Genomic DNA, 72,089 nt, shown 5'->3' with positions numbered 1-72,089 from the left:
ATGGTGACAGAAGGTGACTACACTTACCGTGGTGGGCAGTGAGTAATGTATAGAACTGTCAAATCAATATGTTGTACATTTGAAACTAATATAATGCTGTATGTTAATTATACTTCAGTAAAAAAGAAAGATGCAGAGAATTATGAGATCAGATCTAGAATCATAAGGGAGAAGGTGCAGTCACCATCCCAAAGCTTTTAAAATGGAGAGAGAGAGTGTATAGTGCTGGGCTTTAGAAGAGAGATTGTTGATATTTGCAAGGGAAACAATGATTTGGAAGCTGCCTCAGGAGTTCAATAACAAGATGTAACCCTCTCACCAATATCCAAAGCGTTAATTGTCTGAATCTGCAGAACCAATATGCCTAGAGTCAGTGGGGACAAAAAAGGAGAAAGAATATAACTTCTGTTCCCAAGGTTTCTGCATTCTGATGGGGTAGAAAAGACACACAGCCATGCAGTGAAGGATGGGGCTTTTAGGTTTAGAGGAACCTTTTATACTTTTGAGTATGGGGTTTGAAGGAGTTAGCCCAGGATGAAGCAGATGGACATTGAAGTTAAGGATCCCTTAAAGGATTCCCCTGGAGCTCGAATAATACCACCAAGGGAGCAATTGCAAGTGCAAGATATACTCAGAGAGTGGCCTGTGAGTTTCCTGGAGCAGAGGGGACTGAATTGGTGAGTAACACAATTCCAATGAGGGCCTTGAGCCTTACTCAAATGAAGCTGAGAAGCTGAATTTAACCCTGATACTGTGGTAATGGCCCCCAAATGAAGGAAAAGAAGAGGGAAAGATCTTAGTCAAAGGATAATCGCTTATTAGGGTAAAACTGAAAGGAAAATTCATCTTATTTCGGTGCTTCAGCTGTTACTTTATGGCAGATGATTTTCAAATCTGTATTGTTAATGCCCACATTTTCCTCTCACCTTCACTAGCTGTTTTAGTGATACCCACCATGCCAAGTCAAATGCCAGTATTGTTATTCTTCCTCATAACCACTTCTCCATGATCATACTATCTTCAGCAGCCCTGCCATGCTCTGACGATCTTAAGAATGAATTACCTGAGGTAATTCTCAAATACCCTTTTTTCTTCCCTCTGGCATTTAATGGTTGATGATTCTTTGTCAAGCAAGGTGTTAGGGAAACCAGTTTGGGTAAGTCTTTGCTGGTGCCTTAGAGGAGTCTGAGAAAGACTGAAACAAGCAGGAATGTACAGATGGTTATGGGAACAGGAGGCTCCTGGGGTGAAGGAGGCAGGAAAGGCCAACTGAAGGTGACACCCTGAGCTGAGAGTGAAGAGTTGAGTAGGAGCAAGAAGGAGAGAAGGGAGGGAAATGTATGTACAAAACACAGAGATGAGAATGGTGACTGTACTGCTGGAGCATCCGTTGAGGCTGGGAGTATTCAGAAATGAGTCCTCATCCAGCGATTCTAGCCTGATAATACCGGTCTACTTGCCCCGATATTATCTTGACAGAGCTGGCTTATCTTACCACTGAAGCCACCCAGAAGCACATATTTAACCAATTTCTATGCCTATAGCCATTCTAATCTTTAGTTCTTGCAATACCAATAATGTCACTGAAAAGAGTCTCAAATCTGTTTTGAATTACATATAAGTTCTCATTATTGTTTCAAGGCCCTTTGCTGAAAATGCTTCCCCTCCCTAGGCTCTGTATTACCTAGCTGTTGGCATGATTCCAGTTTGGGAGAGGGGTGGGCCTTCTTCTGCCTGACACCATAGCTCAGCCTGCACCACTCGAACTCTCACCCAAGACTTTGATTGTCCTTCCTTCAGGCCAAACATGGTCATTCCTTCCTTCCAACCCCATAGAGGCTCCTGTATTTTACTAAGTGCATCTGCCTGGAATTGGTCACTGCTCTTGGAATATTTTGTTGAGACTGATTTTTAGAAAATTTAGAAGGAAGAACATTTCTTTGTTTCTTTTTTAAACTTCAGAAGAAAATATTCACATTATTCAGTGTTATTTATGTGATACTCATATAGAAAACACCTCCAGGAAAGTTTGTTTCTCTTAAGTCCGTATTTATGTGTGTGTGTATACTTACTTTTTAATAATGAGAAGGGTTTTTTCCCTTTATTTTCTTTCTAGAAACTGACTAACTTTGATGTTTAACTGTAGTCACTATATTGGTCAGTTTTTTGTGTAAATATTTCTTCCCTTCTCCTGTGCAGATACTAAAAATATTTAATATTCCTATTTTCTATTTTTTATAGTGAGATGCCTCAGCTTACTTCTTCCTCCCTTTCTTCCCTCTTTCCTTCCTTCTTTTCTTCTTTCCTTCCTTCTTTCAACAAATGTTTTTTCTATTATCTCTAAGCCCAGATCCTGTGGTGGGTCTGGGGGCAGGGTCCACACTTGGTTTCTGTACAACAGGAAGAGATGATAGTGGCAGGGAGCAGATGACATAGACCTGATGAGAAAAGATCCTATGGCAAGGGGATATCAAGAAGGGGAGAGATTTAAATGAATGATTGGGATAAGAATGGCAGAATTTGATATGTGATTAGATACAGAAGGTAAGGGAGAGAGAAGATTGAAGATAACTTCAAATTTCTCATATGCCTTGAAGGTATTTGAGTTGTAATAAGGTCTCAATAAATGCTTGTTGAACAAGCAAATGAAATTGATGTCATTTACAAGGATGAGATGGTTTTAGATCAGCCAAGTTGAAGGTGTCTTCTAGATATCTAGGAGATAGATGTAGATGGTAGACTATAAATGACAATGATTCCAATAGTAGTTTGCTATTATTAGCACATCCTTTGTTTTTTTTTTTAATTTTATTTTTTAAAATAATTTTTAAATTTTTTTTAATAAACATGTAATGATTATTAGCCCCAGGGGTAGAGATCTGTGAATTGCCAGGTTTACACACTTCACAGCACTCACCACAGCACATACCCTCCCCAATGTCCATAACCTCACCACCCTCTCCCTACCCCCTCCCCCTGGCCACCCTCAGTTTGTTTTGTGATTTTAAGAGTCTCTTATGGTTTGTCTCCCTCCCGATCTCATCTTGTTTCATTTATTCTTTTCCTACCCCCCAAGCCCCCCACGCTGCATCTCCACTTCCTCATATCAGGGATATCATATAATAGTTGTCTTTCTCCAGTTGACTTATTTCGCTAAGCATAATACCCTCTAGTTCCATCCATGTTGTTGCAAATGGCAAGATTTCATTTCTTTTGATGGCTGCATAGTATTCCATTGTATATAGATACCACATCTTCTTTATCCATTCATCTGTTGATGGACATCTAGGTTCTTTCCATAGTTTGGCTATTGTGGACATTGCTGCTATAAACATTCGGATGCATGTAGCACATCCTTTAAATTTAACCTGTGTGTTGTTGCCCTCATTTTTTTCATCTTTTCCTCAAAAGCAATCATATTTCATGCAGATGGAGATCATGTCTTAAATTTCTTTTCCTTCTCCCGACAACAACCAGAATAGTGGCTTCAACATATGGCAGCAAACATTTATTGACCCACTGGTATGTGTCAAGCAGTTTTAAGGGCTTTATAAGTAGGAATTCATTTCATCTTCCCAACAGATCTTTGAGCTAGATGTTACTATTAACATCTCTATTTTAATGAAGAAATGGAGGTCAGAGAACTTAGTTTGTCAGTGGTTCCCCATTTCTTCTAAACTGAAGCTGAATTTGAACCCAGGCAATCTTACTTTTAGAGTCCTTGTGCCTCTCCTAGGTGGAGCTGCCCTGGCTACCCAGGATCAGTGAGCTAGCTGGTCAAGAAGTCTGCTGTGGCCCACACTGAAATTCCGTTGACTGAGTTTCATTGACAAGTTTGTGCAAATGCTACCAAAAGACATTCTTGTAGTGAACTGGATATAAACAGTAAAAGAGAATGGACAAAGCTTCAGGAATGGGGCAATTATAACTTATTTTTGCAAATATATATAGGGAGACAAACAATAATTACTGACTTACCTATTAAGCAGGCTGAGGATAAAGTTTATTTGCATATTATTAAGAATAATGAGATTTTAGAGTTGGAAGATTCCTAATTATTACAGAAACATAACCAAGTGAGTAAGAAATAGAAGACATGGAAGGGGAGTAAATGCTACAAAGTATCTATGTGAGGGAAAGCAGCCCCAAATGAGCTGCCTGTCTAAATAGTTTACATTTGAGCAGAGAGGGATGTTGCTAGCTCATTAATATGAGCATTTGGTTGGTTCTGCTCTAGTGCATGCAATGAGGGGTACAGGTAAGGTTACAAATGTCCCAACTGGTGCAACATGGATACAATGCCTAGGATATATTAACACACCACATCCTTCTGAATCCCAAAACACTTATGAAGCAAGGAGAACATAACAATTACTATGCTCAAAACGTGAAGGCAGGTAATAGAAGTTAAAAAAAAGTAAGGTTTTTTTGGAAGTTATGTAGAAGGGGAAGATTGTATTCCCAAATGCTGATATGGCCAGTTCTAGGATCAGTGCTTGGAGGTCACAGGAAGCTAAATTGTTAACTTGGTATTGTATCCTGAACTTTGTAACACAAGATGCTGTTCAACAAAGAGGCAGACTACTGTCATTAGAACTGTGCAAACTGGATTGGAGGAACACACATCATAATTTTTTTTATACCATACTTTATACTTGAATGCTTTTCGTGGAAGGTGCAGAGAGGTTTTGTAACAGCTAAAGTCGTAAGAAATAGAGATTTAAGCCCACACAATATGGCTCCATAGTTTTTTCTCTTAACTTCTATGGCATGCTGCTCTCTCAGGTGATCAAAGAGAAGGATCCAGAAGTATTAATGGGATTGAATAAAAACCATAGAAAGTAACTCTGTCTAGGTATCTGTTTGAGCAGAAGTTTAAAAATATACTATGATTCCCACCCTCTATTCTGTATACTTGATGATGTTAATCAAATTCCAATTTTATAAAATGCTCCCAAGGGCCATATTTAGAGTATATATATCATAAGTGGAATGCTCTGCTTTTGCATAAAAATGAGGAAATTGGCTAGCTACCGTCTACAATAGTAAATTATAAAATCTAAAATCAATTTATAAGTTAAGGCATTAAGGATGCATTTCCCACATTAATTCAATTGGCTCAGCAAATATTTATTGAGAACTTTCTATGTGCTAGGCAATGTTCTAGGCATCAGGAATGTAGCAGTGAACAAAACTGACAAATATCTCTTTCTGTATGTAGTTTGAACTGCAGGGAGACTGATAGTAAATATCAATCACAAAAAGTAAAAACATATAGTATATTAGAAGGTAATAGGTGATATGGATACTGAGGTGGTCAGCATAGGCCTCATTGAGAAAGTGATAGTTGCGTGGAGACTAGAAGGAGGGTGAGAATAAGTTGGTTACGTGAGTATCTGGGTAAGGAGCATGCCAGGTAGAGGGAGCAGCCAGTGCAAATGCTTTGAGGTGGAAGCAAGCCTGGTGTGTTTGAGAAACAGCAGGGAGGCCAGTGTGGCTATAGCAGAGTGAATGAGTAGGGCAGTGGCAGGAGATGAGGTCAGACGGATAATTGCGCCCAAATCATTCAGGGTCTTGTAAACCATTTTAAGGACAATTTTTACTCTGAGTGAAACAGGGAGTCATTAGAGGATTTTGAGCAGAAAAGTGACATGATCTCTTTCTGGTTGCTGTGTTGAGAATAGACTGTTGGGAGCAAGAATAGAAGCAGTTAGAGGGTTATTACAGTAATTCAGTAATTCTCCGCCCCCGAGGTGGAGAATTAGAAGTAGCCATATTCTGAATGTACTGTAAAGCCAACAGAATTTCCTGACAAACTGGAGAATGGAAGGAAGGTATGAGAGAAGAAGAGTCAAGAAGGGTGCCAAGTATGCCAAGGAGGAAGGGCAGTCAGCATTGCAAGAAATAGAAGATGACCATCAGGAGTTTGTCTTCAGACATTTTGATATCAAAGTGTCTGTTAGATCAAGGAGGTAGTAGATAGAGTTAGAATTCAGAAAAAGTCTGGCAGGTATTGGCAAATAGGTAGTATAAAAAGACAGGGGATCTGATAATATCAATAGGGAAGTGAGGGCGGCTAAAGAATAGAAAAGAACCAGGCCACTTCAAAATTAAGAATTTATGGAGAATTGAGAAGGAGCCACCAGTGAGTAGGAGGAAAACGGAGAATGGTATCTGGAAACCAGGTGAGTACAGTGTATTGGGAAAAGGTAATCAGCTATGTCAAATGCCAGCGATAGGTCAAGATGACCACTGGACTTATCAGCATGGAAGTTATTTGTGACTTTGACAAACTTGTAAGAAGAAAATATGCGTAATGGTAGCAGAGGCAAGACTATTTTATTCAACCCTGAATGAATCTGCACTACAGCTATGTTACTTCTAGCTGTGGTTCTCATGGAAAATATGCTTAGCAATACCATGAACAAATATTTATTGGCCATCTACTGTGGACTCAAGTGCTCTGTGGAGCACCATGGAGGGGTTCAGGAGTTGTGTCTTATGCTGCACCATACAATGCAGACTGAGCAGGAAGCATGATATTGAAAATGGAAAGCTACAAGGATGTGAACTGTTATCAATCTGGGGAAGAAAGGAACCCAGCCACAGCTCTCCTGGTTATGAAAAGCAACACATCTGGGAAGATGATGAAGCCTAAAGATATATTTTCCGGCATTCTTGTGTACTTTTCCCTCCAAGTAAATCTATTTAAGCAGTGAATGGACAACCTTAATAAGATTTGTGGCCTGATGGGGATCTTGTGTAAGTCACTAGTGGCTTGATTTTGTCTTCTTGGTGTGGTTAAGACCACATGTCATAGCGGGGGTTGGGGAGGGGGGTTTGGGTGGTGGTGGGAAATGCCAGAAGACAGACTAGAACAGGGAAGCAGGGCAGACTCACAGTGGAGGCAGGTAGTTTCTCACAAGGAGATATTCCAAGGAGGAAGTCCAAGCAGGCATTTTAGGCCATGCCAGGAAGCTCTGGTGTTAGACAAAACCAAACATTTCTGAAAAACTTAAGTTGCTAATAATGGCATATTGAGCACTTATTATGTAGCAGGCACTGTACTAAGTCTTTTAATTTTTTTAATGCTTTCACACTCCTATTATTAGTACTGTGAGGTGGGTATTATTAATATTTCCATTTTTATAGGGGGAAATCTAAGGATCAAATGATTTGTTTAAGGTCACAGAGCTATTAAGAGTAGAGTCAAAACTCAAACTAAGGTGATTTGATTTCAGGTGACCTGCGGTCTTACTGTAGTACCATACCACCTCCCAAGAAGCTGCCTGTGTTTTGGCCAAATAACAACCAAATATTCTCATAACTTTAATTGAGTATTTTAATAAATCTTATTTATTTTTCTGGAAGTGAGGAAACAGAGGTCGAATATCTCATTCTAGGTCACACAGTGGATAAAGAAGTTGAGTGGACCTTCGAGCCATTATTAGTTTGGCTTCAAGCCTGGGATAGATTTCTGTGACAGTGGGCTGCTTCCAGTAGGAAAGGAACTGATTTCCAAGTTTCAGTCATGGAATGGCCTTCAGGTGGCCCTGTCTACAGGGATTGGTGGCCTAGCTTGAATGGCAGAGCCTTTAAAATTAGACTGATCTGAGCACAAGTCTCTGAGCTGCCCCTTCCTAAAGACTTGCCCTTGGGCACTTTAACCTCATTTGGCCTCCAAGAACTCCTCTTGAAAAAAAGAATAAAATATTTACATCATAAAGTTTTTGTATAGATTAAATGAGCATAGTGAGAATCTATATAGTAAAAGTTTTCTCAATGGTGACGGATGTTCTTGTTTTATAGCCAAACGTTATTGTATTACCATAGAGGTGACCACAGCATTCAAGCTGCAGACGACAGTAAACATTCAGAATAAAACCTGTAGAATTCTGTGGAACATTCTTCTTTGTAACTGGACTTGCTGTAGTAATTGCTGCACTTTCTAGTATCTTGTATTCAATAAATTCAAATTTCAAATGCTAAGAATGGGAACACGTACTACATTCTTTCATAAAGAAAAAAAAAAAGCCTATTAGTTGTTTTGCTTTTCTGAATGCCTGTTGTGAATTTCAAAATATGGCAAATCATTTGTCCTGGGAGATTCCAAAGTGAAAATGCAATGATTACTGACTCGGTGAGTTAAATATCAATTGATTGTTTTTGTAACCAGCCTCTAATTGATCAAAAATTATGGGTTTCAATATCATAAGGGAATATGATCTCCCTAGCACTAAGCAATGTTAATTTGGTCCATGTGGGAGACTGGGGAATTAGTAATTCCATAGAGAAAATCAGCTTCTGGAATCAGAACATAGTTGCACTGAAGTTAAGATGGACAAAGAAGGGATTTATGGAAGGAGATAATATTAGCCTCTTTTAAAGGGCAAATAGGAAGACTTTGTTCCACTATTGTCACAGTATTTACTGAGAAATTTTTGATACAAAATGTTGGACCAAAGTTGTAGGAGTAGTGTGGAAATTTTTATGCTATGATAACTTCATGGGCTTGGGAAAGCCACTTCACTTCTGGAAAACTCAGTTTCTTTACATGTAAAAGTGGTTTCATAAACACTGATAGCCAGCATTTAACATTTAACATTTAACAACTGCTTATGTTGTACCAGAAACTGTGTTGAACGCTTTATATGTATTACTGGTTTATGCCTTAAAATAACCGAATGAGACAGATCCATTTTGATCCCCATTTTAGTCATTTCAACCCCAAATCCAGTGTTATTTCCTGCAGCATATTTAAATTCCAGCAGATAAAGGGGAAACAGGATTGCTTCAATCAGAAATGATCCTAGGGATTGCAAGTGATGTTTTCATCGGATTGGTTATTTCTATAACCATCACCTTAATCATCATGCATATATTTTAATATACTTAAAATTATGAGAAATTTTAAGCTTCCATTTACTTGTCACATGTTGTTATGTGTATATGGGCAAGTTGGTAGGAGCTTATAAAAATTAACAATAATAAAAGTAATAATAATAAAGATAATAGCTACCATTAGTTGAGTGTCTGGCATTGTGCTAAGTGTTCTACACAAATTATCTACTTTAATCCCCTTTAATGACCCTCTGAGTTTCTGCTGTTATCCCCACTTCACAGATAAGAAGCTGGGCCTCAGAGAGGTGATGTGATGTGTCCAGATTCCCACACATGTACATCCACATGTTCTTGGCTTGAAATACAAACTCTTGTCTTTTGTGAATTTCTCTCCCAGGAGGTTCCCAATTCATTTTTTATCACCTCTAACTTTTATCACCTCTAGCTTTCTCTCTTATGCCTCAGGTACCCACCAGGGTCTCTTTTGCCTCCTTTGCACTCCTCATAGTGTCTGCTCCTCTCCATGAATACTATAAACTTTACTCCTTTCTCATTATTCTGTCCTAAGAAGAATTCTTGCTTCCCAAATCTATCTCAGCCCTGGGTTGGTGGATTTGAAAGAATTAGAAAAATCCTAGACATCTTTGACCATGAAAGAGACTATCTTCCATCAAGTTGGTTAGTTTTTTAATGTCTTAGCTGCACTTTCTCCCCTATGAAAACCTGTGCTCCCTCTCTCCCCTAAGAGCCTTCCTTTGTGCTTCTCAGAGGTCCTTACTCTCACTGCTTCCTTACCTAGAAAGCCCTTCTTCTCCATAACTAGATTTTAAAATTTTATCCATTCTTTAGGCCCCACCTGAAATAGCAATGTCTTCTAAACTTCCCTCATTATCCAGTTGCGTGCAGTTTCCCTTCGATGCCCATATCCTACCTTCTAATAGTAGTGATGATGATGGTGGTGTTGATGAGGAGGAGGAGGAGAAAGAAGAGGAGAAACAGAAGAAGATGAAGGCAAAGAAGGAAGAAGAGAGACGTACAACATGCCAAGGACTTCAAGTGCATTATCTCAATTAGTCCTCACAACAACCCTTGGGGTTACATAATGTTATCACCTTTTATAGGTGAGAAATTGAGGCCCAGAAAGGTCATGCGCATGTCCCTGTGTTACCCCACCTAGGAGATGGTCCTCTTTCACTATAGGCACTGGTTGTCTTTACCTCAGTGTCCCTCAGTGCCTCTCACAGTGCCTTATATCCAGTAGGTTCTCAATGGATACTTTCTCGATTGAGTGAAAGAGGTAATTAACCAATTAACTGAGCGCTATATACCTACTCTTCCAAAGCACAGGGATTGCTTTTCCGCATTTCTTGTCTCTTCCCCTGATCTTTCTCTTTGGACTTTCATAGTGTAGCAGAGACTGTACCACATGTTCATCCAGGAAAGCAACATGTTCTCTTGCTTTGAGTGAGGGTGTGTGACTGCCTTCTACCTGACCAGATATGGGTGGATGGGAAGTGCACCATTTCCACATTTCCAAGTCCGGCCTTTGAAAGTCCACCAGATCCCTCCCATTTTCCCTCTTTCTGGATATGGAGTATCCAACAGAAAATCCTGAGGTCTAGACTGAAGGAGCCTGCATCCCTGACTAACTGCATGAAACAACAGCTGACCCCCCCTAACCCCACAAGGCCACCCCCAACTTGCAATGGGCTAGGCATGAAAGAGACATGTTTTAGTATGTTAAACATTTGACATATGGGGATTATTACAGCACCAACCATTACTTATCCTGATTAGTACACTGCTGCAGAATCCAGGCATTTAGGAAAGCAAGTCTGTCCTGTGGTTTTGAATGAGGCTTCCTAGAGCCCAGATACAGCCAGGGTGCCTGGGTGTCAGTGTTCTTGAAGTAGTAATCAGCTTAACATGGTCCTGTGAGAAGTATCTGTCTTATTATCTCAGATTCCTGGCTTAAGGAAGAGGTCCAGCTGAGGATTTCCTAAATGCCCTACCAAGAGCATAAAATTTCTCAGACAAAACAATAATACCAATAGCAACAAAACAACCAAAAACTTACAAAAGATTTTTTTCCTCTCCCACCATTCTGTCCTGTCTTCTCAAATTAGATCTTTTTCTTTCCAAACTGTTTATGATGCTGGAAAATTCTCTATGGCTTTCCTGGATAGCTCCAATATCTAAAGATGTCCCTCACCTCTGGATTTATTACAGGGCCTCTCTGAGTGGGGTCAAAGGGCATCCTAAGCCCTATATTCTGAGCCTCCTCCTTCTCTTATGTGCTCCATAACTCTCCTTTGCCATTTATTGACATTTGAGACACTTGATCTATGACTGCCTTTCTCTCCCTCCCCCCTGTATCCATGCCTTGGTTTCCAGGGACAGCAGGAATATATTATTTGGTGATTGAGGACAGGGCCAACTTATCTAGGCTCTGCAAGCAAATTATGGATAGAATTTTGTATAGGTTGATAGTACATTTAAGATTAAAGATTTAATATAGCATTGGACATATTATTCAGATTCTAGGTCCAGCAACCTAAGGCTGGAATCAGAAATGAGTTGAAGATCCCATGGTGCTTGCTGTCCTCTAAATCTTGGCTTGCCTGGTCATCATCTCAGTGGTCCTATGAGGTAGGTGTCATCTCCATGTTAGGAGGGACCAAGACTCAGAGACTGTTTGAAAACAATGAGGATAGAATTGGAAATGGGGCCAGGTGTTCTGGCTTTTTTCCCCCTGCACCACAGCAGGTTTCCCCCTTTATAAAGGACAATTTCTTTAAAAAACAGCATTTATATAGAGCATAAATTAGGAAATGCTTAGAAAAGCAGACTGGATCTAAAATTTCCCAGTTTCTTAGAAAGTCTCAGCTTGGCCTCATGGCCAGGAGGATCTGCAGTCTGCCCTGCTCAGAGTGGGGTGGGGGATCCTGTACTTCCTTTGGTTGCCAGTCCAGCTCATTAGATGTCACAACCCTGGTCAGCTGCATGTGAGACTGGACCAGAAGGGGCTGCTGTGGGCTCGTGCACTGGGAAAGCTTGGTTTCTTTATTCTTACTTCAAATCAACCTTTAATTCTATGAAATGACTTAGAATATTGACTTTCAAAATCATCAGCTCCTAGGCTTTTGGGAGCTATGATGATATCAGGGACAGAATAGCTTAGCTGTGTGATTGCTAAACTTTGATCCTTGGAGAAATGCCTGCTTAAGAAGGATCTTCTGTTGGTACAGGGAAAAAGAAAAATAAGGACAATAGTGAGTTTTCTTAATAAGGCTATTTTCATTCAATTTAAAGTCCTGTGTTTTAGCCCAAGATTATATTTTCTTCCTACTTTTTGATGGTAAAATTGTGAGAATAGATTTTTCTTTTGAAAATTTTAATTGGTAAAATATGCAGTTAGAAACCCTATATTCTAGTAATATAAAAACTACTGATCCATATATTAAAGGTATAGAAGCTACTTGTTTAACAGGTATGTTTCTAGACATAGTAATCTCTGTCATTTGGAGGAGGGAGTATCCTTTGATATATAATCAGTCTTGGGCAGTCAATCTTTATTTTATCTGAGCAGAGTAAAAATTTTACCATCATCTTCATATCAATCAATTTGTATGTGAAAGTGCTGTGGTCTCCTTTGGCTACAGAGACTGCCAACTCTCTTTCTCTCTTTCTCTTTTTGTGTGTATGCTTTGGGGAACCAGAGTTGGCCTTTTAAGGCTAGGCCACTGGAACTAGGGCAGTTTAGGTTTTTTGAGACACAGGAATAAATGAATTTGCTTCCTGTCAGTTATAGTGATGTTGGATCAATTTTATTTTTATATCTAATACAGTATTTTTAGTAAAATAATTGAATAAATCATTAAGAGATAAGAAAGTAGTGTTTAGGGTCTCTATTACATTTTACAAAACACTAATAATTAATGCTCCATTAATAGATGCTCTTTATTAATAAATTAGATCATGTATATCAAGAGTTAAATTGTATTTACTTTTACGTTGTATATTGTCTATTTAGAAAAAATTAAGGCTAATTGTTAAGAATTGGTAGGGTCCCAGTCAGGAAATCACCAGTATGTTCTCTATTGATTGTTGTACATCTGAATATATAATAGAGTTGAGGAGCTGGATTCCATAATCACTCACTGTTGTTCAAATAAAGCATCACTAACATACACTTCTTTAAGACTCACCGTGGTCCTTCTTTGTGACATACAGGGACAATCGGGAGCATTTTAGTCTTTATTTATTGAGGCTGCATAATCTAATTATCTCTCATTAGTCCAGACCTGATTATTTCATTTATCTTTGTAAGTGTGACAACAAAAGGCTCACTTTAATTAAGCAGATCAGCAATTAGCTCTTGTTTTATAGGAGTTTTAAACATCCCTGTACTAATAGCAGGCAGCATGATTATAATCAGAAGCCCAGGGAAAAATGGTGGCAGAGGACAGCTTGATTTAGAGCCCCCACTTAAGTGAAAGCTATATAGGCAAAGTGGCTCTCCAATGACAAAGGTCCAGAAAGCGCTGGCCAAACCAAAGGATGGAGTTGAGAGGCCCAGGTCAAGACCTTCTCACCTCTATTTATGATTCAAGCAGTGACTTCATTCTTCTTTTCAAAAAAGTTTTATTCACTTATAACAGTGTTAGTATTTATCAATCACCTACTATGTCCCAGGCTTTGCATCTATTACTTAACTATATCTATCTTTTTGAAACTTCACAATAGCCCTTGAAGTGGGTATTATTAACTTATCCCCATTTTACAGATGAGCTAACTGAGTCTTAGAGAGGTTAAGTCACTTGTCCATGTTTACTCAGCTAAGAATTAGAACACTTTCCTGATTTTCTTCTCTGCAAATTGGCTTTTTCTCCTCTATATTCCTTTTTTCTCTCCTGTCCTACTTCTCTTTCCCTTCCATTTTAAAATTCATTTCCTTGTGATATGCTGGGGATGGTGCACTGGGCTGGAGATAGTAAGATAAGAAAGACCTGGTCAGGACCTTTGAGAAATGGAGAGTGTAAAGGAGACAGAGACATAAACTAACCATTTGCAATGCCTGAAACAATGCTAGGACACAGCTAGATAGAAAGGGCACAAAATAAATAAATCAGTATTTATTAGACTGAATTGGCCTTGTCCCTTTCATTGTTGTATGTTACGGCTTCTCCTCTTTTCCTTCCTTGTATGTTACAGCTTCTTCTCTCCTCCTTTTCCTTCTGCTGCCTTTTTTTTTTTTTTTTAAGATTTTTAAAAAATTTTATTTATTTGACAGAGATCACAAGTAGGCAGAGAAGCAGGCAGGGAGTGGGGAAGCAAGCTCCCCGCTGGGCAGAGAGCTTGATGAGGGGCTTGATCACAGGACCCCAGGACCAAGACCTGAGCCAAAGGCAGAGGCCTTAACCCACTGAGCCACCCAGGTGCCACCCAGGCGCCCCCAAGGTGCTGCTTCTAACTACACAAAATTCTTCTGATCCCCTATAGTGGTTATACTCTAATGTTTGATATAAATGAGACAACTTTGAGCAGAAGTCTGACATAGTTTATTGTATGCTAACTTGGAGTTTAGTTTTTCAGGAGTAGTTAGAGGAAGAATGAGGTAAATATGGATTTTTCAGAAGAAGAGAAAAGAAATTGGGAAAATTAAAAGATGCATGGAGGAAGGAATGAAGCTCCCTCTGCTTGGAAAGGAGGAGGGGAAGAGTAAGATGGAGTGATTGAAATATGATTCCTGCCTTCCTTGGAGATGGGCTGGTAACCAGCAGTACATAGGAGTGGTTAGGGACAGGGCAGCTTCTCAGCTTGCATGGTGAGGTTGGTCAGTTGGCCCTGTCCCTTGCAAAATTATCATGAGGTTGGATCATATTCTTTGGAGACCTGGACTGTACTGCCACCTCTACCTCACACCTGTCACCAATAATCCCCAGGTGCTAAGATTATCAGAACTTCTGCAAATATTTTTGATTAGCAAGTTTTTGAGTACTATTTTTGTACCTAGCACTATGAAAAACACTTTACATTGGTGACCTAATTTTAATTTTTACTATTATGTTGTGTGGTAGGTATCATTTTCTTGTACAGATGAGGAAACTGGGGAACATACAGGCCAATTAACTTTTCTGGATTCACATAGTAGTAAAACCCAGGCTTGAACCTATGACCCTAATAACGTAATAACTGCCACTCTTCTTTGGACTTTCTGACCCTTCAAGGGCACTTAGTCTAAGAAATGATGAAAAAAATTTAGTTACTGCTTCTGAAAATTCTTATTTCATCAACTACAGACTGGGGACTCATACTGTAGTCAGTGGGAAGCCATTGAAGGATCTAGACTGAGGTATGGCATGAATAATACAGTGTTTCAAGATTGTGGAGCATGATTTAGAAAGAAATAGTCCTGGAGGTAGGGACATTGGCTAGGAGGCTATGTTGGCTAGAGAGAATCCCAAGCACAAGGAGATGCAAACTTTGTGGCAGTTGAAATGGGGTAAAAAGAGCAACTGTAAGACAAATCATAAAGAATGATGATTGATGAGTCCATAATCATAGGAGGAAAAGATGGAGGAAAATTAGAAAGTTACCGTGTTTTTGAGTCTGCATACTAATATAAGTACAGAAGTCACATGCTGTTGAGTAAGTGAACTATATAGAAAAAAATGTTGAACATGGTAATTGGTCTTCGGTAACCTAGGAGGTTTGAATTCAATGAGGATAGAGTCAACCTAGAAAGGATTAAGGAGAAGCTGGAGGGTAAGGAGGGAGATAGGGAACATGTAGAATGGTTTTCAGGCCAAGGAGAATTATGTCTTTTTCAAGGTAGCATGATGTCCCTCTCAGCTCGCCTCTGGAAAGCCTGTGAGATGGTAACCATCACCTCTCCTCTCCTGCTCATGAGATTGAAATGCAACATAAGGGTAGGGAGCTGAATTGTTTTACTCATCTCTGCATTCCCAGCCCTAGAACAGTACCTGGTACAGAGTAGATAGATGATCAATAAATAATTGTTGATGGACTGAATAATGAATGAGCGAGAAACTGCACCCAGAATGCTGGATCTGGAATGACCACAAGTGGCAGGGGCCAGAATAAAAATGCAAAAAACTAGGAGACTGAAGCTGAGGGTCAAAATGAGAGAGGATGAATTTTTTCATTGAGTCTCACGGGTGAGCATTGCACAAAGGAAACAGCAGGCATTAAAGTTTTGTGACATCTGTGGTTAGGAGCATTGTTAGAAAGTGGACTCTTGTACCTGAGGCCATATTTATTGGTACCAGGGGTTTGGCATGTAGATGGGGAGAAGCCAGAAGCAGATTCCCCAGTCTGAAACTGAGAGGCCTTTAGAGGGAGAGAGACAGACTGGAAAGATATGAGCAAAATGTAAGTATAATTGTGACCCCACTTCCCCCCAAGGACCACAGAGAAAAGGTGGTGGCAGGGGTAGTGGATGGTGGTGTTTGGGCAGTGGATCTTGGCCAGTCTTAAGAAGTAAAAGATTTAATGTATTTCTTACCACTCTGTACTGGGTTTGGAGTAGGTCCAGGTGGAAACAATTTGATGTTCTATGAGTGACCAAGCATCTAGGCTCATCTTTGAGGGAGTCAGATGAACAAAGCAAGAAAGTCTCAATCAAGGTGGATTTTGCTGGGGAGCCTCAGACCAGGGTGATAGTAGTTTAGATATATAGTGGTTTTGTCAATTTAAAGGCACAGATTCAGGGGAACCAGAGAGAAAGGCATTAGTGAAGTGAAGGAGATGTAAGATGCTGGCTGGAGAGGGGATAATTGAAGGCAGAAGACCATAGAGTCATAGACTGTCATAGACAGATAGGATCTCCTATCTGTACACAAATATCTGTAGAAAATTCCAGAAAAACAGTCATATGAAGTCAGGGAGTGAATTTAGTCAGGGAACAGGGAAGAGCATTCATTGTGATCTAGAGAAGAAGTAGTTGTTTCTGTGAAAAAGAGGGGAGAGTGAGTGAGAGCCAACTAGACAGAAATTTTTTTGAAGTGAAGAGGAGGAGTATTAGGGCTTTATAACTAGAAATAGAATTTTACCTCTTTCCCCTCAAATATTATTTTTTTCCTCTCCCTTCCTTTGCAGAATGAGTGTGAATAGCATGGGGCATGTACAGACTTTTCACTTGTTCCAATTCACCTCTAACACCATGCAACACGTAAGAGTGGGCCTACCGGCAACAGAGAAACCAAAGGTGTTCACATTCTGAAATTGAAACTCGAAAGGATATCCTAATTGTAAACACCTTTCAATTTCTTGAACAACAATTCTCTTACCCTGTTTTTCAAAAAGAGAAAATTATCAGCTTCCCACAAAACAGTATTTCTAAGTGTAACAATAAACAAAGGTTAAACACATGTATTTGTGTTACATGTGCACGCACGCGCACGCACACACACACACACACACACAATCTGTAGTCCTGTGCTTTTGCCAAACAAAAAAAGTTCAACAGTTAAACAAATATGAACAGTATTCCTGATTTGGATTTAACATCTTTGCTTATACCAAAGGAGAACTATATAGGTAGTGTAAAGGACTAATTGTACATCCCCACAAAAACTCAGACAGCTAGACTTTAAAGGCTCCATAAAGTGGATGGCAGTACATATGTACACATATGTACACAGGCACATCAGGGACAAAAGTCTCCCCCCGACGAGAAGACCAAGCTGGCAGGGTTTACCTGGTGCCTAATTGAGGACAGTAATGAGTGTAAAAGGTAAATGTATTGATGGGGTGGGTGTAGGGTGGATCATCAAATTGGCAGCGTCAGTGCCTGCTCTGTGCAAGGAGTTAGACATTCCGATGTAATCGTTACAACAACGCCATGAAGCCATTCGGAAATTTTAGGTAAGATTCAGTGTGCTTGAGTAACTTGCATGAGTTCATATGGCTTCAAAATGGAGGAACAACATCTTGCACTGTGGGTTTTTGCTCCCAGAGTTCAAGCTCTTTCCTCCTTACTGTGCTGCTCCATGCCTCTGGCCATGCCTTTGGCTTGACCTCCAGGGATGTGGGAACTGACACTTTAAAAACATGTCCTAGTCTTTCCCACTTTTGTTCATTTGGCTATTTCTCCCCTTCAAATTAGTTTTTCAGCTTAATTCATTTTGGCTTTGGGGCTTTTTATAATACCACTTTCTCCCTACTTTGCTTAGAAATTGTATTCCATTTGATATTTTCTGACCTTACACTTGGGTGGAGGAATAATAGAGTATTTTACACAGGAATGAATTGTGATGTCGTAGGTGAATGTGTGGGAGCTCATAAATCAACAGCGATCTCGGGGGACCACAGAGGGCCTCCTGGCCCTGGCCAGTGCTCTTTAGACCTCTTTATGCTAATAAAACAGAGATTTCTCTCTGAAGGGCTCCACCTTTGCAAATGACACTCATAATAAGCTTGGGCCAGTGCTGCAGTGATAGGCTGTTTACCTGCTGGTAACTGGTAATTTAGCTCATATGGAAGGGCTAATGGTCCATCTCCTCCTTTTGGTGAATTAATGAGTAGAATTTTGTCCAAGTAAACTGAATTTGTCTATCTAATATCCTGTAGAGGGCCATGGACAAGGATAATGTTTTCCAAGTATATCCTTACTGAAAATACAAATGTGTGAAGACATAAAATTTATTCATTTCCAGGTTTCTAGATGAGTTACTGAGTTTCTTTGAAGAGCCTTCATTATATATTTAGCCATCTTGATAAGTGAGAAATGGGGCAGTTTTTTAACACGACAAAGAATGGATTAACTTGATTCCTTGCTTAGTATTATGACACTGAATAATAAATGTTAGTGTAGGACTAGCGTGATCATTTAAAACTCACTTATTTTAGTCTATATAGTGCTAATATGGACATATTGTTATATGGCTTGAGGCAGAAGGGAGGAAAAGAATGCTGCTTTTCTAAACTAATAATCACAAATAGGGATTTTTGTAAAAAGTGATGATAGTATGTTAACGTAGTGTAGAATTATGGATATATTAAAATAACTGAGAAACTATTTAGAAATAAGGAAAATTTGTATGATATGTACATAGTGAATAAAAGTAGAACAACAAATTGTATGTGTTCTCTCCTGAAATATATGTAAAGTAAAAGTGTACATGGGCAAATGCTGGGGAGTAATATGTAAATATGAAAATACTTGGGAGAATGTGCATTTGTAAATTGAAGGTGAGTACAAAGGTTACAAGATTCATTTTGGTCAGTGGGACTCAATGTACGGGCTAATTTGTTTTACTGTTAGTAAGAACAATCATATTTTTCTGGTCAGACCATCTTGGTCTTAATTCATGCTAACAGTATAATTCTTACAGGCCAGTGTAATCATAGAATGGACTAGTTTGGTGTTTTGGGAACTCAGAGAAAGAAGCATTTCTCTCTGCTTGCACCTCATAATGTCTTTATGGAAAAAAAAAGGAATTCACACATCATCCTGATGTACACTGAATTTTGTCAAGTGGGGATGGAGCAGAAGATATTTCAAATATAGGAAGAATATGGCTGAGGGCCTGGCATAGGAGAGTGCCATGTATGAAAATGCACAGAGATGATAAAGTGCTTGATTTGGCAGAAGTCTGGCTATGAGGGGGAATGGGGAGCCGTTCTTAAAGGGTAAACTGGGGGCAGATAATGGATGGTTTTGAATGTCTTACTAAGTACTGTACAGTCCCCTTGCTTTGCAATTTCCATCTTTAGTAAAGATCTATGCCATATCTCAAAACACAGATTACTGAACATACTCATCACTTAGCAAGCCAGACTCTCCCAGTGCATCAGCTCCGTCCTGACATTAAACAAAGCACTCTTGGAAATTGCTTTATCTCATTCTATTCCTTTTTCAGCACATTTGTGAACTGAAACAGTACATGCTCTTGGGTGGTGCATAATCCAATGATTAGAAAAGGTATTAGAATGTCCCTATTTTTAGGTTGACTAGCAGTAATATTTTGGGCATTTACCCTAATGTTGATCTTCTTTTCTTAAGTGGAGGACAGCACTCTTCTATCCACTAAGGTGCCCTTCCCTCAAGTTTGCAGATAAACCATCTCTTTCTAACAGTCTAAACCTCTTATCCTTTGAAGTCAAGTTCAAATTCCACCACCTTTCCAAACATTACTCTTGTTCATCTCTGTTTTCCTTTTCACACATTTGCATATTACGTTTTCTTTTTCCCTATACCATGCAGTGCATACTTGGCTACTAAGCTCTGTTTTACATTGCCCTCTACCTTTCATGAGGGCAGGGTTTTTTGTTTGTTTTGTTTGTTCATTTTTTACATAGGCATTTTTTACATGGAAGCATCTTGAGTTTAGGAATCATCCCAGAGGTTTCTTATTTATTCTAGGGATATGACACGCAATGTAACTTGTACATGTTAAATATTGGTGAATTCAACTGCTTCCAAACAATCCATCTGTCTTCAAAGACATTTAACTGGTCTTTGTAACTTTTAATTTTCTTTTTATAACTCAGTGCCTGGAGTATAGTTGATTACATTACATGGAGTTCAGGACATGCTATCAGCATTAGCCCATAAAGGCTCTGTTGGTTTTTTATTTTATGATTTATTTCTCCTGTATCAATTACCTTTAATATTAATTCTACACCATTCCACAGACAACCACTCTTCAATTTTTAATGTTTGCCATTCTAAACCACCTTTCATATGTTTATTTACATAGAATAGTATATGTATTACTGTTTTGTGTATGAATTTTTAAAATTTACATAATAGTTTTTGATTTTATATTTATTCTATTTCTTGTTTGTTTTTAATTTATGTTTTATCCATTTTTTTTTGTAACTCCAGCTCCTTTCTTAGGCATAGTATTCTGTCCTATGTATATTTACCCCTTTCTTCTTCATTTCTTTCATAATAGACACTAGAGTTGCATAGCCCTGAGATGAGCCCTTATAGAGCAGCATTATCCAAGAGGACAGTAATGCAAGCCACAAATACAATTTTTAATCTTCTGGTAGCCTCATTAAGAAAGCAAAAATGAGTAAATGAAATTAACTTTAATAATATACTCTAACGCAATATACCTAAAGTATTATTTCAAAAGTAGTTAATATAAAAATATTATTGAGATGTTTCACATTAATTTTTTAAGGATTTTATTTTTTGAGCAGTTTTAGGTTACACGTAATTGAAAGGGAAGTATAGAGATTCTCCATGTATTCCCTGTCCCCATACATGTATAACCTCCCTCATTACCGACATCACTCACCAGAATGCTACATCTTCTTCTAAGGATGAACCTGTACCGACACATCATAATCACTCAAAGTCCATAGTTTACCTTAGGGTTCACTCTTAGTGTTGTACATTCTATAGGTTTGGACAAGTGTAGTATAACATGCATCCATCATTACAATATTATACAGAGTATTTTCCCTGCCCTAAAAATCCTTTCTTTTCCCACTCCAGCCCCCACCACCAATAACCACTGATCCTTTTATTGTCTCTGTAGTGTTTTGCTTTTTCCAGAACGTCACAGTTGGAATTGTGTAGTATGTAGGCTTTTCAGATTGTCTTCCTTTACTTGGTGAAATATATTTAAGTTTCCTCCATGTGTTTTCATGGTTTGATAGCTCTTTTCCTTTTAGGACTGAATAATATTCCATTGTCGGAATATACCACATTTTGTTTACCCATTTATCTACTAAAGGAGATCTTGGTTGCTTCCAAGTTTTGGCAATTATCAATAAAGCTGCTATAAACATCTGTGTGCGGGTGTATGTGGACATGTTTCCAGCTTCTTTGGGTGAATACCAAGATTTGTAATTATTTATAAGAGAATTCTTAGTTTGTAAGAAACCGTCAACTGTCTTCTAAAGTGGATGTCCCATTTTTGCATCTCCACCAGCAATGTATGATAGTTCCTGTGCTCCGCATCTTTGTCAGCATTAGGGGTTTTCAGTGTTCTGGATTCTAATAGATACGTAGTGGTATCTTGTTGTTTTAGTTTGTATTTCCCTGATGACTTATGAGGAGCTTCTTTTCATATGCTTATTTGCCATCTACATATCTTCTTTGGTGAGGTATTTGTTATGATCTTTGGCCCATTGTTTAATTGAACTGTTTGTTTTCTTATTGTTCGGTTTTAAGATATTCATATATTTCATATATTTTGAATGATGATCTGGTTTCAGATGCATTTCTTGCAAATATTTTCTCCCAGTTTGTGACTTGCCTTCTTGTTTTTTTGACATTGTCTTTCACAGAGAAGACATTTTTAATTTTAATTCCAGACAGTTTTAATGAAACCTAGCTTATTAATTATTTATTTCTTTGGGTGAGGATCTAAAGGCCTCTCCATGCCCAAGATCATCTAGGTTTTCTCCCATCTTCTGGGAATTGTATTTTCCATTTAAGTCTATGATCCATTTTGAGTTAATATTGGTGAAGGATGTAAGATCTGTCTCTAGGTTAATTTTTTTGCAGTTTTGTAGTTTTCCTCATACAGAGCTTGTACATGTTTTGTTAGATTTATACTCAGCTATTTTTTGGATGCTAATGTAAATGTTACTGTGTTTTAATATCTTAATCTATTTGTTTACTGTTGGTTTATAGGAAAGTAAATGACTTCTCCATATTAACCTTGTATCCTACAATTTTGCTATGATTGCTTATTAGTTCCAGGAGATTTCTGCCAGTACTTTTGGATTTTCCACAAAGATGATTATGTCATCTGTTAACAAATTGTTTTACGTGTTTCTTCCCAATCTGTATACATTTTATTTCATTTTCTCACCTTATTGCATTAGTAATGACTTCCAGTATGATGTTGAAAAGAAGTGGTGAGAAGGGACATCCTTACCTTGTACTTGATCTTAGTAGGAAAGCCTCAAGTTTCACATCATTAAGTATGTTGGCTATAGTCTTAATCAAATTAAAAAAGTTTCCTTCCATTTCTAGTTAACTGAGAGTTGTTATCATGAATGAGTGCTGGATTTTGTTAAACGCTTTTTCTGCCATGTTAACTTTTAACTACATCTTCCATGTGTGTTTTATCATTACAGGTTGTGTCAACTTAGAGTGTTTAGTCAAACACTCCATAGACACATGGGTAGTGGCTACCATATTGGACAGTGCAACTACAATACATAAGCTTTTTGTCTGTCTTGTTTAGTGCTACCTTCCTAATGCCAAGGGTAAGGCTATTCTCCTAATAGTCACTAAACCAAAACTTTTATTAAATAAATGAATGTTGCTTTCCCAGTTGTGTCTTCACCATTTTATACTTCTAGCAGAAATGTATAAGGCTTCCCATTTCCTATTTTCTAATTTTTGTCAGTCTACTAGGTAAAAATGTGGCATTCGTTTTCATTTGAATTTCTCTGATTATTAGTAAAGTAGAACATTCTTTCATGAAACAAACATGTATTTTGACCATTTTTCTATAGCGTTTCCTATCTTTTGGGTGGTTGGGGAGTCTTATTTGTTCTTGTTTGTTATCTATTCCAGATGTTAATTCTGCCTCATGTAGAGACATTGTAAGATTTTTCTGTCAGTCTCCTGTTAAACATGTCAATAGTGTGAACAAAAGTGCTCATCTTGAATGCAGGGAGTCCAGCAATTCTTCCCTTCATGGCCGTGTTCTTGTTTTGTTGAATATTCTCCTATATGTTCTACTAACTTTACCATTTTGTCTTTATCATTTAGGTCTTTACTCCACGTGGGATTTATTTTTGTGTGCACTCTAAAACAATGATCCAACTTTATATTTTTTAATAAGGCTGAGTCAATTATTCCAATTCCATTTACTAGGTAGTCCATTTGATTTTTGATGCCTTTTCTAATATCTGGCAAGTTTCCATATAGACCAAATAGATATGGCTCGATTTCTGAGCTCTCCATTTTTTAAGACAATTTTTTGGGTCTTTTTGCAATAATAATACTCTAATATAATACTAATATTGTGTCATTACTCTAATATCTGATAGTGTAATGTTTCACCCCTTCCTCTTCTTTTTCAAAAATTTATTTGTGGATTCTTATTTGTCTATATAAATTTCAGATTTAAAAAAAATTCTTTACCTTTTCCCTGTATTCTTTCAGAATATTGACTGGTGTTACATTAAATTTGTAAGTGAATCTAGACAAAATTGATATTTTAACAATGTGAAAATTATCCCATCCATTAAGATGATATATATCTGCCCTTTACAGAGATTTTCTTTTATCACAAAAGTTGGTGCATTCTTGGTTAGGTTAATTCCTAGATTCATCACTGTAATGGTTATTTTGATAGCTTATTTTCTTTTGCATCTTCTAATTAGCTTTTGCTGATAGAGAAGTTTCTGATTTTTATGTACTCATCTTGTATACAGCAGCCTAGATGAAATTTTTGACTAGTTTTAGTAGTTTATTCTCTTGGGTTTTCTGTGTGAAAAATTGTATCATCTGCAAATAAAAACTGTCTTTTTCTTCCTCTCTCTCCTCCCCTCCCTCCCTCCTTCCCTTCCCTTTTCTTTCTTTCTTCCTCTCTCTCTTTCTCTCTTTCTTTTTCTCTCTCCCTTTGTCTCTTTCTCCTATCATTGAATTGTCCAGTAACCAGCAGAACTTGGTTGAGCTGTAACTGTAATCACTGGCATTGCTGTGATTTTTCTCTTTTGGCTCATGATTTTTGATATTGAAGGAATAAAATATTATATTTATTTAAATGTGTTTTCTGAAAAAGAGAGAGAGAGAGCAAGAGAGTGAGTGAGCAGGAGGGTGCAGAAAGAGAAGGAGAATCTTAAGCAGGCTCTGCCCTTAGCGTGGAGTCGGACATGAGGCTCAGTCTCATGATTTTGGGATCACGACCTGATCCAAAATCAAGAGTCGCGCTCTTAACTGACTGAGCCACCCAGGTACTCCAGGAATAAATTATGTTTAATAATGATGTGTTACAAATAATACATTGTTGGTTTTAGTTAACTAATGTTTTATTTAGGTTTTGGCATCTATAATTGGTCAGTAATTTTTCTCTTTTTTTAATAACACTCTTTTGGTTATAGCTTGAAGGCATTATTTATAAAATGAATTAGATAACCTTCCTTTTGCTATTTTCTGTAAAAATTTGTGTAAGATAAAGATTATTTGCTTTGTTGCAACACATTTGTTAAATAATGTCAGGGTTTTTTTTTCTTCTTTTAATATACCCTATTTTGTGAATTTTTAAAAATTTTAATTGACATTTAGTTAACATACATTATATTAGTTTCAGGTGTACAGTGTAGTGATTTGACAATTCTATACTTCACAAAATTTTTACCATGGTAAGTATATTACTATCACTATAAAACGTTATTAAAATATTATTTTGTCCCTATGCTGTACTTTTTATTACTGAGACTTATTTATTTTAACTAGAAGTTTGTACCTCTTTCCTCTTCACCTATTTTACCAGTCCTTCCACCCAACTCCTCTCTGGCAACCACCAGTTCATTCTCTGTTTTTTTGAGTCTGCTCCTGTTTGTTTTTTCGCTTGTTCTTTTGCTTTTTAGATTCCACACATTAGTGAAGTCATGTAATGTGTAAGGGAGAGATGGTAGTAGAGGAAAGATTCTGATGGCTGATTTTAGGTTCTTTATTGGCAATTCCATGTATTTTATGTATTCCTGTATTAACTCTGATATTTTCTAATTCTATTAAAAATTTATCCATTTCATCCAATTTGTCAAATTTTCTAGCAAGCAGTTGTTAATAACATTCTTCTGTTTCCTTTTTTAATGTTTGAATTTGTGTATTTGCTCCCTCTTTCTTTCTCTTTTTCATCTTTTGATCAATCTCACTAGCATCATGTACGTCTTATCAGTTTTTTCAATGAATCATTTTGGGAAATTTGTTAATGACCTTTAATGTTTTCATTCTTTATTTCACTGATTTTAGGCTTATCTTTACTATTCTCTTTCTCTCTCTCTCTCTCTCTTTTTTTTTTTGAGTTTGTTCTGTTGCTGTGTTTTTCCTCAGGTTTTTAAGTTAAATGATTCTCATTTATTTTCGTTCCTTCTGGCTTTCTATATAAGTATAATTAAGACTCTAAATCTCCCACATACAATTGCTTAAACAGCAAGCAATACATTTTGGTGTTTAATGCTTTTATGTACCTCATAATTTTCCTGGTCATTTCCTCTTTATCATATGGATTATTTAACAATATGTATTTAGGTTTCTAGACAAAAAAAATTTAAGGTATGGTTTTTTTTTATAAATGCCTTATTTTATTTCATTGTGATTTACTACATGATCAATTTTTGTGAGATTTGCTTTTAATGAAGGTTTATTCTATGCCCATTGGTTATAAGGTTTATATATTTAGGTCAAAATTATTTATCATTTTATTTCATCTTTGATCTACTAGCTACTGACAGGGGCAATTTATCTATTTCTTCTGTGATTCTGTTAATTGTTTTATCTATTTTGAGGCTATGCTATGAATATCTATTTATACATGATTGTTATATATTCCTGTTATGTTATTCTTCTGCTACTATGTAATGATCAGTTTTCTTCTTTATAATTTTTTTCTTATTAACCCTATTTTGTCTGATATCAAAAATAGCTATTTTTGATTTTTATTTATATAGCATATACTTTTCACTTTATTTTCAACTTTTTTTTTCATACATGTTTAAAAACTCCTTTTATAGACAATATATATTCTTAAGATTTTGGCTTTTGATTGGTAAGCCTAAGCCATTTTCATTTATTATGATAATTTTTAAAATTCTGCTCATGTAGTTTTATGTTTTCTGTTTATGATGCTTTTTTAATTTGATTTTTATTTGTTTTTTTAAGATTTTATTTATTTATTTATCAGAGAGAGAGAAAGAGAGAGAGAGAGAAGAGAGAGCACAAGCAGAAGGAGTGGCAGGCAGAGAGAGAAGCAGCCTCCCTGCTGAGCAAGGAGCCAGATGTGGGACTCCATCCTAGGATCTTAGGATCATGACCTGAGTCAAAGGCAGACACATAAGTGACTGAGCCACCTAGGCATCCCTTGATTTTTATTTTTTAACTTTCCCTCACATAGTCATTTTTTCTCATTCATTGGATTGGTTAAAATTTATTTTGTTGGTTTGCTGGTTATTATGCTATGAACTCATACACTGAACTCTCTATCCTAGAAAGTATATATTTATATCAAAAGTCGGATTGGTTCTCTGTTTTTTTTCTTGCTTTTGGGTTTTTTATAGTCTTCTTAATCTTTCTTTGTAAAGTACATTTTAACCTCTTTTCTGTTCCATGAGTTTTGTTTCTTCTGATACAGCTTACTTCATCTATTGGTTGCCTCTTTTTCATAGTCCTCATGTTTCTAATACTTTTGTAATGTTTCCATTTAATCTTATTTTTATCCTTTTGTGATGTCAACTAACTTGACTGATATGTGTCCTCTTGGAAGATGCACAAAAACCTTAGGCTGCAGTCCTTTGTGTGAGCTTAGAAGGTCATAGGTGTGCTTTAAGGAGGAGAGACTCAAGTGTTCCTGTCCAGATTCAGCCACTCTTCTATTTTTTGCTGCAGGCATTTCTCTTTTCTACCAGTAGACCACTGTGAAGGGATGAAATACGAAAATGGAGGAAGGAAGCTACCCTGCTGACTTGCTGATACATCTACTTCGTCATCAAAGCACTGAGAGAGTGAGTGGTGATCACTACAGTCTGATGAGTGTATTCATGCTCATGTAGGTGTGGGTTTTGTTGTTTTGTTTTGAACAGAGTGTTTTTCACCAGTCTTTGAATCTCTAAGCATCTCCTTTCTGCTGTAGACTTAACAAAGCAAGATAAGGAGTTGTAGTGTAGCATCGTAGAACAGTAATTAGACTCTGGTCAGAAAAGCCAGGTTCTAGTTTCCTATGTGCTATGGGCAAGCCACTTGATCTCTCTCGAGAAGCATTTCTACAGCAATTAGTCTTGAAAGATGCTATACACATACAGGTCTGTGGTCCTATATACTCTTTCCTTTTCTCCACCTCAAGATTTCTAACTCACATGAGCCCTTCTATCTGAGGATAGAAGCCTGTTGAACTTGTTTGATCTAGGGTTTCCTAAATTTTTTGACCTCAGAATCCTGTACCTAAGGATAGCATATTAGATCCTGGGCAAATGTTGTCTGGGAACAACTTTAGGAAGTGTTATTTTATAAACTTAACTTTTCTCATCTATGAAAATTAGGCTATATAAGCTGCATATTGTTCCTGTTGATTATTCTGTGTCATTTTTCCCATGCCCATTCCATTTTTTCTCTTGCCATGTTCTTCCTTATTTTAATATCCCAGTTCTTCAGGTATTAATAGGTGAATAGATGGCTTATGGTACCAGCCTCTTCTTCTGCATTGACAACATATTAATTGGGTGGGGTTCTGAGTATCAGATCCAACCCAAAGGAGTGATTTGCTAACGGCGAGGTTTCAGGCACTGTGACAAACGTTTTCTGGATCCACTGGGCATTCTTATTGCCCCTCCAATTATGTCATCTCTTTAGCCACCTCTTCATAACACCCGCACTATTTTGCTCTAAGTGAAGAGGCAGAGAGTTAGCAGTCTCCAGTTAGCAATCCTTTCTTTGAACCACTTAATGGATATAGAAGCTCAACTTTACAAGAGGAACAGTTGTTACTCGCTCGCCTAGATAATGATTTCTTTATCCAAAATGTCCCCTTTGTATCTTCATGACAATAAAATTGGGAAAATGGATTTTTTTTAAAGTAATTACACAATTGAACATGTGATAAATCCACTTAATAGGCAAGAATTATCTGCTTTGGCTGCCTTCACAGCCCAAAATCACAAAGTAATTCACAACTCATTCAGTGGAATTCAGCTTTATCTCCTAACATGGGACTTAAAATGAGACAAACTTAAAAAAAAGCTGCATGCCTTTGTCATGAGAGATGGCCATGAGGACTTTTGAGAGATCAAGTGCTCTTCTTTATCTAACCTAGTGTCACAGCACAGGAAGTGAGATCCACTGTCCCTCGCTATGACATCTGCACCCCTTGGTAAGTGCTTGAGGACCTGGAGTCCGTTGTTGCTGAACCCTGTCATGCCAAGAAGATAAGGAGGGCCCTTGGTAGATGGACCCCTTGGATTCCATACCTGAGTGAATTACAGCTTTTCATTAGTCTGTCAGGCTTCCATCCAAAATCAGTTTCTTTAACCATCGATTGTGTCGACCTGTTCCTCAGCAAAGTAAGTTATCTTTGTTTTCAGTATGATGGAGGAAAAACTTATTTCTTTTGATCAGGAAGTAGTGTCCCACCAGGGAAAGCAGATAGATGTTGGAATCTGAAGGGAGTACACTTCTGACACAGGAATATAGTTTGCTTACCAAAGTTGTATAGTAGCTGTTAGGACCACCAATTTGTTGTTCTGTTAAAATAGCTCCATCTTTATACATTAAGAAATATGTTTACCATAACACATTAACCACGTGTAGCACAATGATTAAGAGGATGGGTTTTGAAGAAAAACAGATTTGGGGCTTAATCCTCATTCTGCCTGCAATAGGTTACATTCCCATGGAATGTGACTCTGAGACAAGAGTTTCACAAGCAAGATGTTTACAGGGATTGCCTTTGAAATCAACACTGTAGAAGAGAGGGGAGGGAAGTAGGAATGGTCAAAGAAAGAAGCTGCACTGTGGCCCAATTTTGTTAACCCATAAGGAATCCCAGAGCTAGCATGGCCCTTCAGAATTGTCTAGAAATGTCTGGGTCAAGGTGGCCAGACCTTTACCCTCCATTGATCATTCAAGGGTGGCACTGTCCTGGGAAGAGGTCTGACCTTGAAGCAGGCTGCTTTCTGCAGCTGAGGCTGTATGCTATCATCAGAAGGGAATCTGGGTGGTTTATCACAGTACCAACAAACCATTATGTTTCTGTTGGGAGAATCTTTGAGCTACTAAACTGCTGGGGACCTCAGTGTGCTTTTAGTAAAATGGAGATAATAATATAAGAATGTAATTAATTCTTGTTCATTAATGAATTTGAAGTACAAAGCATATAGCAAAGTCTGTCAAATAGTAAGTACTCAAGAAATGTTGATGATAATGATGATGGTTACATTAAAATGTTATGCTTCTGATTATTAGATAATAGAACTTGATCTTTGATTTCTCTTTTGGTCTCAAATTAATTATTCTTTTATCATTGTATTTATGTTTTTATATTAAGTTATCTCAAATCCTTGTTTTGGAAGCAGACAGGGTATAAATCAGACAGTGTAAAATATTCTTAGTAATAGAGGTACAATAGAATAATACTTGATATACTATATTAAACTTATATTTTTTTATCCTCTATAATTCCTTTATTTTCTGACCCTCCTCCCAAATAAGCAGCAGCTAGAGCATTCCTGGGCTTATTGCTTCAGGAGGGATGACGTAGTTGAATAAAAGCCAAATTCTTGTTTTTTGAGTTGCAAAAGCTGAGGTCCTGGCATAAATAATAGATTTAGGAGACTAAGTGATCAGTCAGTGCCCATTTGTCCCAGCCTAGAGGAAATGAAGATTCTCTAGGAGGGAGAAGAAACAGAGTGGAGTTCAGATGCTGGTGGACCCTTGGGAAAGGCTTGTATCCTGACATTCCTTTCAGGACTTGGCTGGGGGAGGGATGTGTCTGAGTTAGTTACTGTGTATAGGCCACAAACCTACAGATACGTTCCCATCACTCCCGAAAGTGATGGGATCAAAGTCCAAGACCTAAGGTGGTACAGAGAAAAGGAGCTTTAAATATTATATTTATAAAATAACCAGAAATTTGACCAAATATATACATATTATTTCCCAAAATACATCATGAGAGAAACTTAATCCTTAAAGACCACAAGACTCATTAGCATATTAAAGGTTCTGAGAAAATCTGTAGTTACTTAGGTCATTTCACTATGCTTAACCAGTTCTTGCCAAACTTCTTTTCAATAAAATTCTTCAGTTGTAATTCATAGCTTAGGATGTCCTCGTATAGAATTGTATATAAAACATCATCCAAGTTCTTTTCCAAGTTATGTGGATTTATAAAATCCTTAAAAAATGATCTAATCTAGATCATTCAAACAATCTCTGCCACTTTGGCAAGAATGGGGAGTGGTGAATTATTTATTTGCCTAAATCTACGACCCAAATTCACTGGATAGAGGCCAACTCTAGACTTGACTTTGGTTAGGTGTAGACAGGTCTCTAACATAATAACTCTCAGTTGCAGAGCGATTTAGAGGTAGATTAGGTTTCTTTTTATCCTGTGACTTATTTCAACCTTGACCCAGTAAAATTGCCCTTTTTCAGGAGGAATTGATAATGAAATCAGTGCCATCACTCAACTGCATATCTTTCAAAAGGCCAAGGGGGAAAAAAATAGGAGAATTTCTATCAGAGAAATTTCAGCATAATATTTTTAGCCACAGCAACCCAAGGGATTGGACCATTTTGTAAAAATCATCATAGACAACATGGACACAAAAGAGACTGTGAAAGTTTTCTAACTCCAAATTTTAATAACAATACTACAAATCGCTTAGAAAATTCCATTTCCAGATGAAATGAGCCTTTTATAAGATTATATCATGGAATTAGAACATGATACGTGGAAACAAGCCTAATAGTTCCTGAACCTTCTCTGAGACATCAACTGTTTTTCTGTATAATATACTTAGGAATCAGTGCAAATGAATGTGGGGGTCTTCTGCTTGGGTAACTTTCCTTCAGGAAAGCATTCAAAATTTTCCTCGAAATTTTATTTAAAAAAAAAAAAAAGATTCTTAACCAGTGATTCTCAACTGGAATCGGTTTTGCTCCCTAAGGGATGTTTGGTAGTATCTGGAGATGTTTTTCATTGTCACTATCAGGTGGGAAGGGAGTGTCACTGGCATCCAATGGGTGGAAGCCAGAGATGCTGCTAAACATCCTATAATGCACAGGGTGGCCTCACAACAAGGAATTTTCTGGCCCCAAATGCTATAGTGCCAAGGTTGAGAAACCCTGCCCTAAATGGTATCTTGCTTAAACTGGTATATCTTAAAATAACTACTAGGCCTGGGAACTTATTTGCTAATTAGAACAAGTGTGTTTTGATTTAAAATATATGAGGATAAGGGACTTGGAATTTTATGTCTCAAGCTGTTCTGAAGATGTAACCATGTAAGAATGAGCATAAATATCACACAGTTGTACTCTGTGTAAAATATACTCTCCAAAGCATATGAAGTGAAAACCCGGTGTTATCTGACTTAATTTGTGTTGTGCTCAATATGTTCATAACCATGGCTGACTAAATAAAACTAGGTCATATTCTCAGTGCATGAAAGTACATCATTTTAGTCTTCATTCTCCCCCCACCCCCCATTAATGTCCAATAAACGTTCCAAGGAAACCACACACAAGCAGGTGAACATGTGCTTGCCTGTACACACACTCACACACCATCACACACACAGTGGTACATTTCAGGCTGTGCCTAAATTGTTTGCAAAGTATGGAAACAATTACAGAACAAATTCCCATCCTCAACCTGCCTCTGTAAAAGAGGTCTGGCTCAGAGGCGCTCCAAGTTATTTATGGCTGGAGCAAACAGAACGCTTAACTATGCAGATAAACTTCTCATTCTTTTATGTGAGGCAGCAAAATAAACACCTTAACAGTTCATGGTTCCCAGAGTGCATTAGTTAATCGGCCCAATATCATTCTAATTCTCCTCGTAGCTCATTGAATAGGAGCATGTGAGCAGATAAAATGCGTCTCTAGCCACCATGTACTTATTCCAATGACTGTATGGTTGATGGATGACTTTCTGATTTTTTGAAACAATGCCAGCCCAGGGCCTCGTGGCGGCTGCACAGCGCCCAAGATCTCTCGTTGTGCTTTGGGGCGCAGGGAGGGGGGGGGCTCTGCAGTACGAGGTCTGGCTCAGTCATTTTCAAAATCAATACTTGCTCTCCAAGCCTTGGATAATTTAGAGAACATAATTCAGAATTCTCCCTTTCAGCATGTATCCTCCATCAAAGGGGTGTTTTCATCCAGAGTCAGCACAATGCTTGTGCGACCCAGGAATGCACAGATAAGGTTGAAAAGAAAGAAAGAAAAGCTGCACTTATTCTTTCTCTTTCTCTCTCTCTCTCTCCCCAAGCATCTTTGAGATCCAATGTATGTGTGTTTGTGTGCCTTATTATGAATATTTCTGTTTAGAACAAAGAACCTAAATTATGGTGTCTCATAGTATTACTTCAGATTTAAGGCTTTGGCAGGGGTGGGGGGCTGTTTTCCTTTATAAACTCTTAGCCTAAGGGATGTTAGCCTCAGATAATTTATTCCTGGCAGGTCAGATATAAGATACAAAAATTTCTGCCCAAGGGCTACTAAATCCTGCTTTCACCTCATTTTAGAAAGTGCCATCAAAGTAGTGTTTTGTTGTAGTGATAAAATTTTGTGTTCTGTGCACAGAAACAACAGGCTTCATTTGCTTAAAAACCAGCATGACACTAATTATTTAATCTTTTCAGCCTCTGTTCTCTAGGTTGCTCTAAAAAAAGGAGCCCCAGTGGAACACATCTTGGTCATTTAAGTAGAAAGAGCTTGGGATTTTACAGCAATTTTCCAATACTAATTACATTTCATACTATCTATCATATGCATGGCTTGTAAAACCCTATTGATTTTATGGATACTAGTGCATTGGGAACAGGTTATTTTATGACATGTTATGTTATAGGACCTCTATGAAATACCTAGATCTTAAACTGTGGGCACAGATATACTCTCAATTATCCACAAGTGGATTATCCACTTGGTCTATTACCCACAACATATTTTAAATTAAAGCTGCTGTCATTAGGTGACTCAGTAGCCCTAGGCCAATTTCTATCATCAATATTCTGTGCTGCTGGGTTGCAAACTCATTTTGATAGACCTGGCTACATGACTAGTAGGAATGTGCTATTGGAGTTGTTACCCAAAATATAAACATAAAAAACTTGCAGATTATGTTTTATTTTGGATTATCCTTGTCACAAATTCCTTTCTTTAGGAAGAAAAGGCAAGTATAAAGTATCTTGAGAAATAAGCACAGTTTTACACTCTCTAAATGATTAGTAAAATAGTTCAGACTAAAATGCCAACTGCTTTGTGGAACCTTCCTGCATTTTGCCCTTTAGAATTGTTCACCTCTCCCTCTGGGGCAGACTTGAGTAGTGACACAAGAGAATAGGCTTTGGAATTAGAAAGAACCTGAATTCTGATTCTGTAACTTATTAGCTGAATGGTCTGGAAAAGATACTTAACCTTGGCGAAACTCACTTTCCTTGTATTTAAAAATGACCGTAATAATATCTACCGATATAATGTATGTAAAGTTCATAGCTCAGTGTTTGGCAATGCCATGCATTCAAAACGTGCTTGCTTCTATTCCTTTCCCTTCCTTATCTATTCTTCATTAGATTCAGAGTTCCTTGAAGCAGTGACCAAATTTAATTCCCAGCATTTAGGCAATCATCTTATATGTGGGATATAATGATATTTGTGCAATTAAAGCATGAATCAAAGTTGTATTTTGGTTTATATCTGAAATAAATTTTAACAGTTTTGAATTTCCACAAATCTATTAAATTATTTTGTTAGCAATTTCATAGAAAGTGTTTTTATATATAAATATCAGCAATTGGGCATAATGTTTTCTTACACACAAATTTATTCTTAAGAATATTATTAGCGTATGTATATAGCTGTATTATGTATGTATTATATGTGTATGAAGACCATAACATGAGCAGTGGGAAAGACTCCTTCACAAGTTCATGAATTGTTTGCTTTTATTTGTTTAATTTATTATTTTGTTGTTTTATTGTTTTCAGAACTCTTTTCAAGGCTACGTATGGGAACAAGAGATTTTACCATAGTTAAAATACGATGGATTTTAAATTTGCTATGTTTTTCATTTTCAATTTAAAGACAATGCAACAAAGCTTCCGTAGACTTAAAATTGTAACATAAACAGAAATCCTTAGTGTAGTACACAATCAATTAACCCTGGGAATCAGAGAATTTTTTTTTCATTGTATTCCTTAACCATGAACTTGAGCTCTCTCTCATCATGTGTGTACAATTGAAGTAAGTATCATGTTCATTCTTTAGGTATTTATTTAGGGCCGTTTCTGTCTGTGGTACTGAATGATTCTTATGGCACTGATCAAATAATGCAATGAAACCAAGCTAGGGATAATTACGCTTACATCCCTGAGTGTTAGGCTTGGGAGATGGGCAGTGTAACTGCAATATCATTCTTTTCAATGTATTTATTTGTTTAGTTTTGGACTGCATACTCATTTTATTTGAAAGCTCTAATTATAGAAGTAATATGAACAAAATATTACATAAATATAAAATCAAGAATGTTTGTCATTTGTTTAAGTTAATTGATGCTAAAAGCAAAATAGAGAATTCTTGGACATAGATTATGTTTAAAATCTGTAACTATATTGTGCAAACATTTGTAGGTGCATCTTTGAAAAGAAGCACTCATGTTCACATCTGTTTTGAATCTCTGTGCATTTAAATCAGCAACAAAGACAATAGGAATTTGGGGTTTCCTTTTTTTTCGGTATTTCTGTTTTTTATTTTTAAATTTTCAAAAAGTTTTCATTTTAATTCCAGTTAGTTAGTATACAGTGTTATATTAGTTTCAGGTATACAATATAGTCATTCAACACTTCTATACAGACCTGGTGCTCATCACGACAAATGCCCTCCTTAATCCCCATCACCTACTGGGCTCTCCCTTTCTTATTTACCTGGACTGTTTGGGAATTAGATCTAAGACAGTGCTCCTCTTCATTTTTGTAATGAGAGACTCTACCTCTCTGAAAACTGTATTACATTTTTTCTCACCAACACAGTATGAATGAAAAGGACAAATAACTGGGTCTCTTGGCTGACTGCATACAAGAGTCTGAATACCTAAGTGCATAGCAACAATATGTGAATAACATATCAAAATAAATATGTTCAAGTGCAGCAGGTCGAGTGGGTTGTGTGGGGTTAGTGTTGCGAATGGGGGTTAATTTCTGTTCAGTCAGGTGAGGTACAAATGCATCAACTTTGCCGGAAAATGATTTCAGTTGTGGCCGATGGTCTAGTTTCCTGCGGGATGCAAGCAGCCTGTTATTTCACATTTTAAAAGGCTTGTTCAGGTTTGACCATTTGGATGGGAATCAATACAACAGAGAATGAGGATGAACATCAGAGATCATGCCAGGTGTGCCACTGAGGCCAGATCCATGTGCCCATGAATTCTCCCAGAGATAAAATCCATTTTGGTCTGGCAGAACCGGGAGCTAGATGGGCCAGCTCACTCCTGCAGGCCTCATTTCATTACTGATAAGATGATTTGGGGTAGGAACGAGAGCTGGCTGGCCTTTGGCTATCTAACTCTTCTTAAGCCATGATTGAAGTGAATCAATTGGGAGGTTACCAAGTCATTCCTCAGTGAATTTGGGCTGACCAGAATAGCTGTCTGGAAAAGGCAAGCTGAGACCTGTGTTTATGTAAGTGATCTAGATTCTTTAATAAAGGTGCTCAAATTACTATGAAATGTGTGGGGAATCCGTTGGTTGCATGGTAGGTGAGGTGAAGCTATGAAGGAATGAGGCAGGTTTCCCATTGTGGTTTGTGAAAATAGCTTCTTGCTTACATATTTTATAAATTTATAATGAGTTATTTTAGTTTTAGAGACATGTGCATGAAATAAAAAACCTTTCTTCAGATACTAAGAAAAAGTCCCAAATCACAGGCACTGAATTACTGGGATTTCACTTGGTAAGACCTATGTCTGAATATTTGGATCCAAAGATAGGCTTACACAGGCCAAGTTTTTTGGAAAAAATGAGACAGAGTCATGATAATTTTGTGGGTATATTTACTTTTGCAAAAAGCCAAATATAATTTAGTAACGGCCTAACTGGTAGAGTATTTTCGTACCTTAATTTTGCTAGATAATGGCCTCTTTCCTCACTTTACCTACCTGGAGATCTCATGTTTTCAGTGCAGTAAAATCCACCAAACCTGACAGATTCCAATATGAGTTGATTCTAAGTTCTAGGTCCCCTTGTTGGAATGGTCTTTTTTTGTTCCATGAAGTTGTATGGACTTGCATAGCAAAGTACCCTCTCACAAATCAATCCTCCAGGTTTTTTTCCCAGGCATATATTAGAATGAGTTTTGGTGCAATTATTCTCTCTGTCTGAATTCACTAAGCAGGTGCCATCTTTAAGCTGCAGAACCTATAGAAAGATGACCTAGGGAAAATAACGTCATGTCCCCAAGCCAGTCTTCAGTCTCTGTTACACATGCCTTATGGCTTTTGGCAACTATGAAAGAGAAATCCTGGCCATTTGGCCAAAAATTTACCTGAACATTAATCTAGTATCAGGAATACATCTGAGGGCAGCAACAAGAAAAAAGGCAGACAGACAGGCCATCCATACCTGACAGTTCTGCTCTGAAGATTCCTAGAGGTACCTTTCACAGGAAGTCACTCACGATCTAGATTTATTACCAAATATATTTAAAAAGAAAGAATAAAAAAGTATAATCTGTTAAATGTTTGCTTATATTCTGATTCATGAGCTAAGGAGGCAGGATATAAACCCCCCAGCTTGTATCTATGTAAGAAGTAATTGTAATCTATGAGAAGTTGAGAAGTAAGTAAGTGCTAAGTTAAAAAGAGGTAATTCATTAAATATTGTTGAATTGTCCAAAATATCTTTTAGCTAGGCACTATATAAAAGGACAAATTGAGTTAAGGTGGTTTTTTAACAAAATCAAGAGGCATCAAGGTTTTTTCCTGCCTACTGATATTTGATAGCATTTAAATTGTACATTTATTCAACATTTATCTATAATGCTTATGTAAGAGTATAACAAAGTTATTTTAAAAACTGGACATTTTCATTTTCTTCTCTTGGAGACTACTTTGTATCTTAGACATCTTCATTTTTCCTTAAATGAATCTGCAATTATTCTTATATGCAAGTAAGAAACTGCTTCTGAGACTCTTTATTTTTTGCTATAGGAAAAATTGAAAAGCATTCTGGTGTCCATCCCGCCTCCCCCACAGCCTGAGTCACTTCACGGGCCTCATATCTCTTAAACCACCTGCTAATCATAACAATTGCTAATTTGAGCTCTTTTTAGTCACTTCTGGTGACAATGGCAATGCCATCTAGTTTGCAGTGGCCATGTGGTCAGTCCCCCACCCATCCTAGCAGGCTGCTGCTGCTGCTGTGCCTTTAGCTGGGGTCTCCATTGTTCTCCAGGCCTCTGCTGACCATAAGCAATTCCTTCTTCCCTAATCTCAGGGGATCTGCTTCTTTCACAATGGGGGCAGGGCTGTTTGCTTTGTGTGCAAGATTATCTTCCCTAGAATTGTTCACATAGGCAAACATACACATAAAACAAAACAAAACAAATCAAAATCCTGATTGCTGGATGTGGAAGGCTATATGTATCTACGTATGGGTACACACATACACACACATACACGTTTTAATGTTAGCCATAATAGTCACTTATAAATTCTTCCTAGATATTGTCAAGTCACTAGATAATATCTATTAAATTCAGTTATTTGAGTTTCTTCTTGCCTTATTTTTAAAATGTGATTTTTTTTCTTCTTAGACTTGGCAATGATAATTTTAAATGTTAAAATTGAAGTTCTCCTTTAAGCTTCCTGAAGCCCCGTACCTCGCCTATGCCTTGGGAAAGCATTTTGGGAATGAATTGGAGATGAAGGTAGATGCATGTCCCTAGGATGACTGATTAGGTATTGAGGAATTGATCATCTAAACTCGGAGGCCTGAGCTCTACTCCAGAACGTCTCTCGGCTGAACAGCAGATAAAATTTACTGGATTTCCATGTCTGAACCTTTGCAATCGCACTCTGTACTCCACTTTGATGGATTTAAAGCTGGTCATTATGTTACAGGGCAAGTTGTAGCACGAATAAAAGCAGGTCGTTTCAACCAGCCATTTTAATCAGGAGACAACGTTACTCGGTTATTGTTAAAGCTTGCCATATGCCATAGAAAGGGATAGGAACAAACTCTGGACTTTTAGGGCAGATTAAAAAAAGAAAAACAACTGATTTTGCAGGAAGGCAGAGAGGAAGTAATCCAATAATACATATATTTTAAATATTTCTCCGCCTCAGTAAGCAAGGCGGTTTTTGTATGTCTCCTTTGGGATTGTGACCCTCCTTTACCCTAAAACGCTGAAGTAAATTAAAAAGCGGAAAAAACCTCTGCTCTGTTGGGTTGTTCTGCTGGAGCTGCGATACTCCCGGGTTGCCGAGCACGTCGAGAGCGCCCCCTAGGCGTTGCCACGTAACACGGCGGGAAGAAGCGCGGCAGGTGGATAAGCGCCTGTGTGTCTGTGCAGAAATCCATACACAAAGCGTAGGGCGTGTGTGTGTGTGTGGGGGGGGGGGTAACCCACAGAATGCCTGCTCTTTGAGCCCCTGTCTCAAGGTGGATTTTCAGGCATCTCCATTTGTTTTAGAAGCTTCAGATCGAAGGAACTCAGAGTGCCTTTTTTGTGTACTAAGGACTAGAATGCTATGGAGAATGATGTTGAAATTAAAATGAATGGCTTCCAGGGGTTCAGCTTGGTGCCCCTACTAAGACTTTGGGCATGTGTTTAGTGGTTCATCCTGTGCTTCTTGGTGTGTTGGGATTTCACTGGTCCTGTCTTTATCTAGGTGGGAGGACCCCACTTAGGATACTTCATGGGGGCAAATTTGCCCTGCAAAAGTCATGGATGCCTCTTTAAAACTATAGTCCACAGCTCTGCCTGGGAGTAAGGAAAATGGCCCTGGACTTAGAAACCAGAGGTTCCAAAGTTAATCCTGGCTCTGTTGGTTAAGGAGCTGTGTGAATGTGCAAATCACTCCGCCTCTCTGAGCTTCATGTTGGTTCCTCTACAGAAGGAAAAGATTTGATAATCTCCATGTCTTGGACCACAGTATTAAAGATTTTTTCTTAAAGTTTGCCAACCAAATCAACACTTTACAGAACTCTTGAGAGTCAAATTGGTTAAAGGAACAGAGTGTATTTGTCTTGAGGGCCATGTCTGTTGGCACAACCAGCAGAAAGTTAATTTGATCAGTTGTGTGGCATCTTCATAACCAACCTGAATTCCCGTCTGATGTTAGTCACTCTTCAAAGGCAATTCATTTGTCCAAATTGAGCACTTTCCCCCCATTCTGGCGGTCACTTTTTGGTCACATTGATCAGCAGCTACACTGATCCAAATGGTGGTGCTCTTGCCCCCTTTTTGATCTCTGCTGGCTAGTTGCCTGATTGCTGATGGGTAAGTGGTCCTCTATTCATAGGGTCGCTTGTGGGCAGTTTCTCTAAATTGGCAGCCCCTGGAGTCATTTTTCCTTGAGGCCAGCTTATTCACAGGCGCTTGTTCACAAAGCTGCCGGGTAAGACTTTTTCTGTTTGTGGAAGCTGCTCTGATGCAAGCAATTGAAGGAGAGGGTTCTGGGTTCCTGCCTGAGTGGGAATAACAGGGAACTCATGCAGAGGTTGTTTGTGGCAAGACTGAGGATGCAGGCCAGAGTAAGAGCAGGGATGGGAAGGCCCAATGTCTCAGTGATATGAACCAGTCTGGACTTTCAGAAAAGCCACACAACTACTTACCACTTACCTATTCAAGAATGGTAATTTGTCTGTCTTTCTATCAATGATAATGATTATAAGACTTATTACTCTTGCATTCTTAGTTAAAACTCTACCTTGCTCCCTTGAGTCTCTGTGGCTTTGCCCATGCTATTCCCTTTATTTGAAAACCCTTTCTGAATTTGTCTGGCTGACAAGGTCTAGGACTCAAAGCTTCATGCTAAATAGTTTCTGAGCACTCCTAACATTCTCTGACATAGCAATAATTTTTTTATTTAATCAGGACTGATGGCTGATAGGCATTGTTATGGCTCTATAGTTGTTAAAATATTCAACTATATTTATATTCTGGTTGACAAATAGCTACAGCCCAAGCCCTCAGAAGGCCCCCATTGCCCTATACCACCTTTCCCAAGCCTCCCCAAGTTCTAGCAACTCAGCATTTAAGACTTGATGAGCAGAGGTGGAAATGTCTGGCCTCATAGAAATGACCTGCCTCTCCTAAGTAGTGGTACCTGAATCTTATAGACTGTTGATTATTTTTCATAACACCTCATTTGCATTTATTCTTTTATTTGTTTCTACCTTTAGACTGGGAGCCTTATTCCTAGTGCAAAAAGCGTGTGGCACTTGGAACTGTCGTGGTTGATGAAATGGGTTTTTTTGAGTATTCTTTTATTTTTTTTAATTTTTATTTTTTATATTTTATTCATTTACCTGACAGAGAGAGAGAGACCACATGCAGGCAAAGAGGCAGGCGGGGGGGGGGGGGGGGAGGGGAGGAAGCAGGCTCCCCGCTGAGCAGAGAGCCCCATGCGGGGCTCGATCCCAGGACCCTGAGATCACGACCTGAGCCGAAGGCAGAGGCTTAACCCACTGAGCCACCCAGGCGCCCCTTGAGTATTCTTTTAGATACCACACTCTGGAGTAGGTGGTTTGCATACATGACAAGAAGGTGATAGTAGTATTAATTTCTATTTCATTCTAATTGCTGGAGAAGACTCAAGGAAGGATACCACCACCTGCCAAATAACCAAGTCTTGTGTTGCAGATGTCAAGGCTACTTTGCCAGTGAAGTTAGAGTATTCTAGAAGAGAATGAGCTCCAAGAGATGGAGAGAAAGAAGTGGTTTAATCAAGCACATGTTTGTGTGTTCATGTGTGTATGTGTGTACATGCATGCGTGTGCAGCAAGGAGTAATGCCCTACTCCCATGCAGTATTGCAAGTGAAGCAGGCTTTCCCATGCATACTACCTTGATGTTGTGAGGTAGGCAGAATGTGGGTGATTATTGAACTCTAAGACTTAGCTATGGCTTTTTGTGGTGGGCAGTCTGTGTGTCCTCATTGACACAGAAGAAGGTGAGTTTACTGCCTTTAAAATGTCTTCTGTGGTCTTGGAAAATGAAACCTCAGTAATGATTATCACAAACCAGGATTAGAAGCTCTGCACCTGTTTTTTGGTGCCACAAAAGCCCTGTATTTTCCCTTAATCCCACATAGCATTTGAAGAAAGAACACCAATAATGATTGTGGTTGTATTTCTCTCTACTGTAGAGAGTGGGGAATTAAAGCCAGATTTGAGACCTGGCTTACAAAAATAAAGCAAGGACACTTCCTTTACCAATATGGCAAGTTCATACCAATAGTGTGTGTATTACTTCAAGAAATAAATAACCAAGCTTGAATCTATAGTTCTTTTGTGACTATTGGGCCTTATGGATGTGAGCTTCATCTTTATGGCAAGACATTTGGTCAGCTACTCCTTTGGGGATAAATTCTAGATGCATGTAGTACATATTCACAAAATTGTTATGTGATTCTGCATTTTTTTTCTTTCTAAATCTTTACCTAACTTATTGTAAATCCTTTAAATAGCCTCAGTGTTTAAAGATGTAACTTGAACATCATATCTCAAACCCAGTATTTGGTCATGAATCTTTATTTAAAAGTTCCAACTTCTCGACCACTTCTTCAGAGTCACATGTTAGAGTAAGATTATGGAAGCTCAATATATCATAGAAGCAAAAGAATTCTTTATGGGACTCTGTATCAGTCCAGTAGACAATCCTCTTGGTTGCATGTAGCTTTTATTTTGTTCAAGTTGATTCATAATATGAGCATGGATATAATCAGTTGGGGAAGCATATTTGGTTGTGTCATGTTCTTAGAATTTTTTTTTTTTAATGACAATATCTGGAAATGAAAGTGATCATCAATTCAGGACAACTATAAATATATATGTGAAAGCTGCCTTTACTTCAAATAATAATAATATTTTGTATAAGAACTCCTTTAATATTATTAAGAACTTTCACAATAATCCTGAGAAATAATCATGGCAGGTAATATTATACCCATTCCTCAGACAAAGAAATCCACACTCAGGTAGGTTAAATGATTTTGGATAATGATACAGAGCTAACCAGAGTAGTAAAGTTAGGTTGGAACCAAATTTGGCCTTCTTATTCTTTCTCTGATGTGTGTTCATTAAAATGAAATCTGGGGACCCACTGTATGGAATCTGGGGATCATGTTGGCTTGCCAGGAGGGAGGTGACAAGTTGGGTCCTATATAAGATCCATGCAAAGTGTTGCATACCTGTTCCAGATACAGGCTTAAGAGGACAGCAGTGCTGGGGATATAAGTCCTAAAACTCATTTGAAACATGGACTGAGCTGTGTCCAGATCATGGATTGGCCCAGCATCCATGTGATGAAGTGAATCCTACCCTTTTGTAAACATGCTCTGTAGCCTTCAGGATATATATTATTTTTGTTGCTTATGTGTTCCTCCATTTTCCTTTGGGCTTGAGACATGTCTTCAGTCTTTCCACAAAGGAAATTCTAAGGGAGAAAGGAACAGCTCATGTGTAATCCCTGTAAAGTATAGAAGACCCAGGGAAGAAACTTTGTATAGTTAGAATGTAGGCTTGAGACTGGGATACTGCTAGAATGCATGCAGAGGTGGCTGGCTTCTCCTACTTTGTCTTCCCTTTGCACAAATTCTTTGTGTCAAAGAGGGCACAAATGCAACTTCAGAAGTCACTGCTCAGAGACCAGCTCTTGCAACTCTGAAGGGGAAGACCTTTGTTTCATTACACACAGCTAATGAACTTAAATGTCATCACAGGCCTTCTTGGTAGATTACTTGGCATTTGGGGTTGCAGTTTTACCAACATAGAAACATAAGCTTAGCTACGTGATGGTGAAACAAGAATCCTGGGGGCAATGTGTCATGGGGAAGGACATAGATTTTTCTTTCACATTGGCCTGGATCAAATTCCTGCTCTGTCATAGTAACTCTGTGGTCTTAAGCAAGTTTCTTAACCTCTCTTTGTCTCATTTTCATTGTCTGTAAACTGGGGATAATGGTGAGTGCCTCACAGAGTTTTTAGGGGGCAAATGAGAATGTATGTAGTGAAATTGTGCTTGACATGTTACATGTTCATCATTACCATAAGAGTTTAGGTTTCCTGTGAGATTGGAATTGAGCCTAGAGGACAGCTAGAAGGCTGTCTTTAAGCCACCTCTGGTGATAGTGATGGCGATTACAGGGAAAAAGACAGAAAGAAAGTGCAAAAGAACAAAGGAAGGAAGGAAGGGGCAAGCCATAGGCTCTTCTCTATTCCTGATTCATCTTTTCAATATCTATATGTGTCTGTAAAGGTGAGTCCATTTTCCTCTTTTAAGAACAGACTCAATGTTTTAAGTTGTTATACCAGCTGATATTTTAAGCATTTATAATCGCTATTAGGAAAGACAATGGGAAGAATGATTCTTTGGTTCTCTTTGACTTGGGCGTGGTTTGGAATATGCTGGAAGGACACTCCTGACTTCATTGTCAGACGAAGTATACATCCCACAAAGACAACATGTATTTTTCCCTCAGGTTTACAAACCTCCTTTAAAATGAAAAAAAGCTCTCTGAGAAATAAGCAGAGGCAGCATCACACTCCATTTTATGTATGGGAAAGCTGATGTTTAGGGGGAATAAAACATGGGGAAACCCCTAGCAGGTTGCCTAGCACATAGCAGATGCTGATTTCCTTTGTCATCATTATACTGAGAAATGGCAGAGCCATTTTCCAAGAAGCTATAGCTCAAGGACTAACAGGACCCTTGGCTCTTGGTTTATGTTCTGTTTACCTCACAACTGCCTTTCCAGATATCTTAACTTTGCTTTGGGAGAACAATTTTTTGAAGGATAGATCATTGAGACATAGGTCCCTTCTGATAATCTGGGAGGTTCAAACCCTCCTCAGGCCCTTTGCTTACCCTGGCTCAAGTTGCCTGTGGATAGCAGGGTCCCTGGTCCTGGCTAGAGCACTGTCGTCTTTATTGTGACCTGATCTATTGCCCATGATTTTTCTGTGTTTGAAGTGGTATCAGATGTGCATGGGATTTCTCATCCAATTGCCTGGTGGTTCTGGAGCTACAGATCAGAAACTCCCTGGAGGTACTTTTAATATGAGTGCTCTAATGGGTAATCATACAGTCTGGTATGAGCTGGAGATTAACCCAAGAGAAGAAATGAACTGGGTCACTCTGATTTAGCTATGTAGAACAAGGCATTAAGGTTTTCCCCAGCAAAGAAGGCTCTTACTTATTCTCATTAGTTGTTCTTTCACCACTGTGAACACACTGGATACGGGATTAAGTGTTCTTCTGCCCACATTGAGAGTTTTATCTGAAAAAAAAAAAAAATCATGTAACAGTATAAACTTTAGAAACCTATATTTATTTTGTTATGAGGAATTCTAAGTACTTCTTTGCACTTGGAGGTTGCTAAAAGAAAGGATTGCCTAAAAATAGACTTGTTCTTGGAAACTGACTTAAAAGTTCTGTCCTGTTTCCTTTTTGCACAGGTCAGATTTCCACAGCCAGGCAATTTTCCAGACAAGGCAGACTTCACCCTGCTCCTTTCCCTGTATTTTCTGTGGCCTTGTTATCCAAATAACTGCTTCTTTTCTCCCCTCCCATATGGCCCCTGTCCTCTGAACTATTTCAGGGAGAAGCTCTCATTTGGTTGGCAAGCCTTTGAGAATGAATTGATGAGGAAAGGGGTATCTAACTCTCTCCTGGCCTTCATGGATTCTGAAACTATGCTGGGGACTTGTTCTACCTTAGTTCCAAAAGCCATTATTTCCTTCTTTGGCTTTTGAAAGAGATGAAATTTTTTTCTTTTTATAGCATAAAGTGTTTATTTGTTTAGTCATTAGTCCACACACTGAATATTTAAATCTATATTTCTCTCTCTCCCTGTCTCTGTCTCTGAGAGAGACCCAGGGAGAAGGAGAGGACGGCTTCTTTATGCTAGGCTCTGATGACATAGAGTTTATTGAGGCTAAATCCTTGGGTTCATGGAACTCTTGTCTAGTCTTATAGGACTCTGCCCTTCCTTGCAGGGAGGAGGAATATCAAGAAGTCTCTTTCCCTTTTTGTAGGTCTTTATCCCTCACCTATAGTTCCCTTCTATCCGACAGGGCCAGATCATATACAGTCACCAAGACTAAGCTCTTACTCTCCCTTCTTCCATGAAGCTGTTCATGGTCACCCCCCAACCATGCCTTCCTCTGAACACATACAATAGTTTATTTGCCTAGCTTTTATTTCTACATGTGTCACATAGTTATTTATGTGTATGTCAATAGTCCTAAACTATAATCAGGTTTATATATAATAGGTGCTCAATAAATGTTTGTTGAATGTTGAACAAATGTTTCTACCATTTCTCTAAAGGCTGCTTTCAGCTAAAGTGAGGTTGAATGGCTGCCAGAAAAAGACACATTAGGTCATTCCAAGGTTAGTGAGATGAAAATCTTGAAAATGACAGCATCATTCCCCTCTGGGGCTGTGCTGCCAATCCTATGCATAAAAATAACAGTGGTACGCTGGATCATGATGCCTAAGAAGAGGAAGGTAAAGAGATGAGACTTTTCTCCTTCAATATGTAAAATGACTTGCCCATTTCCCCTTGGAGAAAAGAACTGGGTCTATAAGCGCAGTCAAATTCCAATTTACTAAACAGAAGGATATAGTCTTCTGGTAAACAATTAAGAAAAAAAATCTCTTTTTATTTCATTTCATGTTGGAAACTTTGCCAAAATGTCCACTTCTGTGGTTTATGAATTACATTAGGGGGGCAATGCTGAAAATACCGAAGTACATTTGGCTCATCATGGAAATTTTAGTTATGATTGTGCTGGAACATGAGCATAGGTAAAGGAGGTTGGATTACATTTATCCTGACCACGGGCTAAATATTTTCAAGTTTTTTAAACATGAAAATCCTTACTATCATTTTATTTTCTGCAAGTGTGACTTGCTAGAGGAATACTTGATCTTGGAAAGAGCTGGGTCTCAGCTCTTTCCTTTCTGTGGAAACTTGGAGGTTTCTAAGAGTCAGTTTGCTCATATGAAAGTGGGAATAATAATAATTGCATTTTCTCCATCAGTTATTAAATGGATTAGATAAGGTACTATGCAAAAACCATATAGCATAGCCTAGCACAGAGGGCCCAGTAAATACTAGCTCTGATTAATGGTGGTAATAATGAGGATGTAGTCTGTATTAGTTTCCTGGGGCTGCTATAACAAATTGCCACACAGTAGGTGACTCAAAACAAAAATTTATATTTTCATGGTTTAGAAGGCCAGCAATATGAAAATCAATGCATCTTCAGGGTTGGTTTCTTTTGTAGGCTTTGGGAGAGAAATCTGCCAGTGCCTCTATCCTAACTTTTGGGGGCTGCCTGCAATCCTTGTTGTTCCTTGGCTTGAGATGCATCCCTTCAATCTCTGCCTGTCTTCACATGGCATTCTCTTCTCTGTGTGTTTGGGTCTTCTTCTCACCTTATAAGGTCATCAGTCTTTGGCCTCATCTTAATTGCATCCTCAAAGATTCTATTTCCAAATACAGTCACATTCTGAGCTTCTTGGTAGACAGGATTTGGGGAAACAATATTCAGCCCACTACATAATCATGAAAATAAGTGAGGATATATGTCATTAAAAACAAAATTCTAAACGTATCTGGCTGGTAAACAGCTCTAGTGAGCTGGACCATGACCAATTGGTGCAGCTATTGGGACTGTCCATGGGCTTTATTTTATTGACACGATTCAGTCCTCATATTTTTCACCTTTGGGTTGGTCTACATGGCCCCAGAAAAATGGATGATTCATGAGAAAAATGGTGTTTTCCTGATTGACCCAGATTATGATTTAGTCTTCTCCTTAGTCATCCCAGTTGACTTGTGCCATCTCTTTTTCGGCATCATCAGAGAAATGGATATTTTTGGCTAATCAGAGACTCTGGTTAATGGGCAGTAACTATGCATCTCACTTGTGACCAATTAAGGAAGAATTGTAAATACAGGGAAATTCCATGATACATGGGATACTGATGAATGTAATATGGTCCTGCTTTAGTGATTCAGAACAGTGTCAAGGTTTTGCTTTAGGGTCATAATTTTGAGCAATGGTCCTAAGTGCAGAAGAAATATGTGGATGATGGTGAATAGAAAATTCCCATTAAACAAATGCTAGACTGGAAGGGAATATCTGTTCTTCTCTTCAGTTGTAAGTTAGTAAATGAATGAATTGGGATGGTAATTAGTCTCACCCTTTTTCCTTCATACTTCTACATTTCTTTCCATTCCATGGTTCTTAGGCAGGGGTTGAGGATGCTATATCAGAGACCAGGGGATTGTACTCTTAGTGGTATAACTTCAGGGCCAACACTGCTCTGGGAATACTTTCTCTTCATGTGATCTCCAAAGATGATACACTCATTCCAGAGGTTAAAACAACAACAACAACAGCATTATCTTCTACAGAAATGTAAGACTTAATGCTTTAATGCTTACATAGTGTTTGGGATACTTAGATGAAATGTGATATAGAAATGCAAAACAGTACTCATTGGAATTTCAGATTTTTTTTTTTACTACTTTTATTTATTGGCCAAGCCCTGCTGGGGACCATTAGGGTTAAGGTTGTATCATGTTTCCATTTTAAATCTCTATTTTCAATAGAGATTTAACATCTGGTATATGTTTTTTTTTGTTTGTTTTGTTTTGTTTTAAGATTTTATTTATTTATTTGTTAGAGAGAGAGAGAGAGCAAGAACAGGCAGACAGAGTGGTAGGCAGAGGCAGAGGGGGAAGCAGGCTCCCTGCTGAGCAAGGAGCCCTATGTGGGACTCGATCCCAGGACGCTGGGATCATGACCTGAGTTGAAGGCCGTCGGTTAACCAACTGAGCCACCCAGGCGTCCCAACATCTGGTATAAGTTTTTAAGCCAAAGGGGATTTTTATCTTAAACAAAATGTGAAGGGAAAAACAATCCAGTTGCACATCTTTTATTTAAGGGAACCAAACAAAATAAAATAAGTTAGTGTTTTCAGATAGTATTTTGTACCTCAACAACTTAAAAATGAGATTTCTAAAAACAGGATTTGGTTGATTTTTACATTATCTGGAACATAAAAACAAGGGAGGGATTTGTTTTTCACAGGAGGAAACAAAGTCAATAGAAATGACTAGTTTAGAATAATTAATGTCACAGAGATATTATGGGGCAGATATCTCAATGTTGACTCCTAGTATCAGCATCATTTAGTTAACATAGGTTCTTGCTCTGTAGCTTTCCTTATGGCTATTTCATATCGCTTCATTTTAACTTCTTATCATTGAGAATATTGGCCTAAGCTAAATAACCCCAGCATAAATCCAGTTATCTGGGAAATTTTAGTTTCAATTTAACCTACCCTATTTAGATTCAATATTTTCCTTTAGAGCTGCATAAAAAATAATAATAATAAATGTCTGTTAAATTCTAAAGACAGGGTTTCTCTTAAAAACGTCTGGATTCCCTTACTGTGAGCGCCCTTGAATTCAGATACAGGGCTTGTGAGGCAAAGAGGATTGCAAACCCAGACTAGCTATCATTTGCTTATGTTTCTAATACCTTTGCCCTAAATAAATCCCACAGAGCTGAACTTATACACTCTTCAAGTATAGGGGAAATGAACTCATTAAATTTTAATCATCAACATGCTGCATCTAATTATAATGAATCTTGTCTTAACTCATGACTGATGTATAATAAATTCAATTACTTTGATTTTCCTTTCTATTTATATAAACTGGTTTCCAATGAAGGCAGAGTGGCAGACTCCTGTGAAGAAGGAAAGTAACCCTTAATTTTCAAATCATGAGCTCATTAGAGCATGCATGTAGATGTGTGTGTGTGTGTGCATGTATGTATAAAATTTGTTATTCTAAGGAGAAAGGCAACACCTTATAATTAGACCTCTCCCACCTTCAGCCTCGAGGGTGTCCTAATAAAGAAAATTTCATACATTGATGTGCTTCCCATCTTTTCATTTCTTTGTTCTATCACCCTGTTGTTAATAACACCCTGCAGCAAAAAAAATGTTTGTGAAGCTAAGAGCTGTCCAGATAAGAGAAAAGGTCATGATCCCCCTCCTGCGTGTTCATCAGCAAACGAACACCAATCTGAAAGTAAGAGGATGCCTGTCAATATGGAGTGGGCAGGCGGCAGCACACCATCAGTTGAAGGCAGTGAATGCTCACACAGTTGTACTGAGCTCCAACCTTAACCCCAAATCAATAATCACCAAAGTATCACAATATGAAGTGACTGAATCATAGAGGGCAGAGGCGAAGGGAGAGGACGTAAGTGGGAAGCTTTATACATGATGCAAGTAAGGAATTTGGGTTATTTCTCACCATCTTGGGGCTTCTGAGATGAGTTTGTTATAGATGATTAAGTGAATAAAATGGAGTCAGAGAGCCTAAGGCATTCCCCCATGTTATTAATGTGTACTGTGGCAGATTTCTTAAATAAACTTCTAACTCAGTAAAATGGAGAATCCGAAGCTGCTTGCTTGATTTCAGGCCCCAAATTTGAGTGCAATGAATAATATTAGTGCATGTATATTTTATTATCATTGTCTTAGATAATTGTATCAATAGTACGGGTGTCATAGGACAAATGTTATTCTTATGATGAGGGAGATGAAAGAACCCTTATTGACTAGATTTTAAAAAAAAAGAATGAAAAGTCAGATTGCTTCAAACAAATACTCCTTTTTTTTTTTCTTCCTTGCCCTGGAGCTCTTTGTTTTGAAGCATGAAATGTGGGAGAAAACCTTCCTCTTCCAGGAAGACTTCTGAAATCCAGTGGAGAGAAGAGAAGGATTTCCGTATTTTCCAAAATACTAACTAAATATTAAATACTAACAGTCATTAGGCAACCAGGAATAATCTCATAGAAAAATTGACTAATGTGCAATAAAAATGTAACATTCCAAAGAAAAATTATACAATACTTGCACATTTATAGGTTGCTTCTAGAGGTATATGTGTTACTCTCCTGTTTATTAACTCCGGGGTAGCATTTTTTGGTGGTAGGGGGATATTATATAACTATAAATAACTATATAATGCATATATAGTTATTTATATATTATATAAAAATTTATATATAGTATATAAATTATATACAATAATAGATATTATATATAGTTATATATTATATAACTATAAAACTATAAACTATATAACTATAAACTATAAAATATATTGTTAAAGTAAATGTATTTGGTAATAATGAAAGTTTTATCTTGCCCTTTCCTTTCAAAAATTAAAAAAAAAAATTAAAATGTTTTGTCCTTTCTAGTAATCTACTTAATTTCATTATTTTTTGTTTCTCTATGTATGTATGTATAAAAGTAGGTATTTAGGCATGTATTTATTTCTGTATATATGGAGGTATGTATTTATGTATGTGTATATCTATTCATGTATCTATCCCTCCATATACATACATGTATCTATGTATGTACCTATGTATGTATCTAAGTACACACACACACACATCTATCCATGTATACATACATGTATGTATGTTTTATATACCTCTTTCTGATTCTATTTACATGTGCTGCTCCCAGCCTAGGAAGTTCAGCATCGGAGACTTTCCTGCCAGCCATCTTACAAACAAAATCCTAAGCCCTTGTTTTTCCCAACATCCAGACTTAGGTAAAAGTCAAAGAACATTGGATGAAATTAAACATTCAAGATCTGTCAGATAGGTTTGCTTGGGCTGAAGAACAGAACTGAGAGGAAGCTGTTTGCTTTTCTTGATGTTTTGATATGCTGACCATTTATAGAATTTAGTCAATTGATAGGAAATAACACTTGAAATTTCTTTTAATCATTACTTCTCTTACAGCTCAAGACATCTTGCACTTCCTGTGGTGACCTGGCCTCCCAATATAGGCATGCAAATAAATACACATGCATGGACAACAAATATAATCTCCAAAGTGCCTTTTTTATGGAATAAATTAAAAATTAAGAATAAGGAGTCTACATGCTGCAAATGACTTCTGATCTCTCCCCTTATTTTCCAAAAGAAATTCAGAGGAAGACTGATGATTACTTGTAAAGGACATGATTTGTAATAAAGGTGAACTTTAAGTAAGAGAGAGGTGGGGGTAGGGAATGAGGAACAACCAAATGGAAATACCCACAGAGAGGCAGGCCAGGGAGTGCTTGGGGACCTTTCTGGCTTGCTGGCTAGTACTCTTTGAAGTGTATATGCTGCATTGTTGCCTGGGTGCCTGGAGCTCAGCTCTAATGCCAAATCCATTCTTTCTCTCTCTCTCTCTGATAACACAGGAGACCTATTGCAGAGACAGGCACAGGCAAAAATCATTGCAGCTCTCATATTGTGGACTAGGATGTATATTAGCAATTATGCACATCCTACAGATAAATAGGTATACAATCTGAGAACCTGGATACAATTAAATTTTCGAGTTTTAGGGTCAATAAATTTGAAAACAAATTACATAAGGAAATAATGATCACTTTATTTCTGTTGTACAGTAAGTAGATTTTCTTTATACTGTAAAGCATAGTTTCTTAGCCTATACTTCAGGATCAAGAATATCAAGTCAAGAATCTCAGGTGGCAGCCTACCTGGTTAGTGCTTTGGAAGGGGTCTGCAGCATCCTGGGACAGCCCTGAGAGTGCCAGGAAGTTACAAGAGTGAAGGGTGCCCTGGATGGAGTTCTCTCTTTCGATTAACAACTGCTTAAGTAGCCACCTAGAGAAAGCTTTTACGGAAAAATTCAGGTCAACCTATCCCAGGTCAACTTCTATGCCTTGAAGAATAAGAATACAGCATTCCCATTCAGCACATAATACAATGCTCTTCACACAGAAATAAATCAATAAATGCTGTTGACTGGTGACTGACTTTACTTAATGTCTACCCTTTATGTGCCTCAAACTGCTTTGATGGTATTCATTCAGGGTTTTTTTTTTTTTTGAGCAACCTACCATAAAGTGCAAAATCTTTCACCCTCCCCCATAATTAAGCAAATGAGGCAGAATCAGGAGACTAAGTTATTTCCAGGCTGCCCTTGTCACTGACATTTGCCAAGTCACATCACTATGTATTTGAGCCAAGAAACTTTGAAAGTCAAGATTTCTCCCAGTCCTCAGATAAAACCCTGGGAGCTGATAGCAGTATTATTACTGCAAGAAGGCAACAATGTCCCTCTGCAATGTTATTGTAATACTGCCATTGTTATCGAATTCAACATGGACTATTTAGGGTTTCACATACATGGTCTCATTTAATCCTTACACTAAGATGTGAAGTAGGTGCTATTATTATTCTTACTTCATAGACGAGACTGGCAGAGAGAAGTCAAGGAACTTGCCCAAGGGAGGTCTAGGGAACAGAACACACACCTTTCTGAGTTCTGATCAATTACCAGAGCCGCCTTTTTTTTTCCCCTACCCTTTTAAGTATAACACATTTTTAGATCCTGCTTGGGAAGGCTTACCTGGCACAGATGATGTGTGAAAAACTGCCCCATCAGCAAGTCAGCAAGCTTATTACCTTGTTAATTAGGGTCACTGCTCACTAATAATTTAGCCAATAACATAGTATTTTTTAACAAGGCATTTACTACATTTATTATTTCTTTTGGCTAGAGCTATTATAAATACAGTGAAATATATCAATTTCTGAAGCTTTTATTTCATACAAATGCATTTGCCATGCTATCAAATTTATTTCATCTCCATAATTCTATTACTATTGTGTTTTCCTAATTCTAAGATACAAGTTTTCCCTGCCCCAAGTAGCTTTCTCTGTATCAATATCTATCTTGCAAGAGTGTTTTAAGAGTTAAAGAAGATAATAGATAGGAAATTAAGTGAACAACATATAGGAATCTAACAATGGAATTGAGATAATCGGATAGTTATCTGGAGAAAAAGTCAGTTAAATTTTATTCCTATCTCACTTAAACTTACATAAATTTCAAATGATTTAAATATGTAATTATGTGTGTATCATTATATTATTTTTACATATATATGTAAAAATAAATATATATAAATATATATTTAATTATATATAATTATTTAATTATATATATTATACACACACACACACACACACACTATGGTGTTTCATATATATATAAAACACCAATATATATATATACTATGGTGTTATATAAAACACCAATATATATATACTATGATAACTATTGAGTACAGTAAATTAAATTAAAAATTAAATTTAAATTTAATTTAATTTAAAAAATTAAATTAAATTACCTGGGAAACAAAACATCATTAAAAAAGTTAGAAGAAAATCTGGGGAAAAGATCTACAAAGAACTTACCTTCTTATCATTTGAAAGTCATATGATCAGTAAGACAAAGACCAATAACCCAAAATAAAAATGAGCAAATTATATGAACACATAATTCACAGGAAAGGAAATGCAGATTGCTCCTAACATGTTCAACCTTGTTCTTAAAGAGAAAATTGCAAATTAAAGCTATAAAAGGGAATTGCAAATAAGCAGTATAATGAGTTAGTACTTTTGCCATGCTACAATTATTAGTTTACCAGTTGTTCATATTGTGCTATGTATGTTTGGCAGATGAGCTGTATAGACATAAAATATGATTTATAGAGATACATAGAAATATATATGATACAGGGTCCTATAAATAATATGCTTAAAAACAAGTGATTGACACTATTTAGAAGTAACATACACCTCATGCAAACTCAAACTTTAGAATCTTATCAAAGAGAAATCCAAAGGCTGACTCTGTACAGAAATTGTAGTATCAAATCTTCCACTAAAAATTTCCCTAAAAATCTGCAGAGATGCCTTATATTTTCTGCAGGTTTATGAGGAGCCAGGAAACTAGAAATACTTTGAAGTCACTTTGTCCTCTTTATAAAGTCATCCTACTTTATCTGTTTTGTTTAAGCAGTTGGTTCAGATTGGTTCAGAAACACCAGAAGCAACAAATTCAACATGAATTCCATTCCCTATCCCCAACACACACACAAAATTGTGTTTGTTTTGAAGGTGTGTTTGGTTTGGAGGCATACTGTTGGTTCTCCTCATCTGTCTGTTTTCTAAGGGCCCATCAGGGACCAAATGCAGTATTGGTGAGAAGCAGTGCAGGTCATTGGCCAGCCCTGCCTCTAACCCTGTTTTTCATCTCATTTTTTCTCAGACTCCAACTCTTCTGCATTGTTCACGCTTGAGGGTGGTGTCATTGTGGAGTAAGGGACCTGCAGTTACCAATGAAGGACCTAGACTGGAGATGCTGGAGGCTCTGGCAGCAAATTGGAAGCTAGTGCTGTCATCTGTATCAAAGTCTCTAGACACTGCCCCCACTCCTGTTTACATGGTCACAAATACTTCTCTAACTCATCCTGTCCTCTGTCCTCTCCCCTCCTGCTAGTCCATGGGATCCTGTCTAGGGAACAAAAGCTCTGCTCTTATCCCATAGTCTCCCAAATTTCTTATGTATGCATCTGAATGTTTATTGTTTTCCAAGACTGAGGCTTTTGAATATCAATTACCAGAAATCCACTTTGCTGCATTATCCCTCACTTGAGGCAATGTACTCCAACAGTCTGATGGGCAACAGGATAAGGGGAAACGTATCTGTTAACATTTCTGTTAGTATTAGGCATTTCTTCATGCCATAAGGCCCTGATTTTCTTGTCCCATTCTCTTCACTTGCTTCCCTTCTAGACTCTAGTAAGAAAAACATCATCTGCCAAAGAGATTCATAAATGATCTTACTTTCAAGATTATTATTTACTAGAGGATCATGGAACAGCAGGAGCTTTATTTAAGTTTTTGCTAAGCCTTCTGTGTGTGTCATCCATCTCTTCTCCCTGGTCATTCCTCATCTCAAAGCTCATAGCTTGGCCTTTGAAGACAAATAATGCTGGCACTAAATCCTGACTTTGAAAGAGAAATGACTTCTTAACTTTCAACATCTGTAAAATGGGGATAACCATACTTATTTGGCAGATTTATGATTAAGAACCAATAAATTATATTGCTTAGCATGGCATAGGCAATCAGTACCTTCTCACTTCTGCTTTCTTGACTTCCTTATTCTCTTTCCAAATGTGTATTTATTATTTAAGTATTATAATTAATAATAACAAAGGAAATAAAAATAAAATCAAAGATAATACCCCACAATCTCATAATCATTTTATTATTTTCATTTTCAAGTTTCATTTCTGTCTAGCCCTGAAGGATATCTGTAGTTGTTAGTAGAAAATGTACACTCTTTGAATAAACTGTCATATTAAAACAATTCAATATTCTTTCAGAGTGGATAAAAGAATATTCTCATTTTTCATCTCTGGGTTTTGAGACCTGAGGATTTGGGGTGGGAGATATTAAGTTGAAGTGAGCAGAGGGAGAAAAGGAAAAAAGGTGAGATGAGGTGATGGGGATAAATAAGGAAGAGAATTGTGAGGATAAAGACATGAGGATATGGGTTTTCTTGCAAAATAGAACTGATGAAGCATCTTCTCCAAGATAACTTTCTCCTTTTCTTACCCTCTGTGGTAAGATATGATTTCTTTTCAGATTATGATTATGGATTAATTTATGACTTTCGTTAATTGTCTGAGCAATGCAGGGTTAATGTCCTGGTAAGGACAAATTCTCTTTTACTTTATGAGAGCAATCACTTAACGAAAATTAGGCTATTACTTTTTATCTCCCTCTCCTTGGCAAAGCCTGATACCATGGGACACTTCTGCAAATTTTCCTCCCCTGTGCTATGTTAGGGAATAGATATCTATTTGGCTTTGACACTTTGAATATTTCCTGATAGTTGATAACAGAACTGAGCTCTAGAAATGTCATCCGATAAATCAGGATGGAGCAGTATATCTTCTCAGGGCTGTGAAGGTTCTTTGTTGAGTGAATGTTGATTCTAGGAGAACCTACCAGTAGAAAGGATTATAGTACCTGAGGAGACCCAACGGGTATGGCGTTCCTTCTGTTTCCCAAAACATTGAATTAGGGCCCAGAGGAACATAGTGTTGCCAAAAAATATAGTTTGGAGCCATAGATGGGTCTGGGGTTGGCTCTTGGCTCTTCTGAGTTCTAGCTGTGTGAGTTAGAATAAATATTTAATTACTCTTAACCTCAGTTTCCCAATCTGTAGAATGGGGAGAAACATACCTACATTGTTAGATTCTGTCACTAGTGATTGAGTAATTTTACAAATACTCACTGAATAGTCCACATCATTTTATTCCATATAATTTTACTAGTTTTTCATAGGTTGTCTTAGTTGGGCTTGCCAAAAGCAGATCCTGAGGCAAGGATTTGCATGAGGGAGTTTTACAAAGAAATGCTTCCAAAAGAAACCTATAACAGAATGGTAGAAATGACAAAGGGAAAGGGATCAAGCAAGGTTCAGTTTTAGGCCAAATCTTGCAGAGGGTAGTTTCAGCCTGATTCCGTAGGGGAACCTGGAGTATAAGTCATAACCCAGTATTTTTTTCCAATTTATGGTCAAAGGAGCTGGGCTTCCATACTCCAGGACTAATCAGTCAGTGGGTAAAAACTGTCCTACAATTGGAAGGTGAATATATACTCCAGATGCTTCCTGATCTTTGTCTATAAGGCATAATGGCTCCATTCACTTAAAGTTAGTTCTCTAAAGAGGATCGCAAACAAACTATTAGAAATGGAAGCATATAGAAGGCAGAGAAGAGAAACCCAGAGACTGAAAGGGGATTTCATTGTCCTTACAGGGGATACAGTGGTGAACAAAATAAATGTGGTTTCTGATCTAACAGATTTTATACTCTTAATGGTGACACAGATAAGTAAACAGGAAATGCAGTACTATGAGTGGTATTATAGAAGAAGGCCAAAGTGCTATGGAAACTCAAAAAAGGGGCACTGGGAAAAGATCAGGGAAGTCTCCTCAAAGGCAGTAATGTCTACGAGATGAGTAGGACCTACCGAGGCAGGGTTGGTATGACTGGTCTTCCAGGAAGCAGGACTGCATATGTGTAGTTCAGAGACATGAGACTATGGCGTATTTGAGGATTGAAAGAAATTCAGTCTCAGCTGGAATGTACAGTGGAGGGTGGGAAAGGGGAGGTGTTGAGTAATGATGCTGTGGCAGCAAGCAGGTCTCTGATAATATGGAGTTTATAGGAACTGGGTCAGAATTAAAAGAGTTATTACAAGCATACATAGGTACTCCACAAGTAGCAACCCCTGTTAGAAATAATACTTCCTGGTAGAAATAGTAATTTTTAGAGGAGTATTTCTACTACTACTGTTATTACTCCCTTACTACTATTACTGTGAACTTGGGACCAAAATAAAGGGTGGGTTATGTTAGACTGTCTATTGTCAGTTGTCTGTTGCTCCATTCAGTTCCACAAGGGTAGGTAGGGACTGTGTATTTTTTCAACAGGGCAGCATTATGTATTTGTTAAGTGAGGAACCAAGTATTTTGGGGCATCTACAACATGCCAAACATGGTCTTAGGTAATGTTGGGTGGGAGGGTAGTATCCAAAAATAAATAAAACAGTTTTTATTCCCAGGGACATCTTCATTTATTTATGCAGTTATTATTCATTAAACACATTTAAAGTAGCATGCATTAAACCTTTGCTATGTTCTGGCCATACAATTACAAGTGAGATACGAGGACATGAGATCTCTGGTCTCATGTTACATTATGGTTCTCAACTTAATGGACACAGTTCCATCCCATAAGCCAGCATTTGAAAATTTGTGGAGATGTTTTTGGGCTGTTAAAATTTTGATATATGCTATAGGCATTGGGTAGGCAGCAATAATAAAAACTAGATGTCTTACATGTGCAGGACAGACCAATTGTTTTTTATCTTACATGACTTTCAAGCATCTTGAAGGACATATATGTAGATGAGAAAAGTTCTTTTCAATGAGTCTAGAACCCAACTCTTTTTTTTTTTTTTTAATTTTTATTTTTTTAAAGAAACATATAATGTATTATTAGCTCCAGGAGTATAGGTCTGTGAATTGCCAAACCCAACTCTTTTATATCTAAAACTAAGAGGCTTTTGGTGAGACTTTATTATATATCATTTTAATTATAAAAATACACAACAAAATTTGCCATTTTAATAATTTCTATCTATAGTTTAGTTTTAGTTTTTAGTTTTAGTTTAGTTTTTTCTAACTACAGTTTAGACTTAACTAGCATTAAGTATATTCATACTGTTGTGCAACAGATGTCTAGAACTTTTTTTATCTTGCAAAACTGAAACTTAAGCAATACTCTATATTCCCCTCCCTAGCCTCTGGCAACCACTGTTTCTACTTTCTTTTTCTATAAATTTGACTAATCTAGATAGTATATAGAAGTAAAATCATACGTATTTGTCTTTTTGTAATACTTATTGCACTTAGCATAATATCTCCAGTGTTCATACATGTTATAGCACATGTCATTTCCTTCCTATTGTATGCATGCACTGCAGTTAATCCATTCATTTCCTGATAGACACTTTGGTTGCTCCCATGCTTGGCTATTGTGAATATTCAGTGCTGCTCTCAACGTGGGTGTACAAATATCTCTTTGAAATCCTGCTTTTAATTATTTTGAATATGATGCCCAGAAGTGGACTTACTGGGCCATATGGTAATTCTGTTTTGAATTTGGTACTGATATTTTTTCTTCCAAAAATACAACTATAAATCTAAGAAAGGCTACATTTCATTTTGTTTGCAATTCTACCAAAAGTTGTTCACTATTTAGGGAAAATCATGTTCCCAATGGGAATGTTGCCCATGGTATTAAGCCTCCAGTTCAGTACACTTAGATTAGTTTGTATTCGTTCTATCATATTCACAGCAATTCTATGTATAACACAAATTTCAGACTATTTGGTTCTGTCTTCTAGTACAGCCATGCCCAAGCATTTATGCAATAATAAACATATGCATTATTTTGTTACAAATTATTTTCCTTTTACTTCTCCTTTATGATATACTATACCTACTGTATTATATTGATTTTTGGAAATACATGTGTGATACATTCTATTATCTATGAATTTTGCCTTTGGGATAGTGAAATGAAGCTACAAAATATTATTTTAAAAAGGAGTCACTGGTTCTGATTGGCTTAAATGTTCTAAACTTTTTAAATAAACTATACTTTATTGAGAAAGCACTTAAAATGTAAATCAACAACAGAAGCTTAAAACTGCTCTAGTTTTATACGTCAGGTTGGCTGGAGGCGGTTAGGTATTTCTATATACATGTAAAACGTAGCATGGTGAGAATAATTAAGATCTTTTGGCAGGTTTGATGTTTATAACATTGCTGTCTATGCATTAGACGTTGCAATAATATTGTCGTCTGTGCATTAGAGCTCCAGAACTTGCTTATCTTCTAATTACAAGTTTGTACACTTAAATACAGTTTCTATGCCTCCACCCCCAGCCCTGGGTAACCACCACTTTATTCTTTGTTTTTATGGATTTAACAATAGAAGTGCTAGCTAATGATACAACAGCAATCAAATTGCAACATAAACATGTATCAAATCAACATGTTGTATACCTTCAGCTTACACAATGTTGTAAGTCAAATATATTTAAATTAAAAAATAATAAATTTAGGAAAACAGGGCATATATGTGCCTGTGGCAAGTAAATTCTTTTTCCAAGCACCTTGGGGTTCTATAGCTCATCTAAGTGGCTGAATATGATGAGTTTCCCTTGGTTTTATGCTTTCAAACATCTGTCAGCACTAATTTTCCTTGGTTCCTCTCTTGATTGTAAGTCACCATTGAACTTAAAGGAGAAGTATTCACTATTTTGGAGAGTCACATCAGGAAGGCTACTCATCATATTCAGATGTTTAATACAACATTTCTGTATCAGTCTGCTCTGGCAGCATTGTATTCGTGGTGACAGTACCAACAGGGGTGAGCACCTGACACCTTCATTAGATGTCTTAGTGTAGTCATGCTATACTATCCGTATATTGGAATATGTAGTATTTTATTACAAATTACTTTCCTTTTATTTCTCTTTATATTAAAATTAGGGCACTTTATTGATTTTTTTAAAATTCTATGTAGATAGGTTACATTAACCATTAACTTCATTTTAGGCTAGTAAAAGATGGTGCTAGACATTATTTGCCATAACACAGATTTGGACCTGGTAAGTTTGAGAACCACAGGTCTCAAAAACAAAAAGTTATCTAATAACTAATCAGTCATACTGTGATAAATATTATGTGGGAAAGGTACAAAGTAGCCTAAGCTTCAGCCCAATTTGGAATTCGTGACATGCTCCCTGAAAGATCTGTTTCAGTTAGTACTTCTGTTAGCCGCTCTGCCACATGTCTGGCACAGTATCAGAAGGACCTCCTCACCACTGGAAAGGGTACAGGTTAGCAAAGAGTGTGACATCTATTTGGAGGACTAGGTAGGAGTGTGGCTCTAGCACAGTCTTTAGGTAACAGGGCTTAGGTAAGCGAGGCTCTGTGATATGTGCAAGACTGTGAAACAAGACTCTTGGGTTTGACGTCTGCATGGGGAAAGAAGACACCAAGCCCTCAGGAAGACTCCATTTATTTATTCATTTAATAAATATTTATTAACGCTTTCCATGTTCCCAGCACTTCTGGAGATACTACAGGGATTAAACAGACAAGTATCCTTGTGTGAAGCTTAACTTACCAGGGGAGCCAGGCAGTAAGCAAATAAACAAGGGAGTATATAGTATGTCAAATGATGATAAAGGTTACATAGAAAGATAAGGCAACACTAGGGGGCTGGGGTAGGATGGGAGAGCTAGTTTTATATTAGGTGGTCAGGAAAGATGGCTTAAATAAGATGGCTTTTGAGTAAAAATGTGGAGTGCTTTACACACAAAGCCAGGCCCTGGGACTCTCACCTAAGGATCTTCTCAGTGAACCCCTACTCCCCTGCCATTCTCCTTGTTACTCTCTGGTTCTGGCGTTCGCATCTTATTCCCAGACAAGAACAGCTGGTTTCATCCTTTGTTTCCCTGCTCTTTCACCCACCCATTTCTCCTTCCACATAATTGCTGCTCATTCCTGCCAGATTGTTCTTACTGAAATCTGGTTCCAAATATAAGTCTTCTCACAAACCTTTGTGAGACCTTAATTTTGACAGAATAACATCGAGACTGCTGAGTATAGCATTCAAAATCTTCTAAGATCAAACTACACTAACCTTTTCAGCTTTCTCTCTTGCTGTTGCCTTTAACAGACCCCACTCTCAGGTGAAAGCAAACTAGCAAACTCCTGCTTTCCAAATCTGACTGTACTTTCCTCTCTTACCTAGTGGACATTTTTTCCCATTTATTTGCCTTGTAACATTTTTCTCCAAGCTCCTACTTCCAAAATCTTAGCCTTCAAGACTCATGTTGTCCTGTATCTAGGAAAACTTTCTCATTCTTTTGAGAATCTCTGTATGTCTCTTTTCCATTTTATATTATGGTTTCTTCCCTGCTAGATTATAAGCATGAGACAAAACAGACTATTCGAGGGAGTAGCAGGGGAACAAGCTGAACTGCAATTAGGAGCCATGCAGATAGCATAAAGAAGTGTGCTAGTGTAGGAACACAGTACAGTAGAGTGGGGTGGGGCCTGTGGAGAACTGGAAAGTACATCCATTTGAAGTCACTTACATGCCTTTTTTTTTTTTTTTTTTTTTTTAAACATCATGCCAGTTAAACAAAATTCATTTACTTAGTTCTTGGACCATGTATCTGAAACTTCTGGAATAAGGGATATAGAATCAGTTTGATATGGATTTAAGTTCTGGCTATTTTACTTATCAGATATGCAAATTTTGACAGGCTATTTAACTCTTTACATTCTCTTGTTTTTTCACTGATATCATGAGGGAGTAATAATACCCCTCTCAAAGCATTAATGAGAGATCTATAAAATGCCTACGTTCAAATACTGTCTTCCTCGGTGCCCTCCACAATGTCAAGCACAGTATTAACCACACAGTGATTCTCCGCAACTGTTTGTGGAACTAGACTGTTCTACTTCCACAGAACTAGAAGAGCTAGAGGATAAAGAACCCATTGAGAGGACATTCCAGTCATAACTGATAAGAGTATTGAGAGGGAAATTTGACTGTGGTCTAGAGGGGACCAGGGAAGCCTCATGGCAGAGGTTTAGGTTTATGGTGGGCTCTAAGACTGGGTGGGCTTCAAATGAGTACCTGGGAGGGAAATGGTAAAACAGCATGAATGAAGGCTAAGTGAATGAGTTAGAGACCATCTTGATCTGTTTCACGGGCAATTTCTTGAAAACATCCTCACCACTAGTGTGTAGGGTTGGATAAAACCAATGAACAGAACCCTACTGTCTTTAACCTGAGAGCCAGGTACTCTCCCCTTGGGCATTCAATTATCAGACCTTTGTGTGGACCTGGTCACTGCTGCTAGCATTCTCCCTCTCTCTCTCTCTCTGGTATTTATCTATCACTGTGTAGGCTACTTCCTTAAGTAGCATTTGATGAAGTTGGTATGTTCCAGGCTTGCTGGTATAAGGATGTAGTTGGTAGAATAATGAGTCATTATTATTGAATACTTATGTAATTAATCTAGGAAAATCATGTACTGATGTACTATATTACTGAGCAGAGTGCATAGTGAGAGTCTCACGTCCTAGGGGAACACAGACTTCTTTCAAAGCATTTTTAAAATGTAGATTTTTCCCTGCTCAGACCTGGATTGCTCATTTTTCATCTGTCTGCTTCTCCACCTCAGCTGAGAGCATTGTTCTCCTTTCAGTCCAGCTAGAAAATAGATGATGGTAGACAAAGAGGATAATTGCAAATATATATGTGTTTGTCTGTATATACATTTATATAAATATTTTATAGTGTAGATATTTATATATTTGTGTGTATATATACACAGACATACACACATATATATGTATATACATACCTGAGCCTTTATGCATGTGTATGCATGCATGCATGTGTTTGTGTGTGTATATGTGTGTGTGTGTATAGAGCTTGGAACCTCTAAGATCTAATTTTATCAAAGACAGTTGGCTAAATGGCAGCAAGATTAGACTTACTCCCAATGGGAAGTGTGGACAATGTTTCCTATAAAAAGTAAAGTGGGAACAAACACAATTTTTTTGATAATTAGAAAAATTTAATGCAATCATCACATTCATACATATATACATATGGCTATATGTAAATATAAATGATTTTCAAATGAATAAAATATTCCAGCGTGATTTCCCTAATAAATAATAATATTGCAGGTTTAAAATGGGCCAGGTAGATCTGTAAACTTTTTAACATACATGATCTCATTTAATCCTCCTAACAGTTTGGTGTTACTATATAGCTCATATTACAGGCAAAGCAAACGAAACAGGAAAATTAGCAAAATTAGAAAGTGACTGTAGTTTTGCTTCAGAGCATATACTTTTAATTCAGTCCTCTAGTTTTATAAAAAGACACTATGAGGAAGTGGTGATGCAACATGGGGGCTTAAGTGGGTAGGAGAAGAATAAATGAAACAAGATGGGATTGGGAGGGAGACAAACCATAAGTGACTCTTAATCTCACAAAACAAACTGAGGGTTGCTGGGGGGAGGGGGTTTGGGAGAAGGGGGTGGGATTATGGACATTGGGGAGGGTATGTGCTTTGGTGAGTGCTGTGAAGTGTGTAAACCTGGTGATTCACAGACCTGTACCCCTGGGGATAAAAATATATGTTTATAAAAAATAAAAAATTAAAAAAAAAAAAGAAATGTTTCTTCTCCCCAATGGATGATTTAAATAGACATAATATATTTCTGTCATTGCTAATATTTAATTTTAAAAAATCTTTCAGAATTAGCATAAAAACCTGACATATGACTTATGGTCGAAACATTCAGCACACTTGTTGGATTCTATAACACCATTCATAGTGTTTGTCATTCACGGACATCAGTGATTACTCACAGAAGAATTCCATTGTGGAAAATCAGACTTAAACTTAAAAGCACTTAAAAAAATAACTCTAATATAAAGTCAAACATATTATTTTGTCTTAAGTTTTATAATAGCAAATCTTGTAGGTCATGTAAAACATGAAAATACAAACAAAAAGAGGGTAAACACAAATATCTAGAAGTCTTTTCCTTTGACACTTGGAAGTGCATGTTGTCTATTCCTAGAAAGTATTTTCTCAGTCTACTGATGACTTGTTCTACATCCCTTATCTCATGTAAATTATGTTGACATCAGAAAGGTCTGGGCATTCTGTTTCTGCTTCTTGCTTGGGTTCCAGAGTAGTCCATTTCCTTTTGTAAGAATAGCCTGAAACCACAACTGTCTTAAAGTTTGTCTTCTGAAGTCATGAAAGCATTTTTTTGAGCTTTCAGACTTTTTTTTTTCCAAAGATTTTATTTATTTATTAGAGAGAGAAAGTGACAGCGATAGAGCCTGCCCTGGGCAGGGCGGTGGGCAGAATAGCAGAGGGAGAAGCAGACTCCCCATTGAGTAGGGAGCCTGACATGCGGCTGGATTCCAGGACCACGTTTGATCATGACCTGAGATCAGCCACTGACACTTAACCAACAGACAGCCAATTAACCAACTGAGCCACCCAGATGCCTTTAGATTTCCTTACAGACTTTTAAAGACTGGATAAACATGGACAATGAAAATGTTCACTACCTCTAAACAGAACATAAACTGTAATTGCCAGAAAGTAGATTTCCCTCATCATGCTTCCTGGTCTATTGAGTTTATTCAAGATGTAATTGGAGAACAAATACAGCTGCACCATCATCAAGACAGACATGAGTGCTTGTCTTGGGAATGGGGTGTTATATAATGTTATAGACTTAATTTCCACTGGCACTTCTCATTCTTATCCAATAAAGTATAATGCTACACCTTTTGGAACCCTATCACAATAATTTAAGTGCATACTTGCCTTCCCATAAGATTCTAAGGAACATTTTAATAGCAATTAAGTGCAGAAATGATACCAGGGCCTGCTCATTATTGTAATTGTGGGATAATCTGTTTCATTCATGCCCTAACCAGAGGCACCAACAAAAGCAGAGCATTTGAGATCTGAATTCTGAGCTCTTCTTATAGTAGACCTGATATTTGGCAGGAGATTTTCCCCACACTATTCTTAGTGTTCATTAAACAAAAACAAAAAAAAATCCACAACACTCATTAATCTGCAGTGAGAAATTACCAAAAGGAGAAAATCCTTCAGAATTAGAGAAGTCTCATTTGAGCAGGACTTTAGGGTGAATCACCCCTCTCTGTTAACAGCAGAGTGGAATTGTTGAGCTTTGATGTTGGAAAGTACTTGGCTTGAGTGAGAGCTCTGTCTTGGCCCAGTTACTTCTGCATTGCAATTTCCTCATACATGAAATGGGGCTAATAAGGCTTCCTTCATAGCCTTATTGCAGTGGTCAATTGAGATATCCCATGACAAGCACCTGGCCATATATCATCACCAAAACATCATTGTTTGAGAACTACCAAGACAAGATCTTATGCAACTGAAGGAAAAGACTTTGCTAATGCTACCATTGTGTTCTGGCAATTGTGAACTGTGTGCATCTGTATTGTGGCAAAGCATCACAGGAGCCAGTAAAAAGATAGATGAGGGGCACCTGGGTGGCTCAGTGGGTTAAGGCCTCTGTCTTCGGCTCAGGTCATGATCTCAGGGTCCTGGGATTGGGCCCCGCATCAGGCTTTCTGCTCCGCAAGCAAGGAGCCTGCTTCTCCATCTCTTTCTGCCTGCCTCTCTGCCTACTGATCTCTCTCTATCAAATAAATAAATAAAATCTTAAAAAAAAAAAAGATAGATGAATGGGAGAATGCACCTAAATTAACAGGTGACTGAAGGGCATCCAGTGCTTTTCTGGGGCATCGAATTCCTTCAACAAACATGGATTAGGCACCTGCTACGCACTAGTACACCAGACAGGAGCTCGGTTAGAGTGGGGACTCCAGATATAGTTTGACATGGTCTGCCCTTTCTATGGGAAGATTGGGGAGATGGTTATGTGAACAAGCAAAGATAATCTGGTATCATAGAAGTGGTCATTAAATGCTTGTTACGTGGTAGGAGCACAGGTTGTGTCTCGGCATTAGGGTTGGCTTCATGAAGGAATGGACATTTGAATTGGGCCTAAAGAATGAGTGGGGTTCAAGGAAAAGTACATGTACATAAGCCAGGAGATGCAGGACAGCATTACAGGAAGCTTTCTGAATTTTATGTTTATTTTTTGGGAAGAGCATATTTAGAATGGTTGAAACATAGTTGATATGGTGAGGAATCTGTGGATCCCAATTATAAAGGACTCCAAAGGGAGTATGGAGAGACTTTGTGGCAGTGGTACTGGTAGTGGAGAAGACAGGACACTTATGAGGCTTCAAGGAGGAGTCATGCAAGCAATAATGAGTGTTTAGACCAGGACAGAGACCAGTGGTGTTTGCTGCAGATGGTGAAGGAGAGAGAGAATTCAAAGATGAACCAGAGATTCCTAGCTTGAACTATATGATGGCAATGTTGTCACTCATTAACCTTGGTTGACTAGCTGCCTATTCCCTCTGGTTTCAAGGATATAGGTTTTGCTACCTTTTTGAGTATCTTTCCTGTTTCCCAAACAACTTGGCAGTCCAAGGTCTTCAGCAGCCTGACTCCTTCAGTGTCATTAGAGGGTAGGAATTACAGTAGAAGGACATGGATCATGTTTAGGGAGGGCTCCCTGATTACTTAGGCTAGCATTTCTGTGTGTGTTCCGTGGACCTCTGTGGGTTCCCAAGACCCTTTCAGGGATCCATCAGCTCAAAACTATTTTCATAATAGCAGTAAGATACTCTTTGTTGTTTTCAATCTTGTTCTCTCAAAGGTGTTCAGACATGTGATAGTATCATTGCTTTGGTGGGATATGTGCTTGTTTATTTTTGTATTTTGTAGAATTTTCTTTTCTTTTTTTTTGTTTTTATGTTTTTTTGTTTGTTTGTTTTATTTATTATTATTATTTTTTATAAACATATAATATATTTTTATCCCCAGGGGTACAAGTCTGTGAATCGCCAGGTTTACACACTTCACAGCACTCACCATAGCACATACCCTCCCCAATGTCCATAACCCCACCCTCCTCTCCCTCCCCCCTCTCCCCAGCAACCCTCAGTTTGTTTTGTGAGATTAAGAGTCACTATGGTTTGTCTCCCTCCCGATCCCATCTTGTTTCATTTATTCTTTTCCTACCCCCCAACCCCCCCACGCTGCATCTCCACTTCCTCATATCAGGGAGATCATGTGACAGTTGTCTTTCTTTGATTGACTTATTTCATTAAGCATGATACCCTCTAGTTCCATCCACGTATTTTGTAGAATTTTCTAAGTTAGTAGATTTAGGGTAAAAATATGAGCATTGTTAAACACTAAGTCAGTATATTTTTAGTACTCCTACTCTACCCTTAATGTCAAGTTACACTTGTTATATATCTGTAACCTCATTAACATCTTTTGAATTATTATTTTGAAGGGTTTTTTTTTGGCCTATGTAGAAACACAATAGGAAGCAAACTTTATTGTCTTGCTTTATAATATTTTAATAGTATATTAAAATATTTTAAATCTAAAAAAATACTTTTAAAACTTAAAAATTCTACCTAAAACTTATTTTAGAATTTAATACTCCTATTCTAAAATAAAAAAATATTATATCTGTATTTAAGGGTGAATTGTTGGCCTAAAAAAATGGGGAGGTTAGGAAGAACAACCTTTTTAGTCCATAGCAAACACCTATCTCTAAAGATGATGAAAAAGGCAAGACTGGCTATAGAGAGTTCCCTGACTCATGGAAGGGAGGAAGCTGGGTGTAACAATAAATACAAAACAAAAGTGATGAAAGTTATCTTTCTTTTTTTTTTTTTAAGATTTTATTTAATTATTTGAGAGAGAGAGAGCACAAGCAGAGGCAGGGAGAGGGAGGAAACAGGCTCCCTACTGAACAGGGAGCCTGATGCAGGGTTCCATCTTAGGACCCTGGGATCATGACCTGAGCCAAAGGCAGACACTTAACTGACTGAGCCACCCAGGCGCCCCAAAAATTATGTTTCTTTTAGCTTTGGTGATGTTAATAATTAACTTTATTGTGTTATGTGCATTAGAACATTTGAATGTTGCATAAGAACAGTATTTGAATAGTGCAATAGAACATTTGAATAGTAGGTGTATGACCTCGTTTTCAGACCACTCAGAGTTTAAAGCAAAAGGAATTGAATATCTTAATATAGATATGATAAGATCTTTAAAAGCTAAACACTTTCTGTTATAGCCTTCAAACTAGGAATGAGATAGCCACAGAAACATCCAATTGGTAAATTATTTTATTGCACTGGCTATGAAGCACACAAAATATCTGAGAGACTAATCAAGCTGTGTGTATTTGAAGATTGAAGGACCATCTTATCTGAAGATTTAAACTTTTACCTTAACAATGGGTGAATCTATGTTTGCTTGTATCCATCCAGCATCAGCAACAACAAATCATCAAAGAAGATCTTCTTTTCTATGAAACCTTGGCAACAAACAAAAGTGGTGCTGAAATATTCAAAAGTATTGAGTAACTTTTTAAAAACCTCATGGTTTATCTTGGAACAACTGTGTTGACATTTACACTAATGGTGCAAAGCAATGGTGGGTAGAACTATGGGTGTCTTGACCCACATGAAAGGAAAAGCACTTGTATGATTATTTGGGTTGGAATTTCATGTAGGCACCTTTTCTATGGAACGTCATTTTTACTTGAAAGAATGACTGGGTAGACAAACTATGGGTTTTTCAGGCTTCAGTATTTGACAGACATTTTCTCCAAAATGAATGAAGTGAGTCTGTCACAACAAGAGAAAGTGTGATAAAAGCTGTCCTTTGCTTGGCTTTAGTGAGGCTAATAATTTCCTTTACTGTTTCATCAGCAGCAGAGCATTTTTGGAATAGTATTATGGTTCTTTTCCTTGTGGCAAATATATACTTCAGAATGAAACAGAAAGGCTTTATGCATTCTTCCAATTTTATCACACAGGAGAGCATAAAGGTATGTTAAAACTTTATACAGTTAATAAAATCACATCTTGGTTAAAGACATTTTTAAGTGACTCTAGTTTTTAAACATTGGAAATGCATGGTGTGGATTACAGTGACTACCAAGACACTGTGATGGTACTGCTTTCATGTATGCTAAGATATCTGTAATTTTACCCACCATTGTGTTTCATCATTAGTGTAAATGTCAGCACAGTGGTTCCAGGTCTGGTATCATTTTGAGACCAATCTTTCAGAATTTAAAGAAGTAAGACTTGAATATTTTAAATGTAGATATGATAAGCTGACAAAATTTTTACCAATGAGATAAAATTAAAAGTTTCAAGGAAAGATTAGAATTTTAGAAAGTTTAGATCCACCACCATGAACTTGAGAACCTCCCAGTACTTATAGATTTCTCTAATAAGATAGATGATGATAGTAAAGAATGTAATTTAAAAGTCTACTTATTCAGGAATAGTTTATTTATAGTAAAATTTATCCTTTTAGGTGTATAGTTCCATGAATTTTGGCAAATATACACAGTCATGTATTCACTACCACAAATAGGATATAGAATATTTTCATCAACACATAAAGTGTTCAGATGTTCCTTTGTAGTCAGTTCTGTCTTCTCATTCTGGGCCACAGCAGACACTAACCTGATGTCTCTCCTATAGTTTTCCAGAATATCACACTTCTTTCATTTATTATAATGTTTTTGAGATGAATGTGATTTTTTTGCTATTTTATAATAAAGTATGTCAATATTGCAACTGCATACCTCAATGAACCAATATTTTCCAAATGACCAATCATGTACTAATAAAAGATCTACTCAGAGTACAAGATAAGTCAATGAATCTTAATGTACTGAGTATGAAAAATTCATTGATAAGGTTTTAGTTCCCACAATGCACTGTTATTCATTGTCTGAGTTTAGTGTCAACAAATAGTATTCATAATTATCTAAAAATGCTATTCAAATATCCCTCTCTTCAACTCTACACATATCTGTGTGAGGCCAGGTATTCTCCATATACTTCAGCCAGAATGCCATATTGGACCAGACTGAATGCAAAAGCAGATATGACAATCCAGCTGCCTTCTATTAGGCCGGGCATTAAGGAGGTTTGCAGAATTGTAAAAACAATGCCACCTCTCATGCTATTTTTTTTTTGTTGTTGTTTTATAACATATATATTTGGGGTTTTTTTGTTTTATAACATATATATTTTATAGACATTTTATTTATATCAGTATGTAATGGGTTCATTAGTGTTATTTTAAATAAGCTGACAAATATATTTATATTTTCTCATTCTTTTCTAATATACTAAATATCAAAAGGTATAATGCATATAAACAAATGCTTTTTGGGCCCATGATAATTTTTAGGAGAGTAAATGATTAAGAGACCACAAAGTTTGATAGCCACTGACCTAGGTGGCAGGTACCTCTGGAGAATGAGAACAACTGAAGAGGGAAGAAGCTAGGGAGAATATTTCATCTCTGATTCCTTTGCTCATAGTGTGATATCCATATATGGTTGTGAAGTAAATTAGAGTCTGGAGATAAGTCAACTAGTCAGGCTAATCAATTTAAGAGAATGAAGTCTCTGAAATGAATAGATAATTTTTTTTTAAAGGGTCTATCATTCTGGCTCAGAGGGGTATCAAGGTTTGTCCAGCTGCTAACATAGTTGATCTGGAAGAGGGCAGGAGGTGAGCTAGGGTTGCTGCTGATGGTTGGGTTGAAAGTCTAAGCAAACTCTTCAGATACAATGTCAAATGATAACAGAAGAGCAAGGCACAGGGTCTGTGGCAGAAGTAGCCAGGTTTAGGGAGTCAACTGGGAAAACTGAAGAAGTTTTTGTGGTGGGAGGACCAGAGTGATTTGCCTTGCAGATCCAGCAGGACCAGCAGATCTGGGTTTGATTTAGGTCAAATGGCAGCTTCTTCTGAGGCTGAAAGGGTCTCAGATTAGGTCCTACAATGGCAGAATCTGAGTGGATACCACTGGAAGCAGGAAGGTAGCAAATTGAGATTGGTGGTG

At 37.5% G+C, this 72,089-nt stretch overlaps 1 long non-coding RNA gene across 1 annotated transcript; it reads left to right on the top strand.

Moving 5' to 3' along the window:
- Positions 1-25,111: 25,111 nt before the first annotated feature.
- LOC309866856 lies at positions 25,112-51,870 on the top strand. Its single transcript, XR_014312835.1, has 3 exons — positions 25,112-25,152; positions 27,398-27,513; positions 51,798-51,870. It is a non-coding gene; the product is annotated as an uncharacterized lncRNA (long non-coding RNA).
- The last annotated feature ends 20,219 nt before the right edge of the window (positions 51,871-72,089 follow it).

The sequence above is a fragment of the Mustela nivalis genome (assembly GCF_964662115.1).
Source record: "Mustela nivalis genome assembly, chromosome: 6".
In the NCBI taxonomy this organism is placed as follows: Eukaryota; Metazoa; Chordata; class Mammalia; order Carnivora; family Mustelidae; genus Mustela; species Mustela nivalis.
Note: the sequence above shows the minus strand (reverse complement) of the source record. Positions and strands in the feature narration are given on the sequence as shown.